The sequence below is a fragment of the Cotesia glomerata genome, linkage group LG8, assembly GCF_020080835.1.
Source record: "Cotesia glomerata isolate CgM1 linkage group LG8, MPM_Cglom_v2.3, whole genome shotgun sequence".
Lineage (NCBI taxonomy): Eukaryota > Metazoa > Arthropoda > Insecta > Hymenoptera > Braconidae > Cotesia > Cotesia glomerata.
In genome coordinates, this window is record NC_058165.1 from 2,053,409 (window position 1) to 2,107,654 (window position 54,246).

At 28.5% G+C, this 54,246-nt stretch overlaps 1 protein-coding gene across 1 annotated transcript; it reads right to left on the reverse strand.

Annotated features, from left to right (window-relative positions):
• Positions 1-30,898: 30,898 nt before the first annotated feature.
• Positions 30,899-39,900, reverse strand: LOC123270826 (venom serine carboxypeptidase-like). The gene is made up of 2 exons (XM_044736973.1): positions 39,800-39,900; positions 30,899-31,850 (listed from the first exon to the last, which is right to left on the reverse strand). Exons 1-2 carry the CDS (start codon positions 39,898-39,900, stop codon positions 30,899-30,901), a joined length of 1,053 nt encoding a protein of 350 aa, XP_044592908.1.
• Positions 39,901-54,246: the final 14,346 nt, after the last annotated feature.

Genomic DNA, 54,246 nt, shown 5'->3' on the forward strand with positions numbered 1-54,246 from the left:
TAGGTTTGAAAATTGTAATTTTTACAAGTAGGTAAATGGAGATTTCACCAGCCGTGTATTTGGTTTAGAATTTAATGCAATTGTTGATTTAAAAAAAATTTTATTTACATTGAATTTGATTGAAAAAATAATAAGCTAAAAATTAAAACAATTAAAAAAGTAGCTTTCTGAAGGTATTACGAAGATATTTTATATTTTTTATGAAAAATCACTCGGAACTTTCGTTGTTTAAAGTCTTGTATTTGACTTGGCAACACCGCTTGCTTAGTTACCCAAAGCAAAAGTAACCGCGGTTTTTTAAATGCTAGAACATCTTAGTCATTTTAGATAGTAAACATAAATAAATTTTTAGGTTAAGGACACTCTTTTTGTGTTGTCAAGTGTATACACGGAAAAAAGTAAACTGTAATATTCACTCGGATTCCGGTTAATTTTTATAGTTTCAAACAGTAAAGCAGACATCGGGGTGGCAAAAATATAAATATTACAGAACTTAATGTAGAAAGTATAAAAGCCACAATTTATAATTTAATATCCATCATAAGTGATTAGCAGCTGTCACTATAGTAAATAACGACTTTTTCATCTTAAAAAATTACAGTTTCAAACAGTAAAAATTGCCATTTCAATATACACGGGAAAAAATTTCTGGGAAAATTTACGATACAACTATTGTAAAGCTGGACTATACTTTTATTACTATTAATTGTCAAATATTTTAGAAGAAAAAATACTATTTATTCATGAAAAAATACGATATTACTATTGTAAAAAGTAAGAGATGAAAATTTCCAGTGCTGCCTCTGTATCTTTCCAATAGAACTATAGCAAATTTTACAATAGTTGAATTGGAATGTTTCTCAATTAGTGTGAGTGATGGCCGTGCACAGCGCTAGACTTCGAGTTTATGTAAATGTTAAAGGATATGCGTCTTAGTTTACCTCGGATAGCGTAGAGGGAGAGTCTCTGGCTGCCAACACAGAGTTCTGGGTTCGATTCCTAGATAGCACGAAAATGTCGGTTTCTTTTTTCGATTACTGTACAGGTACCAATTAGTCCAACCTTCTATCTCTCTCCCTCCCTAATATTTCTTTTAAAAAAACAAACTGTGAATTTTTACAATAGTTGAATTGTAAAGTTCACAAACACATATTGTATAATTTGCTCTATAGTATTCGACTTTTTAAGACTCTTGCTAGTCTTATTTGTTGGATAAAATTTACAATAGTAGATCGTAGAAATTACTAAATGAGAAGTATAGTCCACCGTTACTATTTTATTTAGTAAAAATTACAATAGTAAAATAGTAAAAACTCCTTCAATTTTCTTTCCGTGTATAGTCCATATTATGAGGAGGAGGGGAACTCAGATGAAAGAGAAGGGGGTCTCACTCTGGGAGAATTTAACATTGGAAACAGTAAAAATTATACTTTTAAAATATACATTTTACCAGTACAAGCAAGTCAATAATTACAGTTTGATTTTCAACATTGCGTTTAAAATTTACCATTTTACTTTATAAATATTGACGTTGCTTGTATTAGAAATTTACTAACTTTATTTTATACTTTTTACATATCATAACATCATTTTTTAGGTACCAAATGATAAATATCAAAATCTGAATTCTTAATTATTATACTTTAACAATTTACACATTTACATAGCAAATATTACTGTTTAAAATAGTATTTTCTTCTATGTAAAGAGTAAATTGTAACGTTTAAATTGTAATTATTATAAAGTGAATAGCAAAATCACGATTTTACTGTTTGAAATGGTAATTTTTAGCAGTTGATCATTACTTATTATAAATCGACTGTTATTTATCACAGTTTACTTTTTTCCGTGTACCGGTAATTCAGAGTGCTATATTTTATATTAGTCAATTAAATGTTAATAATTATTTAATGAGTAAATTTTTCGGAAATTTCCTCAACAAATGTTATTAATTAATTTAAAAATTAATTTTAAGGAAATTATTTCCACTTATTATTTTTTTATAGATATTCTTCATACTAGAGAGTACTTGGACCTCCTTAATTCAATGAATTTTAGTAAGATTAGAATTAAAGTTGCCAAATCTAAAGAAGGTATGACTTAATGCAATGACGTCATCCTTATTGTTCCATCAAAAGTACACGTGTATTTATACATTGAATGTTAAAATCCTGTTGGAATAATAAATATACCATCGAATAAGTTTAAGTAATGTGTAGGGTAAGACTAAAGAATAAATGTAAAATGCGGTTTGCGTTGGATGGTATCGACCAACGCGGAACTCAACAAAGTCGTTAACCATCATCCTCTCATATCAGGTAAGACCTGGTGTGCAAAGTCTATCTCCCGCACATTTGTACAAATTATGTCATCACATCAGGAAGTACTTTCTCTTTTCTCCGGTCGGAACACATGATAAATTTATAAATGTAAATAAAATTGTGTAGTAATTGAAGGGGCGCAACCTACCTTTTAGCAATCATCTTATTTTGCGATGATGAGTAACTCTGTTTTTTTAAAGCCTCCTTTCTTTATTCCCAAAGACTTTCTTTTGATAACATAAAATTTTCCATTCAAAATATCAAGCCTGATGATGAAACAAATCGTACGATTCAAAATGGAGGATATCTAATTAAAGTCACGCCGTAATTAACAAAATAGACTGTCACTTTGATACAGTGTTATAACAATTTGGATACAAGACGGTAAATTAATATTCGATTTACAAAAGTTCAATGATCATGTACTTTAACACTATCTTATCAAATATTTGTATATGTGCTTAGTAGAGTAAGATAAGCCAGTTATTTAATATTTAATGAGTCATATGTTTATCTGAAAAATATTTTTTTATTATTCTGAGGACATTCAATTCTATTATGTTATCTTATGAATGACGGTGCAACTATATTTATAAGTATGTGGATACTTTAGTGGGAGAAGTATACGATTTACGTCATATTGTCAAGTGGGATTTCCGGATGAGGATGATCGGATGCACGTATGTCAATGCATTTAATGTTTGTAGATGTTGATACTGATAAAATTATATTTGTTCAAATTTTTTAATGATGTGTTTAATAATGTTAAGAAAAATTCAATTGAAGAATTTAAAATCAATTTTTATATTAATTTTTATGATGATTTAATATGAGGGCTCAAGGTGGGACATGTGGGAATTTTTTATAGAAAGATGAATTTTTAGATGTTTTACGGTATGATTATCATCATTATGCAAATTATCATCATTTTGATGATTATCGTTATTATTATGATAATCATGATGATCATGCAGATGATTATCATGTTGATAGTCGTCATGTTGTTCATCATTATCATGTAAGTCATCATCATGATAATTAATCTTATTATCATGCAGATCATCATCATGTCGCTAATTATAATAATTATCATACCAATAATCATAATCATGCTGATGACTGTCATGTCGATCACCATTGTCATGCGAAATCATCATGCGCTTAATTTTTATTATCATGTTGATCATCACAATCATGCAGATCATGATATTGTTGATTATTATCATTATCATGCTGATGACTGTCGTAGTAATTACCATTATTATGTGACTCATTATCATGCTAATTATCATGCATCATCATAATCATGCTGATGATTACCATGTTGATAGTAGTCATGTTGATCATCATTATCATGTAAATCATCATCATGCTAATTATTTTTAACATCATGTTGAGCATCATCATCATCCAAATCATCATAATTTCTTTGATTATTATTATTATCGTACTAATCATCATAATCATGCTGTCGATTATCATGTTGATCACTATTATCATGCAAAATCATCATGCTCTTAATTTTTAATATCATGTTGATCATCACCATCATACAGATCATTATATTGTTTATTATCATCATTATTATCTGATGATTATCATGATGATCATCATTTTTATGTGAACCATCATCATGCCAATTTTTATTGCTATCATTTTGATCATGACTATAATGGATATCATCGGAATTTCATTGATGGCCATAATTATCATACTAATCATTATAATCATGCTGGTGGCTATCATGTTGATAACCATTATCATGTAAATCATGATCATTCCAATTAATTTTAACATCACGTTAATCGTCATCATCATGCAGATTATGATATTGTCGATTATCATCAATATCATGCTGATGATTATCATGTTGATTGTCATCATGTTGATGACCATTATCATATGAATTATCATCATGCCAATCATTTTTGTCATCATGTTCATCATCACCATCATGCAAATCATCATAATTACTTCGATTATCATACTATTCATCATAATCATGCTGATGACTATTATGTTGATCACCATTATCATGTGAAATCATCATGCTCATAATTTTTATTATCATGTTAATAATCACTATTATGGTAATCACCATATTATTATGTAACTTATCATCATTCTAATTATCATGACAATCATCATGATCATGCAGATGACTATCATGTTGATCACCATTATCATGTGAATCATCATGCTCATCATTTTTATTATCATGCTGATCATCGTATTGTTGATTATCATCATTATCATCTTAATCATCATGATCATGCTGATGACTGTCATGTTGATCATCATTATGGAAATCATCATCATGCTAATTATTCTTATTGTCATGTTGATCATCATTATGGAAATCATCATCATGCTAATTATTCTTATTGTCATGTTGATCATCATATTGTTTATTATTATCATTATCATACTAATCATCATAATCATGCTCATGACTATCATGTAGATAATTATCATAGTGATCACCATTATCATCATGTAAATCATGATCATAATCATGTTGATCATGACCATTGTCATGTTTATAATTTATACGTATCAATTTTTGTAGAATATCAAATTTATCCTTTGTTTTGAGAATTTATTACCCTATATCGAATGTTGTAGAAAGTCTTCATAAGAATCATGTTATTGTAAATACTTCTAGCGAGGTCTTGACATTAATGGTAACCCGATACTGGAAGTGGTTTTAATTTCTTTAGTTTTTAAGTTGCATTGGGCACGCGAAAAACGACGATGAATAGATATCATTACAAGTGTACACGTGTAGACACATTACATATATTTAACACATATATGAGTGTGTATATATAACTGAAAATTTACACATGCTATATTTTACTATAAAAATACTTATATATAGCGTGTAGCCGGTTTTGGGGCTTCAGGTCATCGGCATTTTCGCAAATGCATTATGATAATTGTGAAATAATGAATTTATAATTTGTTGCAAATGATACATGATGACCGCGGCTCTCCACAAAATTATACGGCACGGCAAAACAATTTCTGTCCCTCGTGCTCATTTGTATATACACAATATATGAATATATATAAAATATAAAGTCAAGAGCCACACGAGAGATTCACAAACCCAAGTAACCAATGTCAGGACTCTTTTTTATGTTTAACTCCGGCAAAATAATCATCGTGAGAGAATCGCTAAAAACGCGATTTCAACTCCATATATATGTATTTTTCCGTTTTACTCTCTCACGACGTGCTACTGGTGGTAAATATCTGCTGCACTCACTGGATTTCGTGAGATATTATTTTTTTAAATACAATATCAATCGGGTATTATTCCATTCACATGATAATAACACTCGTGGATAATTTCAATCACAAGTATTTTTACAGAGAAAAAATCCTTCCTTTTTTTTGTTACACAATCTTTTTAAGATTTATGTCAATCGCCTTCAAAGCTATGCAAAATAGGTTGCTGCAAAAAAGCAACTCAGCTACAACCAAGTCAAAATTTCTATTTTTTTACAACAACTCTAGATACATAATTAAGAAATGACGTTGTATCTTGGGAACTATTGACATTTTCAAAGATATAAGCTCATCCTGATGTTACACTCATCGAGACCTTTCATTTGAGTACCCATATCAATTTTTTATATATTTCATATATTTGTATATATTATATATATGTCTTTATGAAAAATATATCAAAAATGCATGTGGGTACTCAAATGGAAGCTCTTGACGAGTGTAACATCAGGATGAGCTTATATTTTTAAAAATATCAATGATTAAAAAATAACCTTGTATTTTTTGAACTATTGACATTTTTAAAGATATAAGCTCACTCCGACCTTACACTCATCGAGACCTTTCATTTGAATACCCACATCAATTTTTTATATATTTCATAGATTTATATATATTATATATATGTATACATGAAAAATATATGAAAAATTGATGTGGGTACTTAAATGAAAGCTCTTGATTAGTGTAACATCGGAATGAGCTTATATTTTTGAAAATATCAATTATTAAGAAATGACCTTGTATTTTGTGAACTATTGACATTTTTAAACATATAAGCTCATCCTGATGTTACACTCATCGAGACCTTTCATTTGAGTACCCACATCAATTTTTCATATATTTTATATATTTATATGTATTATATGTATTTGTATATGAAAAATATATCAAAAATGCAAGTGGGTACTCAAATGAAAGCTTTTGATGAGTGTAACATCGTAATGAACTTATATTTTTAAAAATATCAATAATTAAGAAATGACCTTGTATTTTGTGAACTATCGGCATTTTTAAAGATATAAGCTCATCCTGATGTTACACTCATCGAGACCTTTCATTTGAGTACCCACATCAATTTTTCATATATTTTATATATTTATATGTATTATATGTATTTGTATATGAAAAATATATCAAAAATGCAAGTGGGTACTCAAATGAAAGCTTTGATGAGTGTAACATCGTAATGAACTTGTATTTTTAAAAATATCAATAATTAAGAAATGACCTTGTATTTTGTGAACTATCGGCATTTTTAAAGATATAAGCTCATCCTGATGTTACACTCATCGAGACCTTTCATTTGAGTACCCACATCAATTTTTCATATATTTTATATATTTATATATATTATATATATGTATATATAAAAAATATATCAAAAATGCAAGTGGGTACTCAAATGAAAGCTCTTGAAGAGTGTAACATCGGGATGAGCTTATATTTTTAAAATATATGTTATATATATGTATACATGAAAAATATATGAAAAATTGATGTGGGTACTCAAATGAAAGCTCTTGATTAGTGTAACATCGGAATGAACTTATATTTTTAAAAATATCAATAATTAAGAAATGACCTTGTATCTTGTGAACTATCGACATTTATCAAACAAATATTTAGTAACTACTCCTAAATATTATTTGGTGGAAAAAAATATTTATTTTTATAGAATAAGGCTTTGTGTATGTCAATACAATTTGTTTAAAATAAAAAAATAATTTATCAAACTGTAACAAAATATTTTTTTTCCCAAATAAGTGACTAAAAATTTTGTTACTAAATCAGTTTAGTACTCCGTACTCCGTACTCTGTACTTTCAACAAAAAGCAAAATAACGGATCATTGAACACATAAATATTGTGTGCGACGTAGTAAAAAAGGTGTCGAAGCTCTTGACTAACTTGTGTTTATTCGTCAGACACCTGTTCTCAGCTTTGCATTAAACCGGAAGCGAAACAGACAGGATTTGAGATAGGACTGGTTTATCTCGCCTTATGTAGACACTTTTTCCATGATAATTATTCACTTCTTCTATTAATTATTCCCATTGCATGTTTAATAAGAATTTTAATGCCGTATCCATCGATTATCCTCCTAAGGGCGCATTAATCCTGTAACAACCAATATTTGCCCTCGGAAATAATCGCCAGTGATTGAATTAGTTGCTCCAAGACTAAACGACTGTGATAAAACTCTCGTTAGCAGAATTATTAACATCTAAGACGATACTTTGTAACTGAAAGCTGTTTTAAACATGTCCAATGTAAAATACAACATAGTTGATTGAAGGCATCACAGTCTTATTATTACTTCTATCCCTACAAATGTTATCGTAGTATCCGAGGCTTTGAAGACCGTCGGCGGTTTTATTTAAATACGCGCATTAATATTTAGTACATACTCGACGATGAGTGTTTATAAGTAGGAGTTACTGCCAGCCCGCGAGACCTATGTAATTACTGTTCAGCCCACACTCTTACTCACTCACTCATTCCCTTTCTGTCAAGACCCAGTCCGTTGCCGTAGTACGGATCCATAAGTAATGTTAGGTGTCTGCTTTATTCTTGGAGTTAAGTTGAGAAGAACAAAATTGGGAAAGACGGAAAAATTATTGAAAGTTAATATTAATTACTTTTTTACATAGATATTTAGATATCAAAATAAATATTTTTTTCCATCAGATAATATTACTCAATCATTTAGTAACTACAACTGATAGAAGGATTTAGTACGGAGTACTAAACTGATTTAGTAATTTATTTGAAAGAAAAAAATATTTTTTTACCCATCAATATTATTTGTTACAGTTTAATAAATCTTTTTTTTATTCTAAATAAATTACATTAATATTAACAAAGCCTTATTATATCAAAATAAATATTTGTTCCCATCAAAAAATATTTAGTAGTAGTTACTAAGTATTGTCGGTAGATGGCGTTGCTTTAATTCCAATGTCATACATAACCTATTAACTGATTTAGATTATTAGTAGATTTCATAGAAATCTAACTATTGCATTGGTCCTCATGACGGAACTTTTGAAAAATTTTGCTATATTTCGACTCAGCTCGTCAAGCGGATTCAGAAAATGCATATGGTTCAAAAGTTTATATATGTATGTATTTGTTGCTATATATATATATATATATATATATATATATATATATATATATATATATATATATATATATATATATATATATGTCGGAGAGTAAAGTACAGTGAAGTATTTCTCTGGCAATCTGATGGGAATATTCTTTAGAATAGTAATATTTTTGTAATCCTCAATAATTAAAGAATGTACCCTTACTTCGAGTATGGTTGTAAAAATAAGTTTAACTAAATTGTTTTATTGCGGTAGGCTTAGACCTAGGTCGACACATGGTTGTCAACGTAGTCGTGGTCACAGGACGATAGGGGTATCATAAATTACCAAGGGAAAAGGAAATATGCAGTTGTCATATTTTTTGAGAATTTTTGAGAAGACAGTCTTATTCTGGAATCGAGATCCTACAAAAGTCCTGGTGATCACGAATTCGTTATCCTCCTAAGTCTGAGTGTATTGCAAAGCAATTTAACATCGTATCGTATTTTGTGTATTGTTGTGTTAGTGATAAGTGATAATTAATGATTGTGTTTATTCCTGCAATACGAATCTATTTTTACTGATTTTTATTAATTGACATATTGTAACTCCGCATATTAATTTGATTGTAATAACAAAAATGAACGTACACGATAATTCTGATACTCCAACAATTATTCCTGACTTACCGACATATATATATATATATATATATATATATATATATATATATATATATATATATATATATATATATATATATATATATATATATATATATATATACGATATAATCGGCATTGTCTCTTCTCTAACTCTCGTAATTCTATACGGATCTCAATAAAACGTAACATACTTATTCTTAGGACGATTTCCGAGGTTAAGTTCTAAGATGAGCCAAATCTGTCGATTAGTTTAGAAGTGAGAGCAATTCAAAAATTTTCAAAAATCGCAAAAAATTTTCACTTTTACCTTATTTCCGTGCAATAACAATGGAACGCGACATTCTATCGGATTTCTGTAAATTGCATTTGAAAGCTTATTTAATAAGCTTCAATTTGTGTACTTATTTATTTATCCAAATTAAATAGTTTAGGAATAATAGCAATTCAAAAATTTTCAAAAATCGCAAAAATTTTCACTTTTACCGTATTTTGGTGCAATTACAATTGAACGCGATATCTTATCAAAATTCTATAAATGGTATCTAAAAGCTTATTAAATAAGCTTTAATTTGTGTACCTCATTATCAGTCTAGGCCAAAAATCACCTACTTTCTCAGACAGATATAATGAAATTTTACTTTTGCATTCGTTTTGACGTCATTGTTGTTTAATCAGACGGAAATTTATTTTTTTTTTTTTTTTCGTATGCAACCCTAGTAGTATTTTTATTATTCATCATGAAATCTACTTCCATTTCGGCTGCCGAATGGCCTTTTTTTATTGAGCTCGATTTTGGGAGATTTATCTTCCCTTTGAAAAGACACATACGTCCCAAATGGCTTATATGTCATTTCTCAGTGGAGTTTAGTTTAAATTTTTCAATTAGTCTATTATTGATATGTTAAAAACTTGTTTAATTTTAAATTTTATAAATGTCTCGAATAAAAAATTATAATTTAATGAGATTATTTTCTTTATAATACCTTATATTTTTGCTTAAAATTATTTATTTTAATTATTTTGACTTATTTTGAGTAAAAAAGTTAGGTTAGACGGTAAAATTAGTTAAAAAATTAATTTCTTTAATACCAATAAACGATTTATTGCGAAGCAATAAATCATTTGTTAAATAAAACTAAATATTTATTTGGTGGCAATGGGCATTAATAAATTATTTAGTAACTATTACTTAATATTCGGTAATTAAAAGCTTGTTATTAAATCATCAAGTAACTACACTAATAGAAGGATTTAGTACGGAGTACTAAACTGATTTAGTAACAAAGTTTTTAGTCATTTATTTGGGAGAAAAAAATATTTTTTACCCATCAATGTTATTTGTTACAGTTTAATAAATCTTTTTTTATTCTAAATAAATTATATTAATATAAACAAAGCCTTATTATATCAAAATAAATATTTGTTCCCACCAAATAATATTTAGTAGTAGTTACTAAATATTTGTTTGGTAAGTATTGTCGGTAGATGGCGTTGCTTTAATTCAATGTCATACATAACCTATTAACTGACTTAGATTATTTTATTGAGCTCAATTTTGGGAGATTTATCTTCCCTTTGAAAACACACATACGTCCCAAATGGCTTATATGTCATTTCTCAGTGGAGTTTAGTTTAAATTTTTCAATAAGTATATTATTGATATGTTAAAAACTTGTTTAATTTTAAATTTTATAAATGTCTTAAATAAAAAATAATAATTTAATGAGATTATTTTCTTTATAATACCTTATATTTTTACTTAAAATTATTTATTTTAATTATTTTGACTTATTTTGAGTAAAAAAGTTAGGTTAAACGGTAAAATTAGTTAAAAAATTAATTTCTTTAATACAAATAAACGATTTATTGCGTAGCAATAAATCAATTGTTAAATACTACTAAACATTTATTTGGTGGAAATAAATGGGCTTTAATAAATTATTTAGTAATTATTACTAAATTTTATTAAATAGAACTAAATCATTCTATCAGTGCACGTAAATAAACTTCTTATGGAAAACCCTGATAGAAATTAAAACCAGTACCTTCAAAGCACCAAAGGACTGGTATCATACCACCAGCAAGAAAGGCAAATACCATAATCTGATTTTTAGAGATCATCGAAGCTCTTGTATTTATACATCGATGTATAATTTGTAGATTATAGTGAATTTAGAACGATAAATTTAAAAATGACGAGACATAGTATGTACTTTGGGAATACCGATTAGCCGGTTAGACTAGATGCTTACCGAGGATCTGCATAAAGATCGAGCACAGCATCTACATATAATATATCTATATCTATGTATGCTAAGTTTGTGGATAACCGGGAGAGCCGAAAATAATGCCAAAATCTGATGGTAGAAATATCTTAGGTCTCGTCGGCTCCTTAGTCTTTCATTTCTCATTCTTCAGTATGCAGAGCAGAGTAGAAGCACCACCTTTCTCCTTCGCTCCTTAATAACTTATGGATATATACATCGATTCTTAGGCGCCCTTTCAGCAAGAATGAAACATAAGATTCTTGTCGATGCCAATTATTAAAATACTTCTGTCCGTATTTTGAAATTTTAGTTGTAAGGAAGATTTGGAGTGTTAGATTTTTTTGTTAATTTGTATTGAATTAGCAATCTTGCAGTCACTATGTGACTGCTGTTACTTGTGAACCATAAATAAAATTTTGCTTTATTAAATAATGAATTTTGTTAAATTGCACTGTACTTTCTTGAATATTGACGTTTTTAAAGATATAAGCTCATTCCGATGTTACACTAATCAAGAGCTTTCATTTGAATACCCACATGCATTTTTATATATTTTTTATATATACGTATATATAATATATATAAATATGTAAAAAATTGATATGGTACTCAAATTAAAGGTCTTGATAAGTGTAACATCGGAATGAGCTTATATCTTTAAAAATGTCAATAGTTGACAAGATACAAGGTCCTTTCTTAATTATTGATATTTTTAAAAATATAAGCTCATTCCGATGTTACACGCATCAAGAGCTTTCATTAGAGTACCTACATGCATTTTTTATATATTTTTCATATATACATTCATATAATATATATAAATATATAAAATATATGAAAATTGATGTGGGTATTCAAATGAAAGGTCTCGATAAGTGTAACATCGAGATCCGCTTATATCTGTAGAAATATCAGTAGTTGACAAGATACAAGATCCTTTCTTAATTATTGATATTTTTAAAGATATAAGCTCATCTTGATGTTATACTCGATAAGAGCTTTCATTTGAGTACCCACATGCATTTTTGATATATTTTTCATATATACATATATATAATATATATAAATATATGAAAAATCGATGTGGGTACTCAAATGAAAGGTCTCGATGAGTGTAACATCGGGAGTAGCGTATATCTTTAAAAATGTTAATAGTTCACAAAATACAAGGTCATTTCTTAATTATGTATCTAGAGATAGATCATTTTCAAATGCAGCCTAAATAATTATCATTATAAATTCACTATCTAAAATTCAATGAAACCTTAAAAAAAGCACTAATTCAGGACCTGTGTAATGATACTAAATTTCACTAAAAAAATCTGATTTTATCCTAAGACTATCCCGGAAACAAAATTTTTTTTATTCTTAATAATATTGATAATTTAGAAATTATTTCATTTAATAAAAGCCTAGAAACTGAGAGAAAAATGTAATTCATCTTAACTAAAAAAAATCATACATAATTATTAGATCTGCCATTGTGCAAGTGGAAATTTTAGACTACGTTTCGCCACCTAGCGGAGCTTTTGGAACTATTTTTTCGCAATTTTCAATATTAAATAAAAATTTCCAATTTTTTTTAATATTGCGAAAATATATTATTATTATTTTACAGTAAACAGTAAGTTAAAAATTTTTTTTACCGCAAAATAAAATTTTCCATAAATTGTAAAATGTTAAACATTAAAAACAGGTTAACATTTATAAAAGATCTAATAATTATCCAAACGAGCAATAAAATAAAAATAAAAAAAAAGTACTGGCATTGCTAGTTTATTTGAGGTTGAGTTTATTTGTCACTGAATGAGACTCATTACTGTGATGGCAAAAAAGTACAAACGAAGCAATGCCATCAAATAATACCTATACTACTCAAGAACTTGTTGAGTCTCTCTACTCGCTCGTTCATTATATAAGACGAGAAGAAGTACAAGCAAAGGTGATGATGGCAAACTAGGAGAAAATTAAAGAAACATAAAAAAAGAGCGAACGCCCGGTTTGGGTTCTAAGAAACCGCGTAAACTCTGTACACGAGGATAGTAGATCTTAAGTCGCCGCGACCGACAATGTACCTACGTATAGACTGTAAGCTATTGAAGGTATACCTACATATACATCTTTATCATTTTTTCTTTCTTATTTAGACATCTTTCTCTCCTCATCAGCGCTTGTGCAGTTAACCGTCGTGCTGTATTAACCTCACTATCGTTCAAAACTCTGTCGTTGTTGTTCAAGGCCTTGGTTTTGTCGATTGTAATTATCCGCGGCTTAGGTCTTATCCAATTTTACTGTTTTTTTTTTTTTTTTATATTAACCTTTTTTTCTTAATTTTTCATTTTTAAGACAATTTTATGCAAAAAATTGCAGAGAAAGAATTCCTGTGTGATAATTAATCTTTAAAAATTATAATAGTCATCTATGTTATTGAGAGAATAAGCAAAATTTTAAGACCAGTGAATTTATATGCTAAAATGGGTTTTTATAGAAAATGCTCTATCTTTGTAATATAAGGACGTCTTAAATCTGTACAAAATTGTCCGACCAAATTATTTTTGATTTTATTAGAAAAAAAATTAACAAGGGCTACAAAACTATCAGCTTAATCATAATAAATAAACAGCCGATTTAATTTTTGGCTTTTTCGATATTTGTGTATCTTTTGCCATATAACATCACAGGGGACTGTTTGCCAGGGGACTGTTTTTTTTTATCAAATTGAGAAAAATCAAACAAACTATTTCAATGCATTCAACTTTTCAAGTTCTCAATCAATGTTTACATTAATTAGAATAATATTAAGACTTATGGATCGAATTTTATAAATAAATTATAAATAAAAATAGTTGCCAGGGGACTAAGTTTTCAAGTGGCCCAGACACATATTTCCAGAACAAACGGTGCTTTGACACTAAATAAAATGCCGATAAAGCGCTAACAGCTCTATGGTTATGAACCCAAGGCTAGTTATATCCTTATAAACCTTACAAAAGATAAAATAACACGCTGGATTTTTTTTTGGCTTTGAACTTCTGGCAGGGGACTGTTCTTAAAATGCCTGGGACAAACTTTGGTTTAATGGATTTAATTAAACAAATTAATTTTCGGTACTTTCTATTGAAGAAGATTGTTAGTTAACTAATTAAGTTTATAAACATTATCGACCAAATTATATATTATGGACGAATAACTAAAAATTTAATGTTAAAGTTTTAATTTTGGGAATGGGACAGCCCAGGGGACTGTTATTTCGGTGGTTTACCAATTTATAGCAAAAAAACCAAAATTTATTTCATTTTAGTTTTCAATGCTCCAAATAGAAATGTTTTTTTTATTTTCGTAATAAATTTTTTTTAGTAACAAAATAACAATTTTTCTAATAAAGAAATGCCTGGGACAGCAAAAAACACCCTTACAGAAAATCACCCATATGCATATATGAAAAATATATCAAAAATGCAAGTGGGCACTCAAATAAAAGCTCTTGATGAGTATAACATCAGGATGAGCTTACATTTTTAAAAATATCAATAATTAAAAAATGACATTGTATCTTGTCAACTATTAACATTTTTAAAGATATAAGCTCATCTCTACATTACACTCATCGAGACCTTTCATTTAAGTACCCACATTAATTTTTCATATATTTATATATATTATATATATATGTATATATGAAAAATATATCAAAAATGGATGTGGGTACTCAAATAAAAGCTCTTGCTGAGTATAACATCAGGATGAGCTTACATTTTTAAAAATATCAATAATTAAGAAATGACATTGTATCTTGTCAACTATTAACATTTTTAATGATATAAGCTCATCTCTACATTACACTCATCAAGACCTTTCATTTGAGTACCTACATCAATTTTTCATATATTTATATATATTATATATATGTATATTAGGGTGAGCCAAAAAAACTAACCTATCGAATTTATGGGTTAAAATGAACTTATGTATCGAAAAAAAAATTTCCCTGCAAGGCAGGATTGTCCTTATATATAAAAATTTCTAACAATAAATGCCTAAAATTGCTTATTTTAATTTTTTGTTTAATTTTCATGACCAGTAAATATATGAATTTTTGACTCTAAAAAATGAAACCAGGCATGGTTTTGTAGGAAATTTAATGCCCTTCAAGAATCCGCCGTCAAAAAATTTTTATCTTAAGCGGTTCAAAAGATATATTATTTTTAATGAAAAAAGATTTTTTTACGTGTTATTTAAATGGGAAACTTTGAATGCTCACCGACACCTTACAAAATTGAGATAAAAATCCTGCCTTGCAGGGAAATTTTTTTTTCGATACATAGGTTCATTTTAACCCGTAAATTCGATAGGTTAGTTTTTTTGGCTCACCCTAATGTATATATGAAAAATTTATGTGGGTACTTAAATGAAAGCTCTTGATGAGTATAACATCAGGGTGAGCTTATATCTTTAATAACGTCAATATTTAAGAAAGTACAATGCAATTTAACAAAAGTCATTATTTAATAAAGTAAAATTTTATTAAGTTCCTGGTTTCTATTATTTTGTAAAATTTAAGATTAATATACATTATTTTGTTCAATATTCAAATATTTCGCTTAACAAAATTGCAACTTAAGGAGGTATTGTGACAAATAAAGACACCAATAGGTTATGGCTATTGGTCTCTTTCTCACGCACTAGTGCTGCCTCTCTTTACAGACTATCGCTCACTTACTTCCACTTACGTAAAATATCAAAAGTCACTAACTTCAAACATTTCTTATAAAAAAATGAATACCGCTCGTTTGTGTTATTTTTGATAAAAAAATACTTGTTATAACTTCAATTAAATATTCTCAGTTTTTTTAAAAAATTCTAAGAAAAGTTTGGTTGTTATTCAATAAAATGTTCACTCTAACTACGGTCAGGATAGGGAATACATGTTAGATGTATGATTTTTAATTGCTACCCGTGTAAAAAAAAAATTTCCTGAAAAGTTCCGGAATAGTTCCTGGTCCGGAACGTTCCTATGATAAGACAATCCGGAACATCCCCGGAATACTTCTGCAATGTTCTTGAAATAGTTCTGGAACATCCGTGGAACACTTCCGGAACATTTCCGGAAAATCTCCGGCAGATTTATAGAACATCGCTGGAATACTTCCAGAATAAATTAGGAATACTTCCGGAACATCTCCGGTACACTCCTGGAATATTCCCGAAATACTTCTGGAACAAATCGGGAATAGTTACAAAATATATCGGGAATATGTTTAAAATATTCCTGGAAAAATCCTCGAATACTTCTGAAACATTTCCGGTAAACGTTTGGATTATGTTCCGGAAGTATTTCTAATTTATTCTCGAAGTATTCCAGCGATGTTTTATAAGTCTGTCGGAGATTTTCCGGAAATGTTCCGGAAGTGTTCCATGAATGATCCAGAACTATTTCGAGAACATCGCAAAAGGATTCCGGGGATGTTCCGGATTGTCTTATCATAGGAACGTTCCGGACCAGGAACTATTCCGGAACTTTTCAGGAAACTTTTTTTTTACACGGGTAATATTTCGAAAATTACCACCGCAAGGACTATTAAAAAAAATTTATTCGTATAGAGGACACTTAGAAGTACGCGTATTGAAAAATTGAGGAATATTGTAAGAAAAGTGATTTTTCACAATACCTCCTTAATTGTATGACACCATATCATGAAAAGTTTCAATTAAATTCATTCATAAAATAAAATATAATTGTTAATAGCTCCTTATAAATTTATTTGATCACAATTATTATTGTTACTAACAGTATTTATAACGATAAGATCAACATTTAATAACTGGAGAACATAAAGGCGCTAAATGAGTCGATTAACGCCCTAAAACAAGTTAAGTATGTTGTTCTGACTCAGAGTACTATATAGATTGAAGGAGTAATTAAGTAGGATCAATAAAGTATCCATAACACCATACAAACACACAATTATCCACAATAAATAAAAATAAATGAATGACAGCGTAATTTTAGCCCATGAATCATAGATAAGAAGACGGGGATCAATATACTGAGGTAGTGGATATTGCACGTGCGACATACTACTCATATAAAACTGTTATCTATAACCTGAAGTATATCAACTCGTGTAGCTAAGCAATAATCTTGTGATAAATGACACACCTTTGAATATAGTAAGAAAGCTTGATGGAAATTGTGCAATCAATTTCTCAAGAGCTTCATTACAATGTCCATGTGTTCATATACAAACAAACAAATATATATATTATAAAACGAGATGTGTTCTCGTATTGCAGCATATATTTGCAGATGTGATTCTTAATAGTATGGAGGTGGTAACAAGATCAGATCGAGTCAGACTTACTGGCGGGATAGTAACGGAATTGCTAGTGACAATAAAATTACTTATAAATTACGTCACTAGTTCGGAGATTATTTTTGCTGCTACAGGCATTTATCCAAAATTTTCTTTTCTAAAAAAAATTAGGAAGTTTTTTTAAATATTTAATAATAACTAGTAACCTTGCAGTCACTACGTGACTGCTGTGACTTCTAGACTAAAAATTAATAAAATTTTGCTTTATTAAATAATGAATTTTGTTACATTGCATTGTAATTTCTTAAATATTGACGTTTTTAAAGATATAAACTCATTTTTATGTTACACCTATCGAGACCTTTCATTTGAGTACCCACTTGCATTTTTGATATATTTTTCATATATACACATATATACACATATATATATATATATATTATATATCATATATGATAGATATGTTATATATATATTATATATATATATATATATATTATATATATATATATATATATATATATATATATATATATATATATATATATATATATTATATATATATATATATATATATTATATATATATATATATATATATATATATATATATATATATATATATATATATATATATAAATATATGAAAAATTGATGTGGGTACTCAAATGAAAGGTCTCGATGAGTGTAACATCAGGATGAACTTATATCATTAAAAATGTCGGTAGTTGACAAGATACAATCCCCTGTGAAAATGATATGATATCATTATGAAGCTCATAATGAATATCATAATGAATCTCATATTTTGGCACTAATATGAGATTCATATAAGAGCCATATCAATACTTCGAAAACCCGTAATAATTAAAATACCTGTGAGAACGAATCTTTTTTAAGTCGATTAGTAAAATTTTAATTTTTTCTGTTAATCAGAGGAAATGTATAACAATTGAGAAAAACAGTATTTTTATCATGCACTATACTATTGAACTACTTAACTTTCCTCCTTGACTTTCTTAACTTGGAAGAATATTTAGAAAAACATTGACTATCTTGGTTTAAAAAAAATTTTCAACTGAAAAAATTTTTTCGTCTCAAGATAATTATTTTTTATTTTGAAAACAATTTATATCGTCCTAAAAATTTCTTCAATTTAATTATTTTGCATTATTTCTTGTGTATAGTTATGACTCAATAACTTTATATCACGATTTAAAAAGGCTAACAATATCATTATGATTTTATGCAGATATGACCATCATTAAATTTTGAATTCAATTCAATATCATTATGATTTCATAATGAAGTATGTTAATATCATCATGGAGATACTATTCTAACGAATTTCCAACAGTAATAAAAAATTTTTTTCTTGAATTATGAATAGAAGGCAACAATGTCATTACAATATCATAATGAATTTGAAAAATTTCAGCCTGATTCCATCATGAGTTTACGCAGATACCATTATGACTTCAGTATGAAATTATGCGTTTGTCACTATGGATTGGTCACGAATCCCCATGTGACCGATCCGTGTAGATCAAATTTTATAATGAACCATAATCAAATTACTAGAAATTTTCTTTCTCCAATAAGAAAAATAAAAATTTTATAATCTAGTCAAAAAAAAAATTCGTTTCCATAATTATTTTACTTATTACAGGTTTCAAATGTATTGGTATGGCTTTTCTATGAATCTCATATTAGTGTCAAAATATGAGCGTCATAATGATATCATATTATTTTTACACGGGATGTCATTTTTTAATTATTGACATTTTTCAATATATAAACTCATTTCTATGTTACACTCATCGAGACCTATTATTTGAGTACCTACATGCATTTTTGATATATTTTTCATATATACATATATATAATATATATAAATAAATGAAAAATTGATGTGGGTACTCAAATGAAAGCTTTTGATGAGTGTAACATCGGGGTGAGCTTATATTTTCAAAAACGTCAATATTTAAGAAAGTACAGAGTAGTATAGCAAAATTCATTATTTAATTAAAAAAAATTTAAACTTGTTTATCTCAGAAGTATGTTTTTCTGGTTTAGGTACATGATATCTCCGGAATCACTGACCCGATCTTAATGAAATTTAAACGACGTATTCTACATAGTAGTTGCTATTGCATCAGCTCCAACCAAATCAAAATTTTTATTTTTACTATTTTTTTAGGACTAAAAACTGAAAAGAAGCCTCAATTTTCAGTTTTTTTTTAAATGTCCACCAATTTGTTATTTATCAATAAATATTAATCTCCTTGGCTGGTGCAATAGCTACTGATATATTGAAGGTAAATAATTTTGGTTTTAGTGTTTTAGATGAGCCGTTATCAAGTTATCATGTACGTAAGCTTTATACCAACGTTTTGTCAGAGCTCCGTTCACCCGTTGTTTATTCATATAAAAAATATTTTAAAAATAAATTTAGATATTTTTAGTGTTAATCTAGAGTGTATTTGTTGAGCTAAATAAATAAAATATTAATATCTATAACAGTTTGTGTGTAAAAGAATCATTAACATTGGCTTTTTTTCGAGCTTTGGAACCAGAATCACCCCTTAAGAAAATTTTATTTAGCAGTACTATTTTTAAAATATTTCAAAGAACCTGTCAGGTTGTTTTTATTTAAAATTAACAGTCCTGATAATTTATCAGCTCAGATATATAGGATTTGTCCCGAGAGGTTGGTAATATATAACCAAAGAGCTACTTAATATTTATTTAGAGTCACATTTGGGAGCTCCGTTCACCCGTTGTTTATTCATATAAAAAATATTTTAAAAATAAATTTACATATTTTTTGTAAAAAAAAATTATTAATTAAACTTTCCGCACTATGAGTCGTGCAAAATAAAACATATAATATTACAGGAAGACAAATTGAATGCTAAAAGGGTCGATGACGAGAGAGTTTGGAAATACACGTCCTACGTGAATTTATAAAAAACGTCATCCGTTCACTGCTGAGTTCCTGTATGGAACTGCAAGAGTCAAAGTGCGTCGGTGGAAAGCAAAAGGATGCACGACAGGATGCACTCTCTCTTTACTCTGAGGCTTTCAGGTGTTCTGATTCGCGATTCGCTTTCTTGAAGCTGAATGAGGAGTATCTGCAGCGTCTAGTCGCTTGTAAGAGAGATGTATAAGGATGCAAGACTGGGTGAACTTGTTGTCACACTGATGCTGAGACTGAGAGTGTCCCAGCGTACCGCATCTTCATGTTTCTTTATACATACGTCTTTTTTTTTGGTTTTATCTTTTTCCCGTGCGTGGCGTGTGTCTGGCCGCCCACACTAGTTCAATTTCTCAATGCATACCGTCGTCTCAGTCACTGCGTGAAACAGCTCTTTATACACGAATTATTCTTGCAACCAATAAAAACCATACCGTTTAATATTTCGGATTATTTGATAATGACAACAATGATCCTTCTTAAATAATTGCCGATAAATATCCTTTTTATATCCATTGAATTTTTTTTTTTGTTGATAATTTTGTACCAAAACAATTCAATCATCATTTCACATTTTAACATCTTGTTAGCTTTATCAATTAAAAAAAAATAATCCAGCTTTAAAAATATTATAAATGTCTTAAAAAATTATTTATTAGTTAATTTTGTTTTTTAATAACGTAATTTTGATAATAATTTATCTATTAAGTTAAACAAATTGTGATATACTGTGTAGTTACTAAATATTTGTTATATATGGTATACAAGGTCGGTCCTTAATTATTGATATTTTTGAAGATGTAAGCTCATCCCGATGTTACTCTCGTCAAGAGCTTTCATTTGAGTACCCACATCAATTTTTCATATATTTTTCATATATACATATATATAATATATATTTTAAAGATATAAGCTCATCCCGATGTTATACTCTTCAAGAGCTTTCATTTGAGTACCCACTTGCATTTTTGATATATTTTTCATATATACATATACATAATATATATAAATATATGAAATATATAAAAAAATGATGTGGGTACTCAAATGAAAGGTCTCGAAGAGCGTAACATCGGGATAAGCTTATATTCTTAAAAATGTCAATATTTCACAAGATACAAGGTAATTTCTTAGTTATGTGTTTAAAGATAAAGTATTTTTAAATCCAGCCTAAATACTTATCATACAAATTGAATATTATTGAGAATGATATGAAACATTAAAAAGGCACGAATTCAAGTCAAAATGACTTGCATTGCAATGACACTAAATGACGACAAATTGCAATGACACTAAATTCCAGTAAAAAAATCGATTTTATCATATGAATATCTTGGAAACAAAATTTTTCTTATTCTCTTTATAATTAGATTTTTTGAGATTATTAATTGCACACACTAAACTGATTTAGTAACAAAATTTTTAGTAATTTATTTGTTACAATAATAATAAAAATATTTATAATTATAATTTCAGAAAAAAAAAATTACTCAGAATAAAAATAATTTTCATAAAAAATTTCCTCAACAAAATGAAATTTTTTTTTTTTTTAATGAATTGTTCAATATCATTATCATCAATATTATTTGTTACAGTTTAATAAATCATTTTTTTATTATAAATAAATTATATTAATATAAACAAAGCCTTATTATATCAAAATAAATATTTGTTTTCACCGAATAATATTTAGTAGTAGTTACTAAATATTTGTTTGGTAAGTATTGTCGGTAGATGGCTAAGCTTTAATTCCAATGTCATACATAACCTATTAACTGACTTAGATTATTTTATTGAGCTCGATTTTGGGAGATTTATCTTCCCTTTGAAAACACACATACGTCCCAAATGGCTTATATGTCATTTCTCAGTGGAGTTTAGTTTAAATTTTTCAATTAGTCTATTATTGATATGATAAAAACTTGTTTAATTTTAAATTTTATAAATGTCTTAAATAAAAAATAATAATTTAATGAGATTATTTTCGTTATAATACCTTATATTTTAACTTAAAATTATTTATTTTAATTATTTTGATTTATTTTGAGTAAAAAAGTTAGGTTAGACGGTAAAATTAGTTAAAAAATTAATTTCTTTAATACCAATAAACGATTTATTGCGAAGCAATAAATCATTTGTTAAATAAAACTAAATATTTATTTGGTGGAAATAAATGGGCTTTAATAAATTATTTAGTAACTATTACTAAATCTTATTCAATAGAACTAAATCTTCTATCAGTGTACAAGCGAAAACTTTGGACTACTTATCGCCACCTAGCGGCTGTCGCGGAACTATTAACTAAAAAATTGACAAGCTTGGATAATCTCTTTATATTCTTAAAACAAAATCCTCGATTAAAATTGAATCGTCAAAAAATTACCTCATTAAGTTCAATGAACTTGTTTTATTTCTCCGTTATCAGTCGAACTAACAGCCAGCTGAGCCAGCTAAAATTGAAGGGCATGACAAACGATGAGGAAGAATTTCCTCACTATACTATTATTAATTCCCCTTTTTTTATTTTATTTTGTACTGTAAATTTTTTTATTCCTCCATAAAGAGTTAATAGATGGGCGTAAAAAAATTTCGCGACGACAATGAAACTTGGTGTAAAGACATCGTGGGCGTACAGAGATATGGGCCACTCATGATGCTGGTACGCCCAACAAGAAAGTGTCTCCCAACATTAGACGTGCGAAAACTTCCGCTACACACAACGATGTCGTTAACAAAAAGAAATATTTATGTATAAGTAGAAAAAAATATATATTGTTAAGCTTAACCGCATGAAAAAGCCAACGAAAAACGTTTACATATTTAATGTCAATAATTAAACAAGTGAGTTTATGTGAAAACTCTGAGTAAATAATGAGGTTGTTACTTATGTGCACATGTTTGCGTGTATACATATAGAACTGCTTATTTCAGAAAAGTATTTGTAGATTTATCTGTGTAATGTGTAATAGAGTCCTTTCACCCGGATACACTTTTAAATTCTAAGTTCGGTAGTACAAAATCAATCAAATTTATTTTTAAGAACATGTAGTACAGTTTGATGTCGGTAATTCAGTCTGGACTAGTGACAACAAATGCCAATTTAATATATCGGTTTGTTTATTTGAAACACATGTAAAATCCACTGAAGGAGGTTATCAGACTTACTGTAAATACTCTAAACACTGGTTAAAAAAATTAAACTAGATAATTTATTTTTGGCACTCTCTTAAGGCCTACATCAAAGTATAGTAAATGAAATTTTTTGTTGATTAGTTTTCTACCCTAACCTAGCTGCATTTTAATAATTATGTCTTATAAGTTATTTAAACTAAAATAAATAATAACGAAAAGATCAAATCAATCTCTTCGATTATTATGGTTGTACATTTATTAGTAATTTCTTTATAGTAAAGTTTATTTAGTTGAATATGTGATGGGTCCTGAAATAAGGCAGTTTTATTCGCGAACACTACCTATTTATCTATCATTTAGTGATTTTTTTTTCAATGATTAAATTTAAAAACAAAAGAATCAATTTACGAAGGACTATTATTTACATACTCCTGACAAGTGTAATGATTTTTAGTAGATTTCTTAGAAATCTAACTATTGCATTGGTCCTCATGACGGAACTTTTGAAAAATTTTGCTATATTTCGACTCAACTCGTCAAGCGGATTCAGAAAATGCATATGGTTCAAAAGTTTATATATATATATATATATATATATATATATATATATATATATATATATATATATATATGTCGGTAAGTTAGGAATAATTGTTGGAGTATCAGAATTATCGTGTACGTTCATTTTTGTTATTACAATCAAATTAATATGCGGAGTTACAATATGTCAATTAATAAAAATGAGTAAAATAGATTCGTATTGCAGGAATAAACACAATCATTAATTATCACTTATCACTAACACAACAATACACAAAATACGATACGATGTTAAATTGCTTTGCAATACACTCAGACTTAGGAGGATAACGAATTCATGATCACCAGGACTTTTGTAGGATCTCGATTCCAGAATAAGACTGTCTTCTCAAAAATTCTCAAAAAATATGACAACTGCATATTTCCTTTTCCCTTGGTAATTTATGATACCCCTATCGTCCTGTGACCACGACTACGTTGACAACCATGTGTCGACCTAGGTCTAAGCCTACCGCAATAAAACAATTTAGTTAAACTTATTTTTACAACCATACTCGAAGTAAGGGTACATTCTTTAATTATTGAGGATTACAAAAATATTACTATTCTAAAGAATATTCCCATCAGATTGCCAGAGAAATACTCCACTGTACTTTACTCTCCGACATATATATATATATATATATATATATATATATATATATATATATATATATATATATATATAAATACGATATAATCGGCATTGTCTCTTCTCTAACTCCCGTAATTATATACGGATCTCAATAAAACGTAACATACTTATTCTTAGGCTGATTTCCGAGGTTAAGTTCTAAGATGATCTAAATCTGTCGATTAGTTTAGAAATGAGAGCAATTCAAAAATTTTCAAAATCATAAAAAATTTTCACTTTTACCTTATTTCCGTGCAATAACAATGGAACGCGACATCTTATCGGATATCTGTAAATTGCATTTGAAAGCTTATTTAATAAGCTTTAATTTGTGAACTTGTTTATTTCTTTAAATTAAATAGTTTAGGAATAATAGCAATTCAAAAATTTTCAAAAATCGCGAAAATTTTCGCTTTTACCGTATTTCCGTGCAATTACCATTGAACGCGATATCTTATTAAAATTCTATAAATGGAATCTGAAAGCTTATCAAATAAGCTTTAATTTGTGTACCTCATTATCAAAAATCACCTACTTTCTCAGACAGATTTAATGAAATTTTACTTTTGCTTTCGTTTTGACGTCATTGTTGTTTAATCAAACAGAAATTCATTTTTTTTTTTCGTATGCAACCCTAGTAGTATTTTTATTATTCATCATGAAATCTACTTCCATTTTGGCTGCCGAATGGCCTTTTTTATTCAATAATTACTTGGTCAAAAAGCGTCCCAGTTTACATTTGCTATGTATAGGTCAACTAAGAACGGATTTTAAGAAATTCCTTCCCCAAAAGGGTTTGCGGAGGTGATGGCAATAAAAAATTCCCGTTTTTAAAATATAGCTCCTATCGACTCCAAATTTCATAGGAATCTTCTGTAAGAGATTAGTATGAATTAGCTCTCTTCGTCTGTGTCCCTGAATTTGCGCGAATTACGGCGAATTTATTTTAAAATTTACATAATTTCCTTTAATTTGAGCTATGATTCGTCGCTTTTTGATACATTTTTCAATTTATTTCGTAGTTGGGAAAATTAAAAGAAAATGTAGAAAAATAAATTTTCAGCTTTTATCAACAATTTACTTTCATCTGTTACAAATCCTATTTTTTAGGTAGATGTCTTTAATTATCTATTTGTTGTAGCCGATCTCACATTGTTATCTGCGAAAATATAATAAATAATATATTTTCGGACATTATTGCCTTTTAATAACGTGTTTTCTTTAACATTAAAACGAGAAATTTACCTATCCATGTCGGGTATGGCCGAATGGCGCTTTTTTAGTAAAAATTCAATGAAATTTATACGGTGTGCATTTAAAAATTTTCCTATTTTTAAATCTTCAAAATTCCGTAAAATAACGAAGCGATAGTAAAGCACGCTAGTGACACAGACTGCCAGTAGATTTTATAAAATAAAATAGAAAGAACACCAGCTTAGCATTACTTGGTCATTGTAAGACTTGAAATGTTCGTTTGTAGTCATACATATCAGTATTATACAGGTTTTCCAGTGGATATGCACTGAATTGAACTGAAGTTTTTTTATTCCAGTGTGAATGCACGTTACAATTGCAGGTATGCAGTAAACATCTGATCTTTGTTTATTATCGAGTGAACTGTATTATATAGACGTGTTGGCTTTGAAATTTTTTGCGTAGGTTGCAGTCGAATCTCTTAGTCACCTTCCACTGGCTGGAAAGATTCTCTTAAAGCCTCCATTGTTCGTAATTTTTTATAATCTTTTTTTTAATATCGGAAATAAAATTACTAATTTGATCACAGATTGGACAAAGAGGTTTGCCTATTATATGTGACATTGGTGGAAAAAAATAGATGTGGATTACAAGTTTGGAGCAAGAGCTTGACCAAGAGCAAGACAAGACCAAGGACACAAAGAAAAGAAGTAGACGGCCACCCATATACCGGTTAGCTCCATGATCCATGGTGCTCATCAGCTTGTTCCCACATACTCGGCCTCAGGCGGTGGTCTAGCAAAACTCTTGTTGTGAGGACCCAAATTAAAGCAAAGATCGCGGGTATGATGCGCTCAAGATCCATCGGCGCTGATGCATAATTAAAGGAGCCACGTGTAATTGGACAAGTTAACTAGTGTAGAAACTAAACCGATGCTAAAATTCGTGACCAATAATATACAAACTCATCCTCTGATATTTTGTAATGTCATTGACCTTCTTGTTTAAACTAATAGCTAATAACTTCTAGTATTTTTTTTATTGATTTTTTAATAGATTAAAAAATTTAATCTTGTGAATTTTTAGGAAAAATTCATAAATTAGGTTTAGTTTTTTTTTCTTAGAAAATAATAATTATCTATGTTATTTTGTTTCCAGGGTAGTACTGTGACAAAATTGGGTTTTTAGTGAAATTTAGTGTCATTGCAAAGGTCTTAATTTGAATTTGTGTCTTTTCAAGGTTTTATATCATTTTCGACGATAGTCAATTTATTATGATAAGTATTTAGGCTGCATTAGAAAATATCTCTAGATACATAATTCAGAAATCACCATGTACCTAGTGAAATATTTACATTTTTAAAGATATAAGCTAACCCTAATGTTATACTCATCGAGACCTTTCATTTGAGTACCCACATCAATATTTCATATATTTATATTTATGTATATATATTAGAGTGGTCCAAAGAAAAATAGTATATTACATACCTAGGCCAGTAAAATAAGAAAAGTCTCAGATCACATGTAATTGTTGGCCGAGGCGAAGCCGAGGTTGACAAACATGTGGTCTGAGGCTTTACTTTTTACTCGCCAAGGTATGTATACTATTTTTCTGCTCGACGTAGCCGGAATGTGGCAACTTTGTTTAGCGCAGCGGCCAGAAAGTTGCCACTTTCCGGCTACGTCGAGCAGAAAAATAGTATACAAACCTTGGCCAATAAAAAGTAAAGCCTCAGACCACATGTTTGTTAACCTCGGCATCGCCTCGGCCTACAATTACATGTGGTCTGAGACTTTTCTTATTTTACTGGCCTAGGTATGTAATATACTATTTTTCTTGCTCTCCTAGCCGAAAGTACGCTCTTCCTGGCAGCAATTTACTCCAGGAAGAGCAACTTTTATGGCCTGCTCTAACGCATGCGCGCTACGCATATTTTCTGGCTCGGCAGAACAGAACCTCGCTTTTTTTCGTATTTTCGTGGCGCGACCGGCCTATACAGCGAGTTTCAACTGTATATATAACATCGAGTTTTCATCAGATCTCGACGTTTGAAGGTCACAGGAAGCTTCCCTGACTATCCCCGCGAGGTTGTCACGGCGTCTGTATGTATGTGTGTGTGTGTGTGTGTGTGAAAGTATGTGAACCGCTTATAACTTTTGAACGGCTTGACCGATTTCATCGCGGTTGGTGCCATTCGAAAGGGCTTGACCAAACTTAGATTTTGAAAACTATTTGGACCGATTCAGATCAATAGATTTTGAGAAATCTTCAAAAAACTGAAAAAAAAAATTTTTTTAAATGTGGTTTTTTTGGAATAACTTTTAAACGGCTTAATAGTTCAATTCCAAAAACTAATCAGCTCTTAACCTCAAAAAACCACGTCGATCGCCTCCAGTCCAGTCAAAATCGGTTAATTCATTCGAGAGATATCGTGAACGAAAGAAAACCGAAAAAAGTGTTTTTTCGGAATAACTCCAAAATTCCTAGCGCGATCAATTCAAAATTTGAGATTATTTGTGAGGCTTGAAAAACTGCGTCGAATGCTTTTAACCGCGTAAAAATCGGTTTATTCATTCAAAAGTTATTGTGGTTTAAAAATTCAAAAAATAGTGTCTTATCAAATCTCTATCAGACTTTTGAGCTCGAAGAGCTTTAAAGGATTGGAAAGCAATCTCTTTGAGCTCGGAGAGCTCAAAATAACCCATAAATTGTATTTTTGAGCTCGAAGAGCTCAAAAACGTCATTGGTGCAATTTTAAGCGCCTAAGTATGAAATTAGCGGGAAGTTGCAGGGATGGCCTTCAGGGTCAACCGTTTTCCTAATTTTTTTCGGATCGATTTATGTATTATTTTGAGCTCTCCGAGCTTGGAGAGATAGCTTTTCTATGCTTCTTCGAGCTCAAAAGTCTAAAAATTATACTATCTCATCAAAAACGATCCGAAAAGAAATGTTATGTGAACTTATGCAAAATTATGTAAAGTTATGTGAAGTTATGTGGAAAAAACATTTGAACGAATTGATTGAAATTATGTGAAATTATGTGAAATTATGTGAAGTTATGTGCAGAATACACTTTTCGGTTTTCTTTCGTTCATGATATCTCTTAAACGAACTGGCTGAAATTATGTGAAATTATGTGAAATTATGTGAAGTTATGTGCAGGAAACACTTTTCGGTTTTCTTTCGTTCATGATTTCTCTTGAACGAATCGACTGAAATTATGTGAAATTATGTGAAATTATGTGAAGTTATGTGCAGGAAACACTTTTCGGTTTTATTTCGTTTATGATATCTCTTGAACGAATTGACTGCACTGATAGAAGGATTTATTTGCATTAAATAATATTTGTTAATAGCTAACAAATCATTTATTAGAGACCATTTTTTAATGTTAAATAAATATTTCTTAGTATTCAAAATGATTTGTTTGTATTCAATAAATCTGATATTCATTTATTAAGTATTAATAAATCTTTTTAAATACTAAGAAATATTTGTTAAGGCCTAACAAATGGCTTCTAATAAATGATTTGTTAAATATTAACAAATCTTTTTAACTATAAACAAATCTATTAGTGTGAAGTTATGTGAAATTAAATTCTATGTCAAAAGTATAGAAAGACTATCTCTTTGAGCTTGGAGAGCTCAAAATAAGACATAAGTTGTTTTTTTGAGCTCGAAGAGCAATTATTAGTGCAATTTTAAGCGCCTAGGTATGTAAGTGGCGGGAAGTTGCAGGGATGGCCTTCAGGGTCAACCGTTTGTCTAATTTTTTTATTTTTTTATTTTGTATCTTTTTGTAAAGAAAAAAAAAATTTTTTTTTCCTAATAGTCTTATGAACGTGGACTTGGCGCGATTTTTTTACAGTGAAACTGTTTTTGTTTGGATTAGTAATTTCTTTATAGTAAAGTTTATTTAGTTTAATATGAGATGGGTCTTGAGATAAGGCAGTTTTATAAGCGAACACTACCTATTTATTTATCAATTAGTTATTTTTTTCAATGATTAAATTTAAAATAAAAGAATCAATTTACGAAGGACTATTATTTACGTACTCCTCTCAAGTTTAATGATTTTTTATTCAATAATTACTTGGTCAAGTGTCCCAGTTTGTTCAAAATTTAAATATTCTCTGTCCCACATGTTCTTAACACAAATACATAAATTGAAATTTATGCTTAAAAATATTTATATTATATTAAACTCCAATACATAATTACTTAAACTATTTTTAGTTAAAGTCATCTTGATTATCTTTAGCTCAGAAAACAGAAAAATAATCCGGACAGCCCAAACCGAGAATCGAACCCGGATCTTTTGGTTGCGCACTAAGAGCTCGGACAGTTAAACTATCTGAGACATCGTCCGTAAAAACCTTTCACTCAACCTTAAAATTTTAAAAACAAACTCAATTATAAGTAAATTAAGTGATCACTTCTAAAACCCACTTCGGTTGTTCAATACCAGAAGCATGTCCAGCATTACGAATTAGCACAACACTTAGATTCCTTACTTTCGTAACATACCCCACTAACTCATCCCCACTCCACCAAACACTTCTAGAAGCATTTTTTAACTCATCACTTCCTTCCCACTGTAAATTCAGCAAAACATTCTCTATAGAAGAATAAGGAATAACCATATCCAATTGTCTATTATAAAAGACAACTTTGTAATCAGGAAGCAGCTTAGCTAGCTTATCAGCTTCTGATTTCATGAATTCATGCAGCAAGTATTCAAGAATTGTTTGGTTAATTGACATGAAAGGAGTGTGATCGCTAACATGAATAGCAGATTGAACATCAGGCCTTTGAATCCATTCCACCAACGCATTCCAGTCATCTGGATTTTGGTTGTCCAAATAATTGTAAGGATAGCTTTGGAACCCAGTTAGATTTGAAAGCACAGAAGGGAAATTGAAGAGAAGTTCATCTAGAACCTCTGCAGTGGTTGTAAGTTGATTGCTTTTGATCAAGGACCTTATTTTCTCTTCGTACAAGTTAAATCTAACCTTACCGTTCAGATCCAGCAGTCCAATTTCGTGCAAGTGGTTCCAGAAGTTCATTTGATTGATCGGATCCACGAAACCGTTGCCGATGATGATGATACCTTCCAGGTTGATTTTGATCTTAGCAGTGGGGTTCTTCTGGTGGAATAGGTACGAAAAGGCAGGGATGTATTTACCAGCGTAACATTCACCGGTGATAAACAGAGGGTTGCTTTGGAGCTCCGGGAATAGTTGGTAGAACTGCAGCGATCCAGAGTATAGGTCTTTGTAGATTTTTGATTCAGTTCTTGCGTATCCGTGGTTGTTGTCGGTGAAACTGTAGCCAGTACCAACTGGACTGTCAATGTAAATCACGTTATGATTGTTGCTGTAAAGTTTTAATTTTGGGAATGGGACAGTCCAGGGGACTGTTATTTCGGTGGTTTACGAATTTATACAAAAAAAAAACCAAAATTTATTTCATTTTAGTTTACAATGCTCCAAACAGAAATGTTTTTTTACTTTCGTAATAAATTTTTTTTAGTAACAAAATAACAATTTTTCCAATAAAAAAATACCTGGGACAGCGAAAAACATCCTTACAGAGAATCACCCATATATATAATATATATAAATATATGAAAAATTGATGTGGGTACTCAAATGAAAGCTCTTGAAGAGTGTAACATCGGATTGAGTTTATATTTTTAAAAATATCAATAATTGAGAAAGTACCTTGTATCTGCTTAAAAAAATTAAACTAGATAATTTACTTTTAGCACTCTCTTGTAAATCAAATAATAAATCAAATAGTAAATCAAATTTTTTGTTGATAATTAGTTTTTTACCCTAACCTAGCTGCATTTTAATAATTATGTCTTATAAGTACTATAGACTAAAATAAGAAATAACCAAAAAATTAAATCAGTCTCAAAGATTATATTGGTTGTATATTTATCAGCAATTTCTTTATAGTCAAGCTTATTTACTTAAATATGAGATGACTCCTGAGATAAGGCAGTTTTACGCACGAACTCTACCTGTTTATTTATTATTTTTTTTTTTTTTCAATGATTAAATTTAAAAATAAAAGAATCAATCCACGAAGGACTTCTATTTACGTACTCCTGCAAAGTTTCATGATTTTTCATTCGGTCAAAAAGCGTCCCAGCATCATGTTCAAAATTTAAATATTCACCTATCTTACCTGTCCTACATGTTCTTAAATAAAAAAATTAAATTTAGTATACATCCAAAAGTACTAGCTTGCTCTTGATTCAGATTCCGTAATGAAATTCAAGTTTAATTTTTAAAAATCACTGCTTATAGGAAAAAATATCCAAATTGTAATGAGAAAAATTATTCATAATTCACAGTTAATACTTCACCAAAAAACATGTGTTAATTATATTAGAAACAGTCTAGTTTGATAAATTTTAAAATAAATACATGCAGTTACCAAAAAAGTTTTCGAAAAGTTGCTTTGAAACTATCTTCGTTCAAATTTTCTTTTGTGCGAGTATTTAAAGCTCAATAACTTTTTAGTCGTTAAGATTACGAAGAAACTACCTCGGAACTTTTTTGTAGAGAATTAAATTTCCTACAGGAATAATTGACGAAAAATATAAAAAAATTTTTTTTTCGTAGTTTTACCGGATGAAAACGTAAATAAAATTTGCTTACGTGTTATTTAAATGGGAAAATAAAAATTCATTGAGCTTCATGAAGAATTGAGATATCAAGCTGCGCTTTGAAGGGAATTTTTTTTATACCTTAGAGAAGCTTATAAGATGATAGGCAAATAGTATATTACAACCCAAGGCTACGCCTCGGCCATCATATCCCATACGCCAGGAAATCCAACATTCTGGTCATGGGTTGTATACTATTTTTCTTGCTCTTCAGCCGAAAGTACGCAACTCCATGGAAGGGGTTTTGCAAAACCGAGGCGAAGCCGAGGTTTACCCGGGCGTGAGGGGAGCGCCGCCCGACTTTTGCAAAGCCGAGGCTTTGCTGGTCGGGGCGGGTATAAAAAAAAAAACTTAGACAAACGGTTGATCCTGAAGGCCATCCCTGCAACTTCCCGCCACTTACATACCTAGGCGCTTAAAATTGCACTAATAATTGCTCTTCGAGCTCAAAAAAACAACTTATGTCTTATTTTGAGCTCTCCAAGCTCAAAGAGATAGACTTTCTATACTTTTGACATAGAATTTAATTTCACATAACTTCACACTAATAGATTTGTTTATAGTTAAAAAGATTTGTTAATATTTAACAAATCATTTATTAGAAGCCATTTGTTAGGCCTTAACAAATATTTCTTAGTATTTAAAAAGATTTATTAATACTTAATAAATGAATATCAGATTTATTGAATACAAACAAATCATTTTGAATACTAAGAAATATTTATTTAACATTAAAAAATGGTCTCCAATAAATGATTTGTTAGCTATTAACAAATATTATTTAATACAAATGAATCCTTCTATCAGTGCAGTCAATTCGTTCAAGAGATATCATAAACGAAAGAAAACCGAAAAGTGTTTCCTGCACATAACTTCACATAATTTCACATAATTTCACATAATTTCAGCCAGTTCGTTTAAGAGATATCATGAACGAAAGAAAACCGAAAAGTGTATTCTGCACATAACTTCACATAATTTCACATAATTTCACATAATTTCAGTCGATTCGTTCAAGAGAAATCATGAACGAAAGAAAACCGAAAAGTGTTTCCTGCACATAACTTCACATAATTTCACATAATTTCACATAATTTCAGCCAGTTCGTTTAAGAGATATCATGAACGAAAGAAAACCGAAAAGTGTATTCTGCACATAACTTCACATAATTCTTAATTATTAATGGATTATCAAAATCCAGGTAGGTTACGGTAGAAAACTAATTATCAACAAAAAATTTCATTTACTATACTTTGATGTAGGCCTTAAGAGAGTGTCAAAAGTAAATTATCTAGTTTAATTTTTTTAACCAGTGTTTAGAGTATTTACAGTGAGTCTGATAACCTCCTTCAGTGGATTTTACATGTGTTTCAAATAAACAAACCGATATATTCAATTGGCAATTGTTGTCACTGGTCCAGACTGAATTACCGACATTAGACTGTACTACATGTTTTTAATATAATCTCATAAAATTTTTCCTGAAAAATTCCGCAAAAAATAAGACAATTCACAGAAAGAAAAATTTCTTGCCTAGAGAACAAAATGCTTGACTCAAGAAAATTTGTCGGGTGCCTGAAGGAAAACCGAAGTTGTGTTGGCTGAAGTTAAAATTTTTCTTCAAATTCTATTCTTGGTGGAAGTCATTTTTTCTTAATTCAGATCATAAATACTTGATACAAATTTTTATATTTGATCAAGATTTTTAGATACTTTAGGGAAACAGCGCCACCTACTTCAGTTGAGAAAAAAATTTTCTCACCTTGAGAAAATTTTTCTCTCGAATATTTGATACCCATTTTATATTATTTTACCGGGCAATTATGCATATTGAATGGAAAAAAATGATGAAATATTATTTGATCTTGCCATTTGACATGTTAATCAATAAAAATATTAATGAAAATTAACTTCTCTCTTTATATTTAATTTTTTGTAGTAAGAGAGAAATTTTCTCTCGACAAGAAAATTAACTTCTATCAAAAACTAAATTTTTTGGAGCTCGAGGCTGAATTTTCTCTTCACAACAAGATTTTCTTGACTTAAATAAATTTTCTTAGATCAAGATACTCTTAAAGCAAGAGGATTAATTTTGTTGGAATAAGTGAAATTTCTTGTCAAAAAAAATTTTTTTTTTCGCCCAAAAAAATAATATTTTCTTGCCTCAAGTTCTTGCCTTTCTTTCCGTTGCGTTTATTTTAAATAAAGTATTCCATTAAAATAAATTCAAAATTCTTAATCCTTAAAAGCGGCTCCTAAATAAATTTATTTATAGCTTAGCAAATTCCTAGACATTCATAAATAAAAAATATATTGAGTATTTTCAAATTTGCATGGATCGAATGAACTTATTATATATATTTCAATATTTTTTTTTTTTTTTTTTTTTTTAAGTATTACATTTCCATATTCGAGTCCATTCAAATGTCATGCAGATGAATTTTGTTTCAACGTTAAAATATTTGAAAGCGCATATTCTACATTCTGTCCGAGACTATAAAAATATTCTAATATCTGACATCTTACCTGGGATTTATTTCATAGCTTATATATTTTTTCGTTATTCGTTGTAAGGTACTATATACATGCTTATTCGCCACAAGAGATCCATATTGTGTCCGGCACGAGTTCGAATCGCCCGGTGGCATTTATGGGGACGACACAAATATGTTCTTTATCTTCTTTCTTTTTATATTTTTTATTATCCGATTTTTTTTCTTTTTTTCCGTTCCTCGTTCTTTCTTCTTTCTTCTTGTTTATTTTCTTTTATTCGGTCATTTTACAAGCAATTTTAAATCACTTTCGGAAGATTTGGCGGTTGTGTGAACCCTTTATTGCCCATTCGAACACTTTCATGACACAATACTATACGGGATTTCCTATCTAAAAGATCTCATAAAGTTTTCAAGAGGTTAAAATATCCTCTTTGCCCCCACACGACATTTGTATCTGTTAAATGCAATTTATTGCATTATCGTAAATCTAATTTTATATTTTACAGAATAATAAAAATACGCACACAACAACTTTTTGTTTATGTTTACAATTATTTATATATTTTAATAAACAGTATTTTATTTTGTATCTTTATTAACATTTATTGTTAATATTTATTGTCGAGTATATTTTATAAATAATGATGTATTATGAATTATGATTAATTGTAGATGTGTATATTATATTATTTAAAAATTGTAGAAATTATTTTTGCGCAATTGGATAACCTATTGGATTGAGCAATAAGTCTATCTTAGTAATAGATACTTTTCTCATATGTCTACAAGTCAATTCTAGTAATTGGATTTAGTAGAAAAAAGAATAGTAGGTGCATTAATTTTTTCAATTATTATTATTATTATTTGAAAAAGTCGAATAATAATAATTATAATAACAACATCGTGAGAATTTCAAATTTTTTAAAAATTTTTTGATCAAAAGTTATTGTTATTATTATTAATTAAAAAATTTGGAACATTCGAATAATAATAATTATAATTATAATAATAATAACTAGCAACGTTGCAGTCACTACGTGACTGCTGTTACTTAAGAATCATGAATTTTATTTTATTGAATAATGAATTTTGTTAAATTGCACTGTACTTTTTTAAATATTGACGTTTTTAAAGATATAAGCTCATCCTGATGTTACACTCATCAAGAGCTTTCATTTGAGTACCCACATGCATTTTTGATATATTTTTCATATATACATATATATAATATATATTTTGAAGATATAAGCTCATCCTAGTGTTACACTCATCAGGGACTTTCATTTGAGTACCTACATGCATTTTTGATATATTTTTCATATATACATATTTATAATATATATAAAATATATAAATATATGAAAAATTGATGTGGGTACTCACATGAAAGGTCTTGATAAGTTTAACATCAGGATGAGTTTATATCTTTAAAAATATCAATATTTCACAAGATAAAAGGTCATTTCTTAATTAAGTATCTAGAGATAGAGCATTTCCAAATGCAGCTTTAATACTTGTCACAATAAATTACCTACACGGAGAGAAAAATATAGAAATCATTCCTATAATTTTAATTAAATGTTTTCCTATACTATTTTAGGAGTGATTACTTAAATTATGGGAATTGTATCCATAATTTTTGGAAAATGTTACTATAATTATGTGAATCGTTCCTATAATTATAGAAACGATACCTATAATTATAACTGTAATATTGGCATGATTCCCATAATATATAGGAATAGTTTCTATAATATTATAGGAACCATTCCTATAATATTATGGGAACCATTCCCATAATATTATAGTAATGATGCTTAATAATATTGAGATATTTATCATTACAATTCAAGTTATTTGTGACTTCGATGACCACTTTAAAGCATTTGAAATTATTAGTAATTTCGATTATTTTACTTGCTTCCAAATAACATCATTTGAAGTATGTAAAATAAGTAATATTGTTCACATAAATAATAAAAGTTACGTACCTAAAAGGTGGATTTAATAAATATTCAACGTATGTATTGTAAATAAATAATTTGTTTTAAAAATAAAAAGAAATTGTAAAAATAAACAATGAATTTTCATATTTACTTCGCTCCTCTAATTGTATAGTGAGAAAATATCCCTTTTATTAGAGAAACTTTAGAATTGCTACAATATTTTTCAATATTATTTAATACAATAATAACTGAGTTGGAATAAACAATTTAAGATTAAGTAAACACGTGAATAAAAATTATGAAAAAGAAATTTTTTCAGTCTAGTGAAAGATCAATTTTTATTTACAAAAAAAAATTTATTAGCAAAAAAATATATAATAATTACTTTATATTTTTGAAGTGATTGCTTTATTATTATGAACATAAACATTTTTCTATTATTATGTGCGTCATTTCCATAATATTATAGGAACCATTCCTTTAATAATACAGGAACCATTCCTATTATATTATAGGAACCATTCCTTTAATAATATAGGGACCATTCCTATAATACTATAGGAACCCTTCCCATAATATATTGAAGCTATTCTATTATTGTATAGTAGGGTGGCGCAAAAAAACCAACTATTTTTTTTTTTTTTAAGTCTCGAGTGAAAAAATATTAGTTTTTGATGTTTTAAGAGCCCTCACCAAAGGACAGCTCAAAAAAAAATTTTTAAGATGTCACTCCAAATTTTTTAAAATTTCAAATATCGTCAAAAATCGTCAAAAATTTTTTTTTTTTAAATTTTTTTTCTCGTTACGTTATAATTTTATAGACAAAAAAAATAAGTTTCTGAAAGTTTCAGTTCAAAATTTAAATTTTGAAAGGTCGCTCATAATTTTTTTTTTTTTCAATTAGTCATATCGCCGACTTTAAGTGTTGGGAGTGGTACGTTGGGGTCTTTTTGGTTTGAAAAAATCTTAACCTACGCGGCAAGGTCAAATCTCAACTAAGCTGGTTTCTAAGACCAGCTTGGGATTCGAACCCACGCCTGGCAGTTGATTAAATAAAATTATTAAATTAAAAAAAAAATTATATTTTCTATGTTGTGCTTGATTTTTAGTTCTTCTCGTGATGTATTTTTATCGATTATTGTACTAATTAAAAAAAAAAAAATGCATGGAATTTTAATTTGAATAGTAAAAGGTCGCTCGAAAAAATCTAAACTAATGCACTAATAACTTGAAAAAAATTATGAGCGACCTTTCAAAATTAAAATTTTGAACTGAAATTTTCAGAAACTTATTTTTTTTTAGTCTATAAAATGATATCGTAACGAGAAAAACAAATAAAAAAAAAAATTCGATTTTTTAAGATTTTTGAATTTTAAAAAAATTTGGAGTGACATCTTAAAAATTTTTTTTTAAGCTGTCCTTCGGAGAGAGCTTTTAAAACATCAAAAACTAACATTTTTTCACCCGAGACTAAAAAAAAAAAATAGTCGGTTTTTTTGCGCCACCCTATTGTATAAGAATGTTTCCAATAAACTATGGGTATGGTTCCCATAATGAACATAGGAGTGATACCTATAATGATCATTTTATCATAGTAACCATTCCCATAATTTTTGGAAAGGTTCCTATGAATTTATCTCCGTGTATCAGTAAGAATGATATGAAACCTTGAAAAGGCGTAAATTCAAATCATGGCTTTTGCAATGACACTAAATTTCTCTAAAAAAAACCGATTTTATCATATGAATATCCTGGACACAAAATTTTTCTTATTCTCTTATTATAAATCAATGTAAAAAAAAATTTTCTTGGTTAGCTTTAAAAAATTAATTTAGAATAAAAATTTGTAATTAATTATTATTTAATTTAATTTAATTTTTTTTTTTTTTTTTTTAAAGAACATAAAAAAGATGATGTGGTTAATAGTAAAGTCACCCAAATCGAAGTAACATCAACAAGGTGGGCCAAAACACCCCAAGGGAGCTAGACGTCAAGTTTATCCGGCACCATGGGGTTTCGGTAGAAGCTAATAGAGAAATCACCCCGACGGTTTTCATACTCCAGGAAATAGTGAGCATATATAGCTGATGATTCTTACAATAGTCATCACGTAGATATTGTTGTGGCTGTCGATGACGCCGAATAACAACTTCAATGATTACCTGTACTTTACAGCACATATGGGTATTTGAATCAGAACTTACAACAAAGTGAACAGTGGTGAACGATAAACGACTTCCTGCCACTTTTTTGTCTCGTAAATCCTCGGATTATAGTGTGGTACATTCCATTTTTCAACCTTCATCTGAATGCCGGCTTTTTGAAACTCGACCCGCTGTGAAGTGTTTTCTCCTTTCCGTTCATCTTCATATCTTCATCTATATCTTAGTCTCTGTATTTTTTCTACTTGCCGCGTTTTTAGCCGCTTAAAAATCAAAGCCAGACTTCTACTTTTACATTCTGCAAAATCATCCGTAAAAAAGAAAATAATAAAAAATAATAAAAATAGGATAAAATCGGGATATGCTGGTGTAAAGTATATATAAGTAGTCACACACGGCGCCAACCAGACAAACGGGATATAGAAGGAGTGAATAAGGGAGAAAAATTTTACACGCTACGTAAACACCCTGTCAAACATACTTGTCACTAAAATAATATGTATACTAGAAAATTTTTTTATCACTTTATAGTTTGTTATTATTATTATTATTATTATTATTTAACTTCAACAAACAATAATAAATTTTGATTGAAAATTTTTTAAGAGATTAGAAATTTTTTATTATGTTATTATTATTATAGTTTTGACATAAATTTGTGCCTTTTCAAGGTTTTATGTCAATTTATTATAATAAGTATTTAGGCTGCATTTAAAAATGCTCTATTTATAGATACATAATTAAAAAATTACCTTATATCTTGTGACGTATTGACATTTTTTAAGATATAAGCTCATCCTAATGTTATACTCATCGAGACCTTTCATTTGAGTACCCACATCAATTTTTAGTATATTTTATATATTTCATATATTTCACAAATACTATGTGTATATATATATATATATATATATATATATATATATATATATATATATATATATATATATATATATATATACATGAAATATGTAAAAAAATGCCATGTGGGTACTCAAATGAAAGGTCATGTTGAGTGTAACATCGAAATGAGTTTATTTCTTAAAAAATGTCAATAATTAAGAAATGACATTGTATCTTGTGAATTAATGACATTTTTAAAGATATAAGCTCACTCAGACGTTACACTCATCGAGACTTTTCATTTGAGTACCCACATCAATTTTTTATATATTTATATATTTATCTATATATTATAAATATGTATATATGAAAAATATATAAAAAAAACATGTAGGTACTCAAATGAAAGCGCTTGATGAGTGTAACATCAGAATGAGCTTACATCGTTCAAAATATCAATTAATAAGAAATGTCCTGGTATCCTGTGAACTATTGACATTTTTAAAGATATAAGCTCATCCTGACTTTACACTCATTGAGACCTTTCATTTGAGTACCCACATCAATTTTTCATATATTTGTATATTTATACACACTATATATATATATATATATATATATATATATATATATATATATATATATATATATATATATATATGAATATGAAAAATACATAAAAAATGCAAGTGGGTACTCAAATTAAAGATCTTGATGAGTGTAATATCAGGATGAGCTTACATCTTTAAAAATATCAATAGTTGAGAAATGACATTATATCTTGTCAATTTAGACATTTTTAAAAATATAAGCTCACTCTGACATTACACTCATCGAGACCTTTCATTTGAGTACCCACATCAATTTTTCATATATTTATATATTTATATATATTATATGTATGTATATATGAAAAATATATAAAAAATGCATGTGGGTACTCCAATGAAAGCTCTTGATGAGTGTAACATCAGGATGAGCTTACATCTTTAAAAATATCAATAGTTGAGAAATGACATTGTATCTTGTCAATTTATGACATTTTTAAAAATATAAGCTCACTCTGACATTACACTCATCGAGACCTTTCATTTGAGTACCCACATCAATTTTTCATATATTTATATATTTATATATATTATATGTATGTATATATGAAAAATATATAAAAAATGCAAGTGGGTACTCAAATTAAAGATCTTGATGAGTGTAATAGCAGGATGAGCTTACATATTTAAAAACGTCAATATTAAAAAAAGTACAGTGGAATTTAACCAAATTCATTATTAAATAAAGCAAAATTTTATTTATTTGTATTTCACAAGCCGCAGCACACTGATAGAAGGATTTCTTAGTATTTAAGAAGATTTCTTTGTATTTAAGAAATCATTTCTCAAACATCATTTTTTAGTATTTAAAAAATATTTCTTAATATTTAAGAAATATTTCGTAGTATTTAAGAAATATATATATTTCTTAATATTTAATAAATATTTCTTAAATACAACGAAGTATTTTTTAAATACTAAGAAATGATGTTTAAGAAATGATTTCTTAAATACAAAGAAATCTTCTTAAATGTTAAGAAATCCTTCTATCAGTGCAGCTACATAGTGACTGCAAGGGAAAATAATTAAAATTTATCTTGTCATGATTGTTTTGTCGCTTTACTAAAAATTTTTATGACTGGCGATAACGGAAACTGAAACCAGATACGTTACCTTAGGAGTCAAGAATTAAGAGTGTCTCAGAAGCCGCCACCGCTTTTGCCGTCTAGAGAATCTAGAAAAAATCAGTGAGAGTGAGACAATTCTTATTCTTATGTCCCCTGCTGCGTGTCATGTAGTTGAGATTTCAATCTTATGGCTGGGAATAAAAAGTGCAGTCTACAATTCGTCACCCTCTTAAAAAATTTATAAATAAATAAAATCAGTTGCATTTTACATATTAAACTTACCAAAATTTTTCGACGATAAATTGTCATGAAATTATGAAATTTTTCAGACATTTATTGAAAATTGACCAAAATAAAAAGCTCTTGGGAAAATATTCCTTATCTGGATTCGGAGCGTGTGCTCTGAATTTTTAAAGCTTGCATTATAAGCCCTGTATGATGTGATGATATGCGTAGGCTCTTTCAACATTTTACAATCTTTTTATCTCTTGCTCTGACGAAGGAATGAAGACAGTAGTATCAAGGTATACGGGAGTATCATATTTAGGGTGGTTTATACGCAATTACTTGATGAGTCATTCCAGTAATTGGGTCATAATTTTTTAGGATTTATTGACGGGCAACAGTTGATTCATACAAGGAAATTACCATAATATAACAATTACTTGTCTTGAGTAACATTGCTCGGCAATATAACGAGCTTAGAGATTTTTTTATTTAATTTAAGGGATTTTACGCACTTATAAAGCCGAAAAAAAATTTTAAAAAGCTGCTTAAACACGGAAAAAATAAAAATCGAAAAATTACATTATAAATAATAAATAAGGGTCACTTCGTATAAAAATACTAGAAAAATTGCAGTTTAAAATAACATTTTTCTAAATTCAAACTTTGAATATTAATTTTCAGAGCTTTCAATATAATATTTACATTTTACAATGTTATTCTTACAAAATCTGTATTTTTATTTTAAAAATTTTTTTAGCCGGGTTAAAACAAAAAAAAAACTGTGAAAATAATGAGAAAATTTTCAATCAGTCGCCATTCTTTTGGAAATTAAAATTTTCAAAATTCCGTACTTGCAACGATAACTACATCCTTACTGATTAAAAAGCAATTTGAAAATTTTTTCTAGTGCTCTACGTGATTGTTAATAACTTTGTAATAATTAAATATTTTTTAATAAAAATTTAGGGTAATAATTGGGTTATAGAACGTGTGTATGGATTTAATAATGTTTTACAATCAATTATTTATTTATCAAAATTTAATTGATACCTTGACATATTGTTTGACTAGTTGGGTTATTGTTGACTATATAATTTTGACAGTTGTGAAATAATTAAATTGTTTGGTTAGTATTTATTTTTTCAAAGATTTTGACGTTATTGTAATTCGAACAAAAACAGTTTCACTGTAAAGAAATCGCGCCAAGTCCACGTTCATAAGACTATTAGGAAAAAAAAAATTTTTTTTTCTTTACAAAAAGATACAAAATAAAAAAATCCAAGTAATTGATATCATTGTTTATGATTTTCGGAAATTAAAAAAAAATCTTATTGTAAATTTAAAAATTAAAAAAAAAATTTCAGAACGTATTTAGTGTGCGTGGTTGCAAAATATTTTACTTTTAATGAAATTCGTAAAATCTATTTACTAGGACTTTAAAAAAATTGAAATACACGATGACGCACACCAAGTACGTTCTAAATTTTTTTAACTTCCCGCTAAGAAAATTGAAAATTTTCAAAAATCGGGAAGTTATTGATTTTACCCCGTTTTTCGAAAATCGAGTTTTCATCAGATCTCGACGTTTTGAGGTCCTAGGAAGCTTTCCTGACTATTCCCGCGAGGGTGTCACTATGTCTGTATGTATGTATGTGTGTGTGTGTGTAAGTATGTAAACCTCTTATAACTTTTGAACGGTTGAACCGATTTCATCGCGGTTGGTGCCATTCGAAAGGGCTTCGCCAAACTTAGATTTCCTGTTAATTTGAACCGATTCGGACCGATAGATTTTGAGAAATTTGGAGAAATCTAAAAAAAAGTAGGAAAAAAATTTTTTTCTGAAGTGGTTTTTTTGGGATAACTTTTAAACGGCTCAACCGATCGATTCCAAAAACTAATCAGCTCTCAACCTTAAAAAACCACGTCGATCGCCGCCAATCCGGTCAAAATCGGTTGATTCGTTCGAGATATATCGTGAACGAAAGAAAACCGAAAAAAGTGTTTTTTCAGAGTTACTCCGAAATTTCTAGTTTGACCAATTGAAACTTAGAAATTATTCATAAGGCTTAAAAAACTACGTAGAATGCCGCCAACTGCGTAAAAATCGGTTTATTCATTCAAAAGTTATTGCGGTATGAACATTCAAAAAATAGTGTTCTATGAAACTTCTATCAGACTTTTGAGCTCAAAGAGCTCAAAAGCATAGAAAAGGTATCTTTTTGAGCTCGGAGAGCTTAAAACAACACATAGATTGTACTTTTGAGCTCGAAGAGCTCAAAAAAGCGGCCAGGTATTAACGGAATTAGCGGGAAGTTGCAGGGATGGCCTTTAGGGTCAACCGTTTTCCTAATTTTTTTTTAATTTTTAAATTTACAATAAGATTTTTTTTAATTTCCGAAAATCATAAATAATCATATCGGTTACTTGGATTTTTTTATTTTTTTATTTTGTATCTTTTTGTAAAGAAAAAAACATTTTTTTTTCCTAATAGTCTTATGAACGTGGACTTGGTGCGATTTCTCTACAGTGAAACTGTTTTTGTTCGGATTTTAGTATTTTTTGTAATTATAATGAAAATTTACAATTGGTACCAGCTTAAATCTCGCGTTGGCAGCATTTTTTACCGCAAACTATTCCCTTGAAGCTACAGTTTATGTAGATATAATTCCAGTGCACTCTGGCGGCCGTAAATGTAAGCTGTGAATTACTTTTTTTAACTGTAGTTGCGTATCTATAGGAGGATTACTACACATTTTTATTTTATCTAGTCTGTGGCGCTGACTTTTCTTTATAAAAAAAAAGTCAGGATCGAAATTTGTGAGCGAGCTATAGTATGTGCTGATAAAATTTAATAATTTCAAGTAAATAAATTGTTATAAGTGAATATAATCAATTAATACGGTAAAATAAATTATGAATTACGGTTATAATAAATAAATTTGGGAAAAAAAGTACCGTAGAATTAAATAAAATTTCGCAACCTCAAAAAACCGTTCTGCTTACAGTAAACACAGTCGGTAATCTACCGAATCTGTGGATGTATTTAATTTACTGTTTATACTGACATGTGGTGTTTTAATTTGTTTATGTATATATTTTTATTGTAGAGCCCTGAAGAAGTCAAAAAATTTTGACGAAACGTTGGCAAGAATAATAAAAAAATTTTCCACATATGGTGGTCCTTATTTCCCGATACTCATCTTTAATTTAAATCTACAAGGACATTATTAACATCATGGATAATTTTTAATGTATCCTTAATAAAATTTAAAAAATCCGATCCTTAAACTCCTTTATTTTCACTGTCAAAAAAATTCCCGAAAATCACCTTTTTTTTTACCGTCACAGTGGTGTTCCCCCTTAAATAATCTAATTTTTCTATTTTTCTTTTTTCCGCGAAGGATAGTACATTGTTTTAAATGCCAGCTGAAAAAAAATTAAATATAATTGAACAAAATAATATTAAGCTGCAATTTTTACCCCACAAGACAAATAAAAAAATTGAAAAATTAATTTTTTTAAAATTTGAACCCATCGAAAAAATTTTAAAAATCAACATTGTAAGTAAATTTTTCATTTAAAGCAATTAATTAATTAAAAAAAAATTTATTTAAATTCACCATTTTTTTTTTTTTAAATAAGCTTTATATGATTTTTATTTACATCAATACAACTTTCCTCTATCAAGTATATATTTCCCATTTACTTTAATATTCTCACCGGCAAGTGTAACAAGATACGCCTAGTGTCTCCCTCTCTGTATTCCCGCCGAAACTTCCTACCCAACTTATTACCAGTTAAGTATTTAAAAAAAATATTTTTTTAATTTTTCTAATTCTAACTTTATGTCCTTTCTTCTTATTAAAATTCAAAATTTATGTAATACTTTAAAATAAAACCCAAGAAAAAATTTTAAATTTCATAATCCTGTATTAAAAATTCTTTATTTTAAATTTAAATTTCCTTATTTTTCACCCAAAAAAAAAATTGTATTTTTTTTTAATAAAAATTACTTTTTAATTTACACTCTAAAATTTTTATCATTAATATAAGCCACCGTGGATTCAGGCGACATCTATCAGCAAAATCTTGCAAGCAACTCTATCTTATGATAAATACGAAATCGTTAGCATCTTAACACCGAACAAATTCCATAAAATATCTGATAACTCTTTTATTTTTTTTCCAAACAAAAAAATTTCTTACAGCCCCATTGTCTCCAAAATAGCCAAGCGATTGGTGTGCATAGTAACTAGTAGTCAAAACGTACATAAGAATTTAGCAAGTGATTGAGCGATGAAAGATCGTAGCTGGCATTTAGCAAAAGAATAGTCCTCTAAGAAAAAAAGGTAAAAGAGAAAAAACTATCCAGCGGTCCTAGTTGATGCCGGTAAGGCCGCGATCATACAGAAAAAACATTTTGTGCTGTTTGTTTGCGTGCTCGTGTGCATCCGTGTCTGATCGTGTTTCACGAGGCTTTAGCATGTGTCTATCTCTCTTATATTTAGTTATACGGTCTCGATTATTTTTTTTTTCTCAGGACCTAACCGACAACTCAATAGCCACACACAACGATCAACGATCAACACACTACACGTTTTATTTGGGTCTCTTTCTGATCTCCGAGTACTCGAGCAGCCACTCTGAGGTGTATGTTTTGAGTTGTGGTGGTACTAAGGCTACTCAGGTAGGCACTAGAGACTAAATTTCGAGGTGAGAGGCCAAGAACGATGAGTAACAGTGCCAAATAAAATCATGAAAATATATTTATATGTTATTCTTCTTTTTCTCTTTTTCTAACAACCCCGGACATTCTAACGCTAATTGGCCGGTAGTTCTCCCTGTAATTTTATTGAAGAGCCTCGTGCCCAAATCTTCTATAAAAGATATCTTTTATAGACACTAAGCATTATATGTATACGGTTATCTTTTATGGAAGATTTTAAGTTTTATTTTAACTAACCTTTATTCTATTTTGATCATGAGATTAGATGTGTGAGAAACAAACGTTGTAAAGCTTAGTTGATATTCTACTCAAGTAAATCTTGGTCTTAGTTTAACCTGTTGTAAATCAATGTTGTAACAAGGATTTATTATTATGGTGGGATATGATTATTGACACTTACATTGAGATACATGGTTGGGATTTTAATTAATTGTGTTTTTGGGTGATTTCTGAATTTTAATATTGGCAATTTTGTTAATAATTTTTCATAAATTCATTAATAATTATTAATAATTAATAATAGTTGATAATAATTATTAATAATTGATAATGATTAATATTTAATAATTAATAATTATTGGCAATTTAATTAATAATTATTCATAAATTCATTAATAATTATTAATAATTAATAATAATTGATAATGATTAATATTTAATAATTAATAATTATTCGCAATTTAATTAATAATTATTCATAAATTCATTAATAATTATTAATAATTAATAATAATTATTAATAATTAATAATTATTATTAATAATTAATTATCATTATTAATAATTAATAATTATTGGAAATTTTATTAATAATTATTCATAAATTCATTAATAATTATTAATGATAATGATTGATAATTATTAATAATTAATAATTATTCATAAATTCAATGTGAAAAATAGAAAAAAATTGTTAAAAAGTGGAAAATTTTTAGTTTATATTGAAATTACAAAGAAGTGGTTCCGTGAGCTCCGCTAGGTGGCGAAAAATAGTATAAGATTCTCACTTGCATAGCGGTAAATTGAGTAATTAATACTATTGCGGAATGTAGTTTGATATTGCAGTATATATTTTATAATCATAATTAAGAGCACTTAAACTGGGAGAAAATTATACACTGATAGAAGGATTTATTATGGAGTACAAAACTGATTTAGTAACAAAATTTTTAGTCATTTATTTGGGAAAAAAAATATTTTCTACCCATTAATAATATTTGTTACAGTATAATAAATCATTTTTTTATTCTAAATAAATTATACTAATATAAACAAAGCCTTATTATATCAAAATAAATATTTGTTTCCACCAAATAATATTTAGTAGAAGTTACTAAATATTTGTTTGGTAAGTATTGTTGGTAGATGACATTGCTTTACTTCCAATGTCATACATAATCTATTAATTGACTCAGATTATTTTATTGAGCTCGATTTTGGGAGATTTATCTTCCCTTTGAAAACACACATACTCCCGAATGGCTTCTATGTCATTCCTCAGTGGAGTTTAATTTAAATTTTTCAATTAGTCTATTATTCATATGTTAAAAACTTGTTTAATTTAAAATTTTATAAATGTCTCGAATAAAAAATTATAATTTAATGAGATTATTTTCATTATAATACCTTATATTTTTACTTAAAATTATTTATTTTAATTATTTTGTTTTATTTTGAATAAAAAAGTTAGGTTATACGGTAAAATTAGTTAAAAAATTAATTTCTTTAATACCAATAAACGATTTATTGCGAAGCAATAAATCAATTGTTAAATACTACTAAATATTTATTTGATGGGAATCAATGGGCTTTAATAAATCATTTAGTAACTATTACTAAATATTTGGTAATTAAAGGTTTGTTACTAAATAATTTAGTAACTATTATTAAATCTTATTATATATAACTAAATCTTTTTATCAGTGTATCGACTATATTTTAATAAATATTCTTCTGTTATCGTTTTAAACAAAAAATTATTAGCTGACTGAAAGGTTGTTACGGACGATGTCTCAGATAGCTTAACTGTCCGAGCCCTTGGTGCGTAACCAAAAGATCCGGGTTCGATTCCCGGTCCGGACTGTCCGAATTATTTTTCTGTTATTTTCTGAGTTAAAGTTAATCAAGATAACTATTGAGCCCATATTTAAATTAACTAAAAATAGTTTAACTATCTATTTGGGTTCGATATATTAAATAAAGTGGCGAATAATAACATTCATAGCATAAGAATTTATAAGATCCAGGAAGTGTACCTGAGTGATCAACCGATGATCTTTATATTCTTAAGAATGGAATGCGCTATCCCTCAGAATTTTTTCCTCCTTTCATTTAGCTTAGATGTCAACGTTGACGTGTGAACCGAGTCGGTTTAAGTGTTTAAGTTACTTTTTCATACCTAAAAAGTATAACTGATGGCGCTGAAAACAATATGGTTTTAATAACAGTGTTTATTGTCCTGTCGACTGCAGTATGATTTGCTACGTTGTCGAGTGTTGTTACTTAGTATTTTTCTTCGTCTCGTGTGGCCTGAACGTGCTTAAGCATTTGATCTGCTTGCTAGAGGACAATACTTAATAATCTTGCTTCAGTCTTTCTGACTCTTTTGCAAAAGTCGTATCTCATGTTATTTTTTTCTTCTATTTTCAATAACAAATGTACTTCAAATAAATGGATAACTGTTGCTTCATTGAATAAAACAATTTTATGAAAATCTTTATTTTTCTATTTAACCATTTCCAAAATTTGTTGATGATCTATTATAAATATCTGGCTCGAGCCAATAATACACTCAAATGAACTTGTCCCGACTGGTTCAAATGAAAAGTATGTTCCAGCAGATGTTAAAAAAAAATTCAATAGTCACGGTATAAATCACCTATGCATATAAAAGTCTCCGCCCTGGCTCGTGCACACAAAATCCTCCATTTATGTCATTTTATTCTACATCTTGAATTCTCAATAATACAATTTATAAAAAAAATCTGATACCATAAAATTATAAATTGGATATGCCAATATTTTAAATCTAAAGCAGGGTGACTAATTGAATTAAAAATAAATGAATCCAGACGAACTAGCAACCTTGCAGTCACTACGTGACTGCCGTGACTTGTAAACTAAAAAATAAATAAAATTTTGCTTCATTAAATGATGAATTTTGTTAAATTACTCTGTACTTTCTTGAATATTGACGTTTTTTAAGATATAAGCTCATCCCGATGTTACTCTCATCAAGAGCTTTCATTTAAGTACCCACATACATTTTGTTATATTTTTAATATATACATGTATATAATATATATAAATATATAAAATATATGAAAAATTGATGTGGGTACTCAAATGAAAGGTTTAAATAAGTGTAATGTCGAGGTGAGCTTATATCTTTAAAAATGTCATCAGTTCACAAGATACAAGGTCAGTTCTTAATTACTGACATTTTTAAATATATAAGCTCATTCTGATGTTACACCCAGCAAGACCTTTCGTTTGAGTACCAAGACGGAATTTTTTATATATTTTATATATATGGTATTTGTGAAATATATAAATATATGAAATATTGATGTGGGTACTCAAATGAAAGGTCTTGATGAGTATAATATCGGGATGAGTTTATATCTTTAAAAATGTCATAAGTTGACAAGATATAAGGTAATTTCTTAATTATTGATATTTTTGAAGATATAAGCTCATTGCTGTGTTACACTCATCAAGACCTTTCATTTGAGTACCAACATGCAATTTTTTCATATATTTTATATGTATGATATTTGTGAAATATATAAATATATAAAAAATTGACGTGGGTACTCAAATTAAAGGTCTCGATAAGTGTAGTGTCAAAGCGAGCTTATATCTTTAAAAATGTCAATAGTTCCCAAGATACAAGGTAATTTCTTAAATATTGATATTTTTAAATATGTAAGCTCACTCTGATGTTACACTCATCAAGAGCTTTTATTTAAGTACCCACATGCATTTTGTTATATTTTTAATATATACATGTATATAATATATATAAATATATAAAATATATGAAAAATTGATGCGGGTACTCAAATGAAAGGTTTAAATAAGTGTAATGTCGAGGTGAGCTTATATCTTTAAAAATGTCATCAGTTCACAAGATACAAGGTCAGTTCTTAATTACTGACATTTTTAAATATATAAGCTCATTCTGATGTTACACCCAGCAAGACCTTTCGTTTGAATACCAAGATGGAATTTTTTATATATTTTATTTATATGGTATTTGTGAAATATATAAATATATGAAATATTGATGTGGGTACTCAAATGAAAGGTCTTGATGAGTATAATATCGGGATGAGTTTATATCTTTAAAAATGTCATAAGTTGACAAGATATAAGGTAATTTCTTAATTATTGATATTTTTGAAGATATAAGCTCATTGCTGTGTTACACTCATCAAGACCTTTCATTTAAGTACCAACGTGCAATTTTTTCATATATTTTATATATATTGTATTTGTAAAATATATAAATATATAAAATATATAAAAAACTGATGTGGGTACTAAAATTAAAGGTCTCGATAAGTGTAGTGTCAAAGTGAGCTTATATCTTTAAAAATGTCAATAGTTCCCAAGATACAAGGTAATTTCTTAAATATTGATATTTTTAAATATGTAAGCTCACTCTGATGTTACACTCATCAAGAGCTTTTATTTAAGTACCCACACGCCATTTTTTATATATTTTATATATATGATATTTATGAAATATATAAATATATAAAATATATGAAAAATTGATGTGGGTACTCAAATGAAAGGTCTCGATGAGTGTAACATTTTTATGAGCTTATATCTTTGAAAATGTCAATATTTCACCACATACAAGGTGGTTATTTCTTAATTATGTACTTAGAAATTGAGCATTTTCAAATGCAGCTCAAATACTTATCATAATAAATAAACTATTAGTGAGAATGACATGAAACCTTGAAAATGCTCAAATTCAAGTCAAATTTTACTAAAAAAAAACGATTTTATCATATGATTTTCCTTGAAAAAAAAATTTGTCTTCTCTTTATAATATAGATAATGTATGTTATTTTGACATTAGTTAAAATAAATATATTTAGATAAGTGTGACCTAAGTACAGACGCAACACCTGCTTAGGTATGCGTCGGGTTGTATGATAATGAAGAGAGACGGATAAATAACACATGTTATGTGTATTTTAATTCTCTGGTGTATATTTTAACAGACATATAGACGTGTAGGCCGTTTAAATCTCTTACATTAGTTAAGGGTATTGTGGTGTGTTTATGAATGAAGCCGGCGGCACTCTGATCTCCATATCCCATAGTATACTAAAGAGCAAAAGGTAGGTGAAATAAAGAAGAGAGTAAGATGAGAACATCCAGGCGGATCAACATTAGTTTAACCGGGCTCGAAGCGGTGTCTCCATTGAGTAGGACCTCCGGTGTGCACGAGCTACAGTCATTGGCGTTAACACTGCTCATAGCTCCCTCTTCCTCTCACTCTCACTTTTACAATGTTCTATCACAGCGTTACCATCGAACACTCTTTTAGTGTCTACCTTATAATTCTTTTTCTTCGTTTTTCTTCTTTTTGCCTCCAGGCTTGTTCAAACTAACTCGCGGCCGGATGATAGTGTCTTGACAGAGACTAACGAGACTCTCCAACCACCCAAACTGCTCAGATTGTACCTATCATCGTCATTGTTAGAATTATTTTTTTTTTTTTTTTCATTATCAATTAACCGGTGAGTTTTGTTTTCTGACACTTATAACTGCTGTATCGTTTAAGAATACACGATCACAAATTCTAATTCTCAACAAATAAAACAACCTGGTTATCTAATGCCTAAAACCATTTTTTTACGACCACTTTGTTCTACACGGTCCCAGATGTTAATTTAACTTTTATTTGAAGGAAACCTTTTCAAGTGTGGGTATATATTTTAATGCTTACCTATTTATATCCCGAATGGGTATCCGATTACTTATTTATAACATGTATACATAAAGCATAATAATATAATATATAAGAAAAGATGAGTCTAGAGACCACCGGCAGTTGTTTCAGATGAATTGCTTTGATTTTCCTGACAATAGCATCAAATATACCAATCAAAATATCGCCTACTCAGGTTAATGTTATTTTAGTGCCTTGTACAAATATTTCTATATAAAAATAAAATAATATTTTATTTTTTTCTAATTTCAACATAAAGATTTTTTTCCGTGAAATAAAAAATTGCAAAAATCAATTTATTCCAATTTTTACACCACTTGGATTTATTAATCACGTTAAATTAATTAAATTAATTTTCAACATCTAATTGAATATTAAAAAGTCTAAAAATGTATCAAGTATTGAAAGCATTAATTAAAATATTTTAAAGGTACTTAATTATCCGATTTATCACTCTGCAAGCGAAAAACTTTTAAGCCGCCTCGCCACCTATCGGCCGTCTGGGAACTATTGACTGTCAAAATAACTTATTTTGCCAAAATTCAAAAAGTATTATACAAATTAATCTTTTAACCTTGCTAAAAAAATGAACTTTACACACGTTTTAAATGATATTTTTTTTGAACTTTTTAATTTAATTCTATTAAAAATCATCATAAATAATCTACAATAAAAGTTTGGAAAATCCAAATGAGCATGCCTTAAGCGCTCATGTCATACATAAATTATTTAGATCATAAAAAAAATTATTAGTTTTTAATTTGAATTTTCCCGCGAGTAGTATTATCCCCTCTGTAGGTCGAGCTAAAGAAAAATTTTAACAGATGATAAAACAGTTAGTAATTATACCATCATGTATGTATAGTTTCTGCTTGTTTATAGTTATTTCAATTCTGTTTATGAAAAATAATATATATGGCTGCCGAAATCGCAGAAAAAGTCACCGAACTGACAATCGAAAAAAATTAACTGTATCGAAACGGAATTATTTTGACACGCAATTTTCACAAGGGTTTTGATAAACTTCCTCAAGAATAAAACAAA

Coding starts and splice junctions, on each gene's coding strand:
- LOC123270826 (XM_044736973.1), bottom strand. CDS start 39,900: ATGAAGGTTGAAAAATGGAATGTACCACACTATAATCCGAGGATTTAC. Junction 31,851..39,799: donor TCACCACTGTTCACTTTGTT/GTAAGTTCTGAT, acceptor AAAACTTTACAG/CAACAATCATAACGTGATTT.